Raw genomic sequence first — 72,089 nt, 5'->3', positions numbered from 1 at the left:
TTCATCTATGGTCATCGTCATCGTCATCGTCATTTGAGATGAATACGGGCCTAAGCCGGCCCTTAAGGAGGTGTTGTTCCTAAACAGGTTCAGCATCTTCTGGTTCATTTTTCGTCTTTCATCTTTCATTTTTTATCTGGTTTCTGGTCCTGTAATTTGCAAAAAAGACAGCAGTTAATTTCAGAAGAAGTTACCTATGTTCTTACCTGGTAGTTCCAATTTGGAGCAGTGGTCCTGTAATTTGCAAAAAAGACAGCAGTTAATTTCAGAAGAAGTTACCCATGTTCTTACCTGGTAGTTCCAATTTGGAGATCAGTACAGGTAGCAGTTCCATGTTCTTACCTGGTAGTTCCAATTTGGAGCAGTGGTCCCGTAATTTGCAAAAAAGACAGCAGTTAATTTCAGAAGAAGTTACCCATGTTCTTACCTGGGAGTTCCAATTTGGAGATCGGTACAGGTAGCAGTTCCATGTTTTTACCTGGTAGTTCCAATTTGGAGCAGTGGTCCTGTAAGTTGCAAAAAAGACAGCAGTTAATTTCAGAAGAAGTTACCCATGTTCTTACCTGGTAGTTCCAATTTGGAGATCAGTACAGGTAGCAGTTCCATGTTCTTACCGGGTAGTTCCAATTTGGAGCAGTTGTCCTGTAATTTGCAAAAAAAGACAGCAGTTAATTTCAGAAGAAGTTACCCATGTTTTTACCTGGTAGTTCCAATTCGGAGAACAGCAGGGCCAGCAGTTGGTTTCAGAAGAAAGGATGATTAGTTTGGATCCCTGGGAAAAAGAGGGGATCTTATAACCAGAACCCAATCACAGTGGTTTTGAGGATCTGGTCTAGTTCGATTAGAAATTGGCTATGAGACACTCGTCCTGGGCTGATCATCCAGGATAGGCCGCCTCAGAGGAGGGTGTCTGGTGTTTAAAGAGCCGAAACACCCAAGGAGCCTGAGGTACATCACTGACGAGAGTGTCTTGAGTATTTCCCTCTCACACGAGTTTAGAGGGAGCAGGAAGTTTGAGTTGTACCAAGGGAGGCTTTTTTACTTGTCCGTAAGTGGATTCATGTGGATAGCGTGTAGTTTGGCCTTGTCAAGCTAGATTTAGGCTTATACCTATTACTATTGTTCTGCCCTAACCAAAAGGAGTTCTGTGGTTAGCACATAGAATCTTTTTTCGATTTTGAGGTAGCATCTATCTATTTTTCCTGCTCTAAGTTACCCATAGTGACTCAGTAGCGACCCATAGTGGTTCCTTAATAAACTGAGTCGGATAAAAACTATAGGATCAAGTGGGACCCTTGTCCAAGTGTAATGGGGTCCATACTTGGTCCAGTGGTAGAATCACAAAAGCCTGGTGATTGGATACCCACAGGGGAGGCAGAGATCTCCCATTATAGTCCTGAAGTTTAGCCCGACTAGGTAGTCAGACAAGCGTCGGCCAGTGCATATCCTCAGTCCCTGAACCCTTTTGAGAAACCAGGAGGGGGATGGGCTGTTGTAATATCCCTTAAAAACCTAACCTAGCCAGAGCCATCGGACATGACTAACCGGGGCGTATTCACTTGGTGGATATGGGACGTGGGTTTTTTGATCCAGTATGAAGATTATCGTCATTATCGTCATTATCGTCTCGTCGGATGGAAGAAACTATAAGAAACACCCTCTCCGGCGCCTCTCCGACTCACTGGGTCGGGGTGGGGGCCGGGTGAGGAGGATGAATACGGGTCTAAGCAGGCCCTTAGGGAGATGCTGTTGTTCCTAAGCAGGCGCAGCATCTTCTGGTTCATTTTCTTTCATTTATTCATTTCATCTATGGTCATCGTCATCGTCATCGTCATTTGAGATGAATACGGGCCTAAGCCGGCCCTTAAGGAGGTGTTGTTCCTAAACAGGTTCAGCATCTTCTGGTTCATTTTTCGTTTTTCATCTTTCATCTTTCATTTTTTATCTGGTTTCTGGTCCTGTAATTTGCAAAAAAGACAGCAGTTAATTTCAGAAGAAGTTACCCATGTTCTTACCTGGTAGTTCCAATTTGGAGATCAGTACAGGTAGCAGTTCCATGTTCTTACCTGGTAGTTCCAATTTGGAGCAGTGGTCCTGTAATTTGCAAAAAAGACAGCAGTTAATTTCAGAAGAAGTTACCCATGTTCTTACCTGGTAGTTCCAATTTGGAGATCAGTACAGGTAGCAGTTCCATGTTCTTACCTGGTAGTTCCAATTTGGAGCAGTGGTCCCGTAATTTGCAAAAAAGACAGCAGTTAATTTCAGAAGTTACCCATGTTCTTACCTGGTAGTTCCAATTTGGAGATCAGTACAGGTAGCAGTTCCATGTTCTTACCGGGTAGTTCCAATTTGGAGCAGTTGTCCTGTAATTTGCAAAAAAAGACAGCAGTTAATTTCAGAAGAAGTTACCCATGTTTTTACCTGGTAGTTCCAATTCGGAGAACAGCAGGGCCAGCAGTTGGTTTCAGAAGAAAGGATGATTAGTTTGGATCCCCGGGAAAAAGAGGGGATCTTATAACCAGAACCCAATCACAGTGGTTTTGAGGATCTGGTCTAGTTCGATTAGAAATTGGCTATGAGACACTCGTCCTGGGCTGATCATCCAGGATAGGCCGCCTCAGAGGAGGGTGTCTGGTGTTTAAAGAGCCGAAACACCCAAGGAGCCTGAGGTACATCACTGACGAGAGTGTCTTGAGTATTTCCCTCTCACACGAGTTTAGAGGGAGCAGGAAGTTTGAGTTGTACCAAGGGAGGCTTTTTTACTTGTCCGTAACTGGATTCATGTGGATAGCGTGTAGTTTGGCCTTGTCAAGCTAGATTTAGGCTTATACCTATTACTATTGTTCTGCCCTAACCAAAAGGAGTTCTGTGGTTAGCACATAGAATCTTTTTTCGATTCTGAGGTAGCATCTATCTATTTTTCCTGCTCTAAGTTACCCATAGTGACTCAGTAGCGACCCATAGTGGTTCCTTAATAAACTGAGTCGGATAAAAACTATGGGATCAAGTGGGACCCTTGTCCAAGTGTAATGGGGTCCATACTTGGTCCAGTGGTAGAATCACAAAAGCCTGGTGATTGGATACCCACAGGGGAGGCAGAGATCTCCCATTATAGTCCTGAAGTTTAGCCCGACTAGGTAGTCAGACAAGCGTCGGCCAGTGCATATCCTCAGTCCCTGAACCCTTTTGAGAAACCAGGAGGGGGATGGGCTGTTGTAATATCCCTTAAAAACCTAACCTAGCCAGAGCCATCGGACATGACTAACCGGGGCGTATTCACTTGGTGGATATGGGACGCGGGTTTTTTGATCCAGTATGAAGATTATCGTCATTATCGTCATTATCGTCATTATCGTCATTATCGTCATTATCGTCTCGTCGGATGGAAGAAACTATAAGAAACACCCTCTCCGGCGCCTCTCCGACTCACTGGGTCGGGGTGGGGGCCGGGTGAGGAGGATGAATACGGGTCTAAGCAGGCCCTTAGGGAGATGCTGTTGTTCCTAAGCAGGCGCAGCATCTTCTGGTTCATTTTCTTTCATTTATTCATTTCATCTATGGTCATCGTCATCGTCATCGTCATTTGAGATGAATACGGGCCTAAGCCGGCCCTTAAGGAGGTGTTGTTCCTAAACAGGTTCAGCATCTTCTGGTTCATTTTTCGTTTTTCATCTTTCATCTTTCATTTTTTATCTGGTTTCTGGTCCTGTAATTTGCAAAAAAGACAGCAGTTAATTTCAGAAGAAGTTACCTATGTTCTTACCTGGTAGTTCCAATTCGGAGAACAGCAGGGCCAGCAGTTGGTTTCAGAAGAAAGGATGATTAGTTTGGATCCCCGGGAAAAAGAGGGGATCTTATAACCAGAACCCAATCACAGTGGTTTTGAGGATCTGGTCTAGTTCGATTAGAAATTGGCTATGAGACACTCGTCCTGGGCTGATCATCCAGGATAGGCCGCCTCAGAGGAGGGTGTCTGGTGTTTAAAGAGCCGAAACACCCAAGGAGCCTGAGGTACATCACTGACGAGAGTGTCTTGAGTATTTCCCTCTCACACGAGTTTAGAGGGAGCAGGAAGTTTGAGTTGTACCAAGGGAGGCTTTTTTACTTGTCCGTAAGTGGATTCATGTGGATAGCGTGTAGTTTGGCCTTGTCAAGCTAGATTTAGGCTTATACCTATTACTATTGTTCTGCCCTAACCAAAAGGAGTTCTGTGGTTAGCACATAGAATCTTTTTTCGATTTTGAGGTAGCATCTATCTATTTTTCCTGCTCTAAGTTACCCATAGTGACTCAGTAGCGACCCATAGTGGTTCCTTAATAAACTGAGTCGGATAAAAACTATGGGATCAAGTGGGACCCTTGTCCAAGTGTAATGGGGTCCATACTTGGTCCAGTGGTAGAATCACAAAAGCCTGGTGATTGGATACCCACAGGGGAGGCAGAGATCTCCCATTATAGTCCTGAAGTTTAGCCCGACTAGGTAGTCAGACAAGCGTCGGCCAGTGCATATCCTCAGTCCCTGAACCCTTTTGAGAAACCAGGAGGGGGATGGGCTGTTGTAATATCCCTTAAAAACCTAACCTAGCCAGAGCCATCGGACATGACTAACCGGGGCGTATTCACTTGGTGGATATGGCACGCGGGTTTTTTGATCCAGTATGAAGATTATCGTCATTATCGTTATTATCGTCATTATCGTCATTATCGTCTCGTCGGATGGAAGAAACTATAAGAAACACCCTCTCCGGCACCTCTCCGACTCACTGGGTCGGGGTGGGGGCCGGGTGAGGAGAATGAATACGGGTCTAAGCAGGCCCTTAGGGAGATGCTGTTGTTCCTAAGCAGGCGCAGCATCTTCTGGTTCATTTTCTTTCATTTATTCATTTCATCTATGGTCATCGTCATCGTCATCGTCATTTGAGATGAATACGGGCCTAAGCCGGCCCTTAAGGAGGTGTTGTTCCTAAACAGGTTCAGCATCTTCTGGTTCATTTTTCGTTTTTCATCTTTCATCTTTCATTTTTTATCTGGTTTCTGGTCCTGTAATTTGCAAAAAAGACAGCAGTTAATTTCAGAAGAAGTTACCCATGTTCTTACCTGGTAGTTCCAATTTGGAGATCAGTACAGGTAGCAGTTCCATGTTCTTACCTGGTAGTTCCAATTTGGAGCAGTGGTCCTGTAATTTGCAAAAAAGACAGCAGTTAATTTCAGAAGAAGTTACCCATGTTCTTACCTGGTAGTTCCAATTTGGAGATCAGTACAGGTAGCAGTTCCATGTTCTTACCTGGTAGTTCCAATTTGGAGCAGTGGTCCCGTAATTTGCAAAAAAGACAGCAGTTAATTTCAGAAGTTACCCATGTTCTTACCTGGTAGTTCCAATTTGGAGATCAGTACAGGTAGCAGTTCCATGTTCTTACCGGGTAGTTCCAATTTGGAGCAGTTGTCCTGTAATTTGCAAAAAAAGACAGCAGTTAATTTCAGAAGAAGTTACCCATGTTTTTACCTGGTAGTTCCAATTCGGAGAACAGCAGGGCCAGCAGTTGGTTTCAGAAGAAAGGATGATTAGTTTGGATCCCCGGGAAAAAGAGGGGATCTTATAACCAGAACCCAATCACAGTGGTTTTGAGGATCTGGTCTAGTTCGATTAGAAATTGGCTATGAGACACTCGTCCTGGGCTGATCATCCAGGATAGGCCGCCTCAGAGGAGGGTGTCTGGTGTTTAAAGAGCCGAAACACCCAAGGAGCCTGAGGTACATCACTGACGAGAGTGTCTTGAGTATTTCCCTCTCACACGAGTTTAGAGGGAGCAGGAAGTTTGAGTTGTACCAAGGGAGGCTTTTTTACTTGTCCGTAAGTGGATTCATGTGGATAGCGTGTAGTTTGGCCTTGTCAAGCTAGATTTAGGCTTATACCTATTACTATTGTTCTGCCCTAACCAAAAGGAGTTCTGTGGTTAGCACATAGAATCTTTTTTCGATTTTGAGGTAGCATCTATCTATTTTTCCTGCTCTAAGTTACCCATAGTGACTCAGTAGCGACCCATAGTGGTTCCTTAATAAACAGAGTCGGATAAAAACTATGGGATCAAGTGGGACCCTTGTCCAAGTGTAATGGGGTCCATACTTGGTCCAGTGGTAGAATCACAAAAGCCTGGTGATTGGATACCCACAGGGGAGGCAGAGATCTCCCATTATAGTCCTGAAGTTTAGCCCGACTAGGTAGTCAGACAAGCGTCGGCCAGTGCATATCCTCAGTCCCTGAACCCTTTTGAGAAACCAGGAGGGGGATGGGCTGTTGTAATATCCCTTAAGAACCTAACCCTAACAGAGACAGTTGTCATTCTAATTCACCTGATGAAGAACCTTGGGAAAGTTCGAAACGCGTCGTGAAAGTATGCCTGAATGACTCAAAACCGTAAAAATGAGTACAGCTGCCATCATTTGGGGATGTGTGATGTAGCAGAAGCTTTGGAAAATTTTCTCTTCGACCCATACAGGTCTGGAGTTGGTTAAAATGGCCGCCATCATTGTTGTTGTTGATGTTGCAGAGCCCAATAATTTTTTCTCCGTCCACTGTGACGTTGAGTGTCTCCTCACGTGGGTTATATGCCCCTCACCACATCTGACTAACACCTACCCTTCGCCTTTTGACAAAATTAAACCCTTGTTGGTATAAACCACGGCAATGTAGCCCTCTTGGACACAGCCCACGGCGATCTAGCCCTTTTAATATTTTATAATTATATGCGTCTCTCTTGATGTTGCTTGGTGCATTTTAGTGTTTGTGTGCGGGGAGCAGCCAGTTGTAGCGCAGGGCCAGTGCATAGCCTGAAGTGTCTTCGGACAGTTTATGGATGTTTCATTCCCCTAACCCTCTGGGGGGGGAAGACGTTGTCTTTTCACAATCCTAACCCTAAAATCTACCCCCACTTACCTGTTGATGCGGTCTGGACGGCCCTCTGTCGCCTACCCCGACTTGTTGGCCCTCTCTGGTCGACCCCTGGAAGAATATTAAAAACAAACAAACAAAAATATCAATTACTCCATTTTCTACACTAAAATCTACCCCCACTTACCTGTTGATGCGGTCTGGACGGCCCTCTGTCGCCTACCCCGACTGTTGTTAGCCCTCTCTGGTCGACCCCTGCAAGAAGGTTTAAAAACAAACAAACAAAAATATCAATCACTCCATTTTCTACACTAAAATCTACCCCCACTACCTGTTGATGCGGTCTGGACGGCCCTCTGTCGCCTACCCCGACTTGTTGGCCCTCTCTGGTCGACCCCTGGAAGAATATTAAAAACAAACAAACAAAAATATCAATCACTCCATTTTCTACACTAAAATCTACCCCCACTTACCTGTTGATGCGGTCTGGACGGCCCTCTGTCGCCTACCCCGACTTGTTGGCCCTCTCTGGTCGACCCCTGGAAGAATATTAAAAACAAACAAACAAAATAGGGGTCATCTCATTTTAGACAATAAAATATAAATATACACACGTGTGTGGGCAGACATATAAAACAGATATTATGAGACGGGTTATAGGTGTTAGCATTTTAATAATTATTATTATTATTATTGTTATATTTGCCACTAATATTATACACAGATTTACGTATTTGTCAAGTGGACATTGTAGTGGGACGTTGGAGCACGGCATCGTTCCCTTTCTTTGCCTTGGGTAACCTTTAGTGGTCAGCAGAAAGTGGGCCAGTGCACAGCCATTTCTGGGACCTTAGGGTCCCAGATCTTGGATTTCTCATTCCCCTAACCCTAACCCTCACGCTGCTTCAAATTTTACTACTCCAATAGAATCAGGACTGGGTTTTATTCATCTAAATTTATGTCAAAGAACATTTTGAGACAACATTCCTACTTTAAACTTCCATATAAGCAGTATGAATTATTAGCTCTAAATCTATCTGTGTCTAAGAACCTGCAGCTCACCATAGCTGGTTGTTATAGACCTCCGTCTGCAAATAGTTGTGTTTTACATTCAGTAATGAATTCGTTGGCTCTTTAGAATTATAAGGAACTGATGTTATTAGGTGATTTTAACTTAAATTGGATGCATACAATATCCGATCATTTTAAAATGCTTTGTGATAATCTAAATCTTTTTCACTTGGTAGACTCAATCACTAGACCTAACCCAATCGCTGGAAAAATCTACTTTAATAGATCTTGTCATTACAAATGCCCCACATAAATACTCTTCAGTTTCTGTATTCGCAAATGATATCAGTGACCACTGTGTAGTGGCAGTAGTTAGAAAAATGAGGTTACCTCAGCAAAAGCCAAACATTACTAGGCGTTTTATGAAATATTTTAATGAACAAGCATTCTTATACGATCTTGCTCACAATTGATTGGGATAAAATTATTTTAATACCAGATGTTGATTGCGCATGGGAATATTTTTGTGATAGTTTTATGCTAATTATCAATTAGCATAAATCTTTTCATTGTGCAGCCATGAAAAAATACAGAGTTAAATGTTGGATAATCCGTGGTTTTCGAATGCCTTATGTGATCTCATTCAAGAGCGGGATGCCGCATGGGCTAAGGCTAGACAAACAAATCTTACAACAACATGGGATGTTTTCTTGGCACACTTTAGGCCCCTTAGTGCCAATTGGGCATCGTTTAAATGCCACGGCCTACCTGAGCATTGTTTCTGACCATGTCCATCCCTTTATGACCACCATGTACCCATCCTCTGATGGCTACTTCCAGCAGGATAATGCACCATGTCACAAAGCTCGAATCATTTCAAATTGGTTTCTTGAACATGACAATGAGTTCACTGTACTAAAATGGCCCCCACAGTCACCAGATCTCAACCCAATAGAGCATCTTTGGGATGTGGTGGAACGGGAGCTTTGTGCCCTGGATGTGCATCCCACAAATCTCCATCAACTGCAAGATGCTATCCTATCAATATGTGTCACAGTATATACTGTGTTCTGTGTTTTCTGTGTTTGGTTCTGTGTTGATTGTGTTCACCTGGACTCATTAACTCTGATTACACCTGTTCCTTGCTTCCATTGTTCCAGCTGCCACTCATTTAGGTCATGTGTATATATACTGTCTTGTGTTGTGTCAGTTGCTGATTCATTGTCTGGGTTTCAGTTTCTGTGTTAATGGTGTTGTAGTTTTATGTATTTACTATATTCATTTGGATTACCGTGTTGTCTCGTGTTTGGATTAGTGTTCTTTGTGTCGTCTCCGTGTGGATGTTCCGGTCTGTTCCTGGTTTTCACCACTGATCATCTTCCACCAACGCCACTACCAATCATCCAGCACTCTCCACCACCGTTATCCTTTGATCATCATTTTTGCTATCTGGACATTACATCATTCCTCCTTCCTATGTTGTGTGTTTACCTGTTTATAATAAACTCTCTTTTACTTTGCACTTGCGCCTACATCCTCAATAATCGTACCGTGACAATATGGGCCAACATTTCTAAAGAATGCTTTCAGCACCTTGTTGAATCAATGCCACATAGAATTAAGGCAGTTCTGAAGGCGAAAGGGGGTCAAACTGCTGAGTCACTGCTGGACACCATTGCTGAGTATTTGGCGTATTTGGGGCGGCGCCTGTGTGGCGGCCGTGGAGATCTCGTGCAGGAGGAAAAGTTTGTCCGTGTTTATGTCTATCGTGCAGTGCCATTATGAAAATTACCTACTCCTGAGATGAACTACTAAACATCAGTGCAACATCATCCCTTAGTTGCCGCCCTGATTTGCAGGGCCTTCATTCGGATATCCTCAGAAACTCCATGGATTGTAGCCCATACAAACACTCGAGAGCTCGTCCATGGAGGCTATTCCCCCGCAGCAGAGCGAGGGGTAATCGAGCCGGCTGCCGTCGCCGCTTGGAGAAGAAAGGGTTCCGTGCACCTTTACCTGGACTAGTACTGGCTAACGTGAGATCACTCAGCAACAAGCTGGATGAGCTCCAACTTCGGTTGGATACGGACAAGGACTATTCCCATATTGCTGCGTTCTGCTTTACGGAAACCTGGCTTCACTCCAATATTCCTGACTCGGCGGTGAACCTGCCCGGCTATCAGCTCTTTAGAGCGGACCGCGATGCGACAGCCACCGGGAAAACAAAAGGCGGAGGTGTCTGCTTTTATGTGAGTAATGAGTGGTGCAGCGATTTAACAGTCATTGCTGAATTATGTTCCCTCGATCTGGAATTGCTGGCCATACACTGCAAACCTTTTTATTCACCTAGGTAAATATCATCCATTATCCTTGCGTGTGTTTACGTTTAGCCACAGGCTCATGCCGACACAGCGCAGCAGCTTTTAGCTGATCATATTACGGAAGTGGAGAATAAGTTCCCTAACTCCACTGTAATTGTCATGGGTGATTTCAACCACACTGATCTGAGATCTGAACTTCCGAAATACCATCAGTTCGTGCGCTGTGCCACCAGGGGAGAACGGACTCTTGATCATTGCTATTCTTCCATCAAAGAGGCATATCATGCTTGGGCGTAAGCGCCTCTAGGCAATGGCGATCATGCTGTGATTAAACTCATCCCCACATACCGGTCTCTACTCAAAAAACAAAAAACGATTAAGAGGGCTGTACAGAAATGGATACCCGCTGCAATTGAAACACTACAAGCCTGCTTTGACATTACAGACTGGGAAACTATTAAATTGGCATGCAATAACTTTGAGTATGTAGACACATGCTCGTCCTACATCTACTTCTGTGAGGAACTTTGCATTCCCAGACAATCTATTGTCATTTATGGGAATAGTAAGCCATGGTTCAATAAGGAAGTAAGGCTACGGAGGAGAGAGAAGGAGGCGGCCCACAGGAGCAGAGACAAGGCTGCCTACACCAAGGCCAAATACGTACTCAGCAAAGCCATCCAGCATGCTAAGAGGCTGTATAAGGCCAGGATTGAACAACAGGTCGGGGATAAGAACAATCAGAGCTGTCTGGAAGGGCCTACAATCTGCCACGGGCTACAAAAAGCCCCCCCCACCAGCCTCCAATGACCCCAATCTACCAGATAAGTTCAATGTGTTTTGCACTAGGTTCGAAGCCCCCCGTGGGTCCCCCCACTCCATCCCCCCTGCCCCCCCTTCCACTGCCACCACCTCATCTGCACCATTGGTCATCACGGAGCATGAGGTACGGAGGCTTCTCAAAGGTCAGAACATCAGGAAAGCGTGTGGTCCAGACATGGTGTCACCTGCTTCCCTTAAGCACTGTGCCAGCGAGCTGACCCCAGTGTTTACGGACATTTTTAATCAGTCATTAGAACTATGCCGAGTACCTGCCTGCTTCAAATCTGCTGTCATCATTCCGGTGCTGAAAAAGCCCAAGATCACCTGCTTGAATGACTACAGACCGGTTGCCCTCACCTCTGTAGTCATGAAAGCATTTGAACGCTTGGTCCTCTCTTATCTCAAAGCATCCACCGAACACCTCATGGACCCCCTTCAATTTGCATATAGACCCAACCGCTCAGTTGACGATGCAATCAACATTGCACTTCACTTCATTCTACAACACCTAGACAATCGGAACACATACGCAAGACTCCTGTTTGTGGATTACAGCTCTGCCTTTAACACCATCATCCCTGACCTCCTCCACAACAAACTGACCCATCTGAACATTCACCCCCTCCTCTGCTCATGGATTACAGACTTTCTCACCAACAGGACTCAGTATGTCAGGCTGGGCCCACATCTCTCACAGCCCCGCACAGTCAACACCGGTGCTCCCCAAGGTTGTGTGCTGTCCCCCTTGCTGTTCTCACTGTACACCAACGACTGCACCTCTGGAGACCTTTCTGTCAAAACCATCAAATATGCGGACGACACCACCGTAATAGGCCTCATCTCCAACAACGACGAGTCAGCCTACCGCAGAGCGGTCAGTCTCCTGGAGTCCTGGGGCCTCATGTATCAATCTTGCGTACGCACAAAAACTTTGCGTACGCCAGCTTTCACGTTCACGGTCGTATGTACTAACAGTGAAATTAACGCGAGAATGTGCGTTCCTCCACGCCAATTTCATGTCTGGCGTACGTACATTTCTCATTGTTTTTGTCCGTTGGCGACTCTTACAGGCAATGAAGTGAAGTTGCAAACATTACACAACGAATTGTTCTACAAGTCTATCGCACCACCAACCGTGGGAAGCATTGCTATTAATTTGCAATTTATAAAATAATTGACATATATTGTCACACGAGCCTTATGGGAATATTCTATCAATTATGCAATTAAATAAGAACATATAAAAGCATATGCAAATGTGTTGTGCAACCCTTAGTCTATGGAAATGACAGCTTTGGTTTAATGTCCACCTTTATATCAGACCATTTCTTTTTAAGGTTAATTGGGGTAGGCTGTGTACAGTTGAGACACCTTAAATAACTTGCGTTCGCAGCAAGCACAAGTTGTGATTTTTGCTGTGCACGTGCGTATTAGTGTCCTCTTTGATCGTGGGAAATTTGAACAACGGACGTGTCCCCGATCCGAAGATATCGGGAAAAGATATGACGTCCACTTCAAAATGCACTCTCCACAATGAATAGCTTATTATCCTTATGTGACTGTTAAACGTAACTGGTATCACCACAAACGTTATTCTGTGCCCTAAAAACGGGCATATTTCATGGTATTGTGTCATGCAAGGTAATTGCAAAATCTAGAGAAATGTGCGAGGTGGCCAGCGGGGGATAGTTGAGACACATATCTACTGTTCCCCCGATAGAGTTCTATTAGGAAACACATTGTTTAGTTGTTCAGTGTTATGATAACAGTTTAAACGTCGTAATAAGCCAGCATAGGACGCAAATGAAAATAAAATTTGATATTTGTGATATTTAAACTGTATTATTATTAAATATTGTTACATATCTTGTTCCTGCTTTATACATTTTAATCAGTGCTAATTTAAATAAAATGAATGAATATAAATGGATGAATAAACAAAAATGTTGCCCAATTGTTATTTTCTTTATTTGTCTTTATTTTTTATATTTTACAATGAACTGTACCACATATTGGCAAAGTTGAGACAAAAAGCACCTTATTTTTATGAGCTGATTGTGGAAAATATAAACTACTTGTGGGTATTATTGATAGATAATATCTTAGTCTACAAGCTAATGTAATGTCATGTGACGTGCCATGTGGAAATTCACTTCTTTTCAATGTCTATTTTTGTGTGAAAAATCAAAACGCAAAAAGTGTCTCAACTGTACTCAGTCTACTCTACAGTGCGACTTTCAGATCCCACCGCATTGACAGCATCAGCCAAACTCTCCCACTCATATTTTTTCCTTTTGTTATTAATTGCGGAGGACAAAGTTCCAAATAAAAAAAAATTGTTTTCCGTTTCTACCTCCGATAGTAACACCTCCAATTCACTTTCTGTAAAGATTCGTTTCTTGCCGCTATTTTCTTACTGCTTTCTTTTGCCAAAGTGGACTCATTACCATATTTAAATTAGTTTAATTAAGGGAGGAGACTGGGTGGGGCGTTGTGCTCGTGCATGTGCGCTCAATTTTACGTTAACTGGGATGTACAAAGAGAATATGCGTGGGATCCTTCGTACGCAGAGATTCATACATCTGGGTTTTTTTGTGCGTACGCACATTTACAGCTTTGTCCGTACGCAATGTTTTAGTATGAATTCAACGCAAGTCTTTATACATGAGGCCCCTGGTGTGCAGTCAGTAACTTGGAGCTTAACATCGACAAAACAGTGGAGATGATAGTGGATTTCCGCAAAAAGCCCCCGACTCATCCTCCTCTGGTCATTAATAACTCATCCGTGACTGTGGTAGAGCACTTTAAGTTCCTGGGCACAACCATCACCAACACACTCAAATGGGACAATAACATCTCCCAACTAGTGAAGAAAGGCCAGCGGCGCCTGTTCTTCCTCCGCCGCCTGAAAGGACTACTGCTCAGTCCCCCCATCATGGTACAGTTCTACAGAGCGGTCATTGAGAGTGTGCTAACATCCTCCCTCACGGTCTGGTTTGCCTCTGCGTCAGCCCGCGCAAAGGCCAGGCTACAAAGAGTCGTCCGGGCAGCAGAGCGGATCATCGGCTGCCCCCTGCCCCCCATCATGGACCTGTACAGCTCCAGATCCATTAACAGAGCTGTGAAGATTGCGGCCGACCCCTCTCATCCTGCCAATAGTCTGTTTAATCTTCTCCCCTCTGGAAAGCAGTGCAGGGCGTTTTTGCCCAAAACATCACGCCACCGCCACAGTTTTTTCCCCCAAGCAATAGCCCTCCTAAATGACTCTTAATCCTGGAATTCATTGCCCTTTTTTTTTTATTTAACACATCACTTTCTACATACATATTAACTGAAATGAAAGGCTCATTATGCAGCTCATTATGTGGGTCATTGTCTTCTCAGGTGTGAATCACAGCATCATTCATGCCCCCACGCATATTGCCTTTCCAAACAAAACGTGTCTTACAAAGTTTAAATCAATGTATTGTTTTATGTAAATGATTAGGCAGGATGATTTTCAGATCATTTTGAAGCAAAAACTCTAGGTGACAACATCCATTAGTCAAAAGTCTTGTGGACACATTTAGTATGTGTTTTGTGGCCTTATTTCAGAAACTTTCATTTTTTGTTTTTTTTCAATAACTATGCATAAACATTATTCTCTCAAAAATACAAACATGTACATACATTTTGCTCGCATATTATGCTAGCCCTGTTTGTGCTGAATAGAGTGTAATGACACCTTTTCCATTAATATGTTTATAAGCAACTGAAAAAAGCACAAATGTCAGGGCATGTCAAAACATCTCAAGGACCCCAAAAACACCTTAGATCCCAGAGGGTTAATATTGCAGGAATGTACTGATTTATGTTACTAGATGACACCACAGTTGTAAAAACATATCTCAGAACCCACACATTAAGCAGTGCCTTTCACATTATTTAACTTATTTTCCCTGAAATCCAACATCCATGACACTGAGTAATTTTTGCTTTGGTCTTTATTGTGATTGACAAAGCTATTAATAGAAAGACAAATGCATTAAGGACTTCTGTATCCTTTCAAATGGCTACACTGTTGTCCACATTTTTGGGGCTCAGATAGGTGTAGGGAAGCTCCAACTTCTTGTTCCGCTCCTCGATGAGATTGGACAACTCTCTCAGATCCTTTTGAAAATCTTCAATGAGCTTGCAAGGGACCTCTTCATCATACAGATTTTCTGGGAAATATCCCAGAGGGTACTACGGACAGGGTATCAAGATTGTAATCGTAAATAGCATGTTGATTAGAAACATGTTTATAACAATGTTTAACACACTGCGTATGACAGCACTAATATTCTGTAAGAGCCCACTGCAACACTATGCTCACTGTTTGCTAATCTGCTTTGTAATGTAACAGTCAGGTAATGCAAACTAGAGGAATGAAAGCAGTGTAAGTAAGCCATTGTCATCTAGAGTAATATGATGGTATTCACAAGAACGCCATTCAGATTGTTCACTTTTTCACAACGAAATTGAATTGTAGTCTTTAAACATGTGCCCTGATGATGTAAAAACTCACATGGTCTGCAGAGTCCTTGCTCAGGAGTCTCAGGACAGCCATCCCATTCACCGTGGTGCTCACATCAGGTAGGGTCTCCAGGATCGTGTTCTCAGTGGCATGGCTTTTCTCCTTGGGAGGGGGCTTTCTGAGGGCAGTGGGGTAATTAGGCATCCAGCCGCCAAAGTCAAACTGGGGGAAAGAATTCGTGAAAAAATGTGATATACAAGCCAAATATTCATAAAGAATAACAAGAGCACATAATTAGCATTACTTAGGCCATAGAAAGTTGATATGGACAGGTTTTTCTAACTTTTTTAGTCATGCCCCCCTTAAAGGAGCATTTCACCCATGGGAACATTAATCTTTATTGAAAGTGGGTCATATGTAGTCGAAATTTAACATAAATTTTTAATTTGGTGCCTTCTTGACCGAGGAAAGACAGAAAGTAACAAAGAGCCCTAAGCATTTGTATGGAAGACAACAACTCCCACAATGCACCACATTGCACAGCTTTGCAAGCCACTCCCACTAATCCAGTTCACAACACAAATGTCCGTGTCCTCGTCTGATTCAGAGATTTCATCCAGGAGAAATTGGCATCGTTGAAATTCTTTGCAGCAGACAGACTGTGTTCGTAGGCGCACAGTGAGAGCACAGGCACCATCAGTTCGCCCCAGCTCGAGCGAGTCCGGGCTCCTCGTCCATGACAGGCAGGGCTTCTGCCTCGGCTGCAGAAGCCGCAGCAGCCGCCTTCTGTTCCTCCATCAGCCTCAGCCGCTATATTGCGGCTCGTAAAGATAGCCACGAACAGCTGATTCGAGCATCAGACTTTCGAAATCCTCTTCTTCCATATCATTTTGAGTACCTTCTGCCATTGTCGTAACTTCACATCTGGCTCCACAGCGCCTGTTAGCTTAGCTTCCAAACAAGATGGTGGATATTGCTTTTAGTTTCTACAAGTAAAGTCCCAAATCTGGTTTAAACACAAATCTGGTGACAAGTCAACAGTCTTAAGAATGGAATTGGCGTTCGGTGCCGCTTTATAAAGGCAAAGCGCCAACCGCTATTCACACACTTGAAAGCCATTGTAACGGCTGTGTTCTGTTTTTCTGCTGATCTCCTGATAATAGTCCTTTACGATTGTTGCTTGTCAGACTGTATGAACATGATCCTCGCTGTAAGATCTCAGTTGATCGATCAATGACACGTTCGGTGATGTGAGCTGCATTACACGCGGGATTGAAATGGTGGCTACAAAGAAATCTCTAACGTTAATTTTTGTCATGATTCTGCCCTCTTGTCCTTGTTTTTTTCCTTAGTCTTGAGGCAGGATCATGACAGACCCATGTTTTGTGTACAAGCACATGGCCTTTTGTTTGGGCTGTGCGCTTGTGCTGTCTCGTTCCCTTACCCCGCCCCCTTGTTCTCCTCGTTTGTCATTATTGTTAATCAGTATCACCTGTTGTCCTTATTTTATCTCCTATTTAAGTCCCTTGTGTTTGCTGTCCTGTGCTGGTTTGTTTTGTATTATCATGTGAGTAGTCTTGTCGTGTGAGTTCTCTGTGAAGATTTATCTAGTGATTGCTGTCTGTTTATTGTCTAGTCTAAGTCTAGTTTTGTGATTTGTATTTTTCCCCAGTATATGTTATTTGCCCCCTCGTGGGTTTTGTTTTCCCTGTTTTTCTTTCTATAATAAACTGTGTGTTTTGAAGACTGTCTGCGCATGGGTTCGTTTCTGAAAGTCATAACAATTTTAGTCATAACTTGTCGTGAAAAACAAAGACAATTTGACGGTCGTCGTAGGGAAGTCACACTGCAGGACTGAGATTCAAATCTTCTGACACTGCCAGAATTTGTTCGGAGGTAAAATGTGATTGCAACGGTCATTAATCATCTGTCTGTGAACATGTCAAACTAACGATCAAAGACTTCAGATTTTAGCCAAGGATCAGAGGAATCTTTTAGGATTTGCTCAATTTGTATCATATGGCCAAATCGTGGCCAAAATCGCACAGTGTGCACTTGGCTTAACACACAGACCGCAAAACACTAGAACATAACTATATACATGAATCAAAACACATGAACACGTGACACTGAATGTACAGCTAGAGGAATGTGTGGAGCAATTCGCTGGATTTGAGAAAAAGTGTATGAGATTAGGATCACGGACTGCAGCTTTAATGGCTCTGTGTGATTGGAAGTGAATTGACTTGTACTAACTGACCTGTCCATTGTTTACAGCGGCATGTTGGGCTGATGCAGTGAAGATCACCATGGTGACAAACTTGATAAGCTCTTTCAGTGTCTGAAAAGATGATGGAATTCCTGGGAAGAAGAATGAAAGGCTGTTTCTGTGGGGAACTCAGTTTAGAATGTTTATACATAAACACTCACACGCACACGCACACACACTCACACGCACACACAAAAACTGAAATGGAGAGTGGAGCCATAAACCAAACTACTTTTGACTATTGACCTGGTTCAATTATTTTCCATAAAACAGTGAATTACAGTGGGGTTTACAAAAGAGGTTTTGCCTCAAAGCAAATATGTCTATCTTATGCTGTGCAAATACTGAGCTGAACACAAAATAAAAAGAAAAGAAACCTTTGTTGGAGTAAATGTCCTAATATGGCAACAATTCCATTGGAAATGCATACTCATTGGTCGTGACACTTTATTCCACCAGAAATCACACTTGCAGCATCTTCAACTGCAACAACCTTGATAACGGACTAATAACAGACCTGAGGAATCTCTTCCCAGGAAGCCATTGGTGAATATCTCACTGATCCAACGCTGCAGCTCTGTGTCCTTCTGCACGTGTGCATCACTTTGATAGTAGTATGGTAAGAAAGCTGCAACAAACCTGTAAGCAACCACAGTCAGATGTTTTCCAGGTTTACATATTTACAGCTTTACTTTTTTTGTAGATTTGCTTTGCATTTATTTCTTAAGCAGGAATTTATTCAAACCGACTTACAACACAGTACATTGTACAGCCTGTGCTTACTGACTGAACCCATGAACCTGTATAATTGACACTATATTTTTTTAAATTTAAGTGCACCAGGATGTATTAGTTCAGCCCTAAAAACTGGATGTATTATGTAACACACACACACACACACACACACACAGAGAGAGAGATAAAATCATAATGCCTTTAAATAAAACACTAGACTAAACTCCACTGGTAGTCATACTTGTTGATGATATTCCACAGTCTCATCCCGTCATCTCTGTAGTAGTAGCGGGGCACATTCTCCAGGCCTCTCTTAGAGATGTTATCAGGAAGACAGAGGGCACTGTAGGTCAGGGAGGCAGTAGCACGCTTCAGCAATTTTTCCAATGACTCTCCACCTACTCCTGCATACTAAGAGTAGTATCATTAACGGAGAGAAGACACGACATAAAGTTAGGTTAAAGGCTACTGTAAAAACTAAGTTCTGTCACCACAAATCCCATAATAATTTCCCCAAAATTTAAATAAAAAATTTAGTAAAAGAGTAGATTGTTAAAGTAGTCAGTCATCACAGAAAACATTAAAGATCCATTTTGTATTTTTTTTTTTAACAATCTCACAAGATATGTTTGCAGGTACTGTAACTGATGTGTGGCTGAGAGTGACCAGGACAGAGACTTGGGCTCGCCTTTCAGGAGGTTTGTTAATGTGAAGACGATGGAGTTGAAGTTCTTGATGAAGCATCGATAGAAATTGGAGAAACCGAGGAAGCGCTGGAGTTCTTTGATGGTTGTGGACCAGTTTCGAACAGCATCTACTTTCCCCTGTTTAAGATGATATAGTTGCTCACCAATGGTTGAATCTCCTTGTGGTCGACCAAAGACCTCGCGGAAGTGCCTTGTGAAACAATCCAGGGATTGAGTTACAGGTCCTGCTTGAGTCCAGAGAGTTTCGGCCGATTGTAAAGCTCGCCCCGACAGCAGGGATATAATAAAGGCAATCTTGGCTCGATCGGTGGTAAAACGCTGCGGTTGCATCTCTAGAGCCAGTGATCATTGTAAAAGGAATCCGTTGCAATTCTCCGCCGAGCCAGAGTAGGGCGCCAGGTTGGCCACGGGACTGGCAGAATGGCTGATGTTGTGGCTGTGGAAGCGCTGAGTCCGTCCACGATCTCCTGAAAAGGATCTGTAGAGCTCATGCTGCGTTAAAGTGGGTCTGATCTTCTGTAATGGATTAACTCAGATAGATGGAATATAATAAAGAAAGGATTTATTGCAGTATAGCGAAATCAGTGGAAATAGATGGGAGATGTCAATGGAGATAATCACTGAAGAGAATGGTTTGGAACTTTACTGCAACATGGATGAATCAGAGAAGATGAGGGGGTGGTGACTTCAGAGCGGGATGAGGAGCACACACCTCGCGAGGACCCACGAAGAGGAGGCAGGTAGGTAGAGCACAGGGAAGCACACACGAGGCGAGGAGTCGTGAGACTTGGAATGCAGGAACATAGAATATGCAGAGAATATATGGGTGTCACAATCTCAGCCTGAGTTCATGTCTTGTGTGAGGACTTTTGTGTTATTTCCTGTCTTGTGCCATGTTTTGTAGTTTTTCATGCTGATTAGTCTCCAGGTGTGTCTTGTTTGTTCCCTTGGTTACCATCGTATGTTCCCATGACAATCAACCACACCCTCTTGTTACCTTGTTAGCCTGTGTATAAATTGCCCTTGTGTTTCTCTTGTGGTTTGTCAGTCGTTGTTTGCTGTACCATGTTCCTGTCCTGAGTTTCTTTGTTTGCGCTGTATTACATGTTTGCATTGTTATTAAAGTAGAGCTTGCATGTGGATTCTCTCTCTGGTTCGTCTCTGCCTCTCTATTACAACCGGTAATCAGTCTTTACTCAAGTACGAGACCAGACAACTATGAGGCTCGAGGTGTGTGCTTAAGTATGTGCGTGGTGATGAACCTGAGAGGTATCAGGGCTGCGTTCAGCACCGACAAAACGTTGCACAACGTTTTTTAAAAAGAGACGGTGATGCGTTGAACACACTGTTCTGATGACGCAAGAGTTGCAACTATGGCAGCTGAGAAGGCCATTCTTTGTGTTCTTTGTGAAGAATTTTCGGAGCCTGATGAAGTCGGTATAAATATGTGTTTAATACTACAAAATATGCCCGATGTTACAGTTACTGCACTTGCATGCCGCCCAGAACAAAAGAGAACATCCCAATCGAGTGAAGGGATTGCTGAAACTGAAATGGAAGCACACATCTTACCTAATTCAGACTAAAACACATCTATTTAGCCTCACATACTGACTTTATTTGTAGTTCATACTGTTTTAATACCCTGTATTTTCTTTCTCATTTTTAGGAAAAGCACTTAATTACCATTGTTTATTTCTATACCAAATGTCAAACACTTGCAATGAAGCTAAAAATATAAACAACTACATCATTATGTTGATATCCTATACAGAGCCGGACAGTAATGGAGTACATTTACTTGAGTACAGTACTTAAGTACAATTTTGAGGGATCTATACTTTACTCGAGTATCATTTTTGGGGAGTACTTATGACTTTACTCAAGTACATTTGAGAGCCAAATATTGTACTCTTTACTCCACTACATTTCTATCCATAACTGTGAGTACCTGTTACTTCTTCTAAAAAAAAAATTTAAAAAAGGGAAAAAAGAAACATCTCGGAAACCCTCAATTTGTTGTTTCCCTCTCAAATGTGATTGGATTGTGCAGGCGCTACTGATTGGGACAGCCTATTAGCAATCACCTTCAGCTTTCCGCCAAAGTCAACTCCATGGTCAGATTTAGATAAGAGACGAAACCATGGACGAAACAATGGATGAAGACGCAGCAGGTCCATCCCGGGAGTATTTTTTTCCCCAGGATGGTAGGGGAAGACTCATGAATATTCATTTGGGAAGTCATCCCTGATTGGTCTTAACCCCAGTGACGGGTAGGTTTAGGGGCGGGGTGAGGGAGGTCATAAGACCCCCAGTGACTGGTAGGTTTAGGGGTGGGGTTAGGGGTAGGTCATCAGACCAATCAGGGATGACTTCCCTAATGAATATTCATGAGTCTTCCCCTACCATCCTGGGAAAAAAAATATCGCATCCCGAACCCATGGCCCCACCTCGCCAGACTATTTCAATTTTCTGAACAAGTTAATGATAGTTTTCGCTTCAAGTGTTTGCTGTGTTTACCAATGTAAGCACTGTGGCAGTAGTAATGCAATATTTAGAAAATTTACTCTTGTACTCTTGATACTCAAGTACTTTTAAAAACAAGTACTTTAGTACTTTTACTTAAGTAGACATCTGACTGTAGTACTTTTACTTGTACTTGAGTGAAATTTAGCAAGGGGTATCTGTACTTTTACTCAAGTAATGAAGCTGTGTACTCTGTCCGCCTCTGATCCTATATTTTACAATAAAACTTACGACAAACATGTCTTCTAATATCCTCAGTTGTTGCGTATACCGAACTGCATCGAACACATTTGTAAATTACTTTCCTTGAACCCATTGTGCGAGTTCACTTTAATACCGCGTGCTTTATATACATGTTGCTGCTGATTGGACTGCAGTTCTGACACACCCACCAAACAAGAGAAAACGTATCTCAAACCCCGTTGCACACCGGTGCACGCCGTTTCCAGGAAACATGACGTTCAACCCGGAAACCGTAGCAAAACGTTGCGCAACTTGAACGTGCCCCAGGTGTGTGTGATACTCTGGGGATGGTGCTCTCTGTGATTGGCTGGTGGCAGAGCCTGGCGTGTCTGTTACAGGTACATAGGATAATGAACTGAATTCAACAAAAAGTGTATTGGATTATAATTGAAGACCTTTACACCATGTCCTAACTACACGTGACGCCGCGACACGTGATAAAAGGTATCTTTTCCATGTTAATCAGAGTTTTTGTCCTAACCAGCCGCAACTGCGACACACAACAATTCTATTTTATAAAAAAATTATATTTTTCTGCGACGTCGTGCTGGAACAACAAACACAAAGTGTGGCAATGATAATCTCAGGTGCTGTTTATGTGCTTTATTATTTATGTTAAAAGCATGCAATGTGACTTTGAAAATCATTTAGTGCTCCCAGCTTTGTAGCTGTAAAAGCAACAATGGATAATTCACCTCAGGTCTTGAAATTAAACAAATGGAAACAAGAACGTTCAAACTGTGAACAAACAAGTGTATTCTTTGACAAAGATTGTTTTAGTAACTCAGTAGCCTATGTATTTTTAATAAAGTTTAAATGGTGTAATATTTGTGAATATGATTATGTAGCTACTTAGCCATTTTCTTGTGATTGTCTTCAAGATTACTCTCTAGTGCTGTGCACTTGCCGTGAGACTCCGCCCACACGCAGTTCTGATTGGCTGTGGGTTTTAATAGATTGATGCATCTCCCAGTCGCGTCGCGTCTAGTGTGGACAGACAAATTATTTGTCCTGGAATCTTATTGCATCGCATCTGGTTAGGACATGGTGTTAGTGCCTCTGCAACCATGACATATGCATACCATTGTAATGGCCCCATCCTTGGATATCAGCTCATTCCGGGCCATGATGTTGATCTGGAGCGTGTATCGGATATGAGGAAAGAGGAGCTACAGAAGGAAAAGTAAGTAAGAGATTTGTATTCCCTGCCTTCACAATCTTCAAAGATAAAATATATGAATGAAGAATGAATTTTAATTTCTTGTCTGTGAGTGTGTGCGTTTTTGCACCTGTGTGTGTGTACCTGTACACCATTCCAGTTATTTTTACATGAATTATAGAATGATTAAATTTTTTTAAGAGAATTGTTACAGGGAGGTGAATGGGTTTGAGTAAGACATTAGTGACCCTTCATGAACTTAATGTTCTGTGTAGTCTGTGTCCATAGGCTATAGATGAGTCAGTCCCGCTCTCCAAAAGGCAAATATTGAAGGGCAGGCTTTTTCACTAAGCAACATCTCTGAGGTAAAATATACAGCTGTGAACACAGATTACAGCTGAAAAACTCTCCTGCCATCAAATAGTATATAAGTAACAAACATACTCTCTCTCTCTCTCTCTCTCTCTCTCTGTGCTCACTGGGAGCGTTTGGGTGTGGGGATTCGTAAGGAGGGAGGGTGACTGTTATTTACTTTTTCCTTTTTTTTTCATCTTTAAAATTTGGGTTATAACAGTTGTTTTTTAAAATTCAGTTAAATTGAGGTTAAGATGTTTTTGGGATGGTGTTGGGATGGTCTGTGTCTCAGTGTCTTTGCGTAATGGAATCAGGTGTGTTCCTGCGTTCCATCAGGTTATTTCCTTTTTCTTATGGGGCTTTTAAGGGTGGGCTTCTTGAATATAAATGGAGGTAGAGATAGGACTAAGTGGTTTCCGAGTTTTTCAAAATTAACTGGGTTGAGAAGTTGCATGTGGTGGGAAGGGAAGCTCACTTTAAGTCATGGGACAAATAACAGCGCAAAATATAAGTATATCGAAAAATATAAATGTTACTTTTTTAGCTGTAGATGAGGTTATAAAAAAGGTAGACTTTTGTTAACTAAGATTGAGGTTGGAGGAATGGTATTTGTGTTCATGAATATTTATGCCCCAAATAATGGGTCTGAGAGGATGGAATTTTTTATGAAAATGAGAAGGTTAAGACAATTGATAGTAATGTGTGTGTTGTTGTGGGAGGAGATTGGAATTGCACCACAGATTTTACAACTGATAGAAATGGTGAAGAGCCACATAGTCAATCAAGTATTGAGGCATTAGGCAAGATGGCGGAACCAGGTGTGACAGGTGTAGCTGCAGCGCTCTTCACCTATGTGCTGCTCATGAGTATCTTTAGCTATACCGAGCTATATTGGATGACTACTATTTTAACAGTAATACAAAGCCACCCTCTGTGACTGATCTACTGACAAACCAAGCAAAAAAACATTTTGGATTTGGGAGACACGTCTTCATTCAATTGCACCTTTCCAACCGAACAACAAAATGCTCTAAAACCTAAATAAAGCCACAGAAAAGCTACGCGTTTCTAATAACCATAACCCTCTTGCTGTCCAGAGACATCCACCATTGCTCTGGTCCGCTCAACAATCAAGAACAAAACAGACCCCACACCATGTCCGCGCACAGCGCGAGCATCACTGGTCTGCTCAGCCTAACCCACCCTAGTCTCCAGTACTGCCGGTACCGTCCTGGAGTCTTCAGTCAATGTTCACCAGGCTCACCCCCTTGTAGAAGACTCCAGGACTTTATACTTTGTACCTGTTGCCTCATCGTCCTCATTGAAGTCCCAAGCGTGACAATGGGACTCCAAATTAAAACCAAGAGGATTATTTGGGGTGCACCTCAATATACGAAGCCTCGTATCTAAATCTGATCAAATTCAGTATATTTTAACAGAATCGAATTTAGATTATCTTTGCTTGTCTGAAACCTGGCTCCAGGCTAATTCACCACCAGCTGCAATTATGGTAGCAGGCTCCCAAATCTATAGACGTGACAGAGTGAAATCTAGAGGCGGAGTTATGGTGTATATAAAGAACAGTATTCAATGTGAGGAGATAAACTTGGCAAACTGTGACTTAGAATGTATTGGGCTAAAAATAATTTTATCACCACATATGTCTTTATAATTTGCCGCCCACCCAACTCAAATACTGATTTCTATGAAAAGTTACAAAATATGCTGACAAATTGCAATTTTGATAAATAGGTAATAATAATGGGGGATTTCAATGTTAACTGGGAAGATAGATCAGTCAGAAAAAGCTCAAATAAATAAACAAAGATAAAAATAGCTCCCTTAAGTAAGGAATATTTGGAAGGTGTGGACGCTTGTTCAGTCTTGTCTTTTGAGGTTCCTCAAATATAACTTTTTATGTCTACTGTACATCAAAGAAGGCCATATATCACATCACAGTGAAGGTCAAACATCAAGAATCACTCAGGAGAGTAAAAGCCTCTGGGTGGCCAGGACTGTTGACACCAGATTTCCTCGCAAGGGACAGATGGAGAGCACTGTATAAACCTCCGGTGGAGAAGTGAACAGCTGATCTACAGTGTATGATTATTCACAGGGCAATAGCTACAGACAGATGTGTGGCACACTTGAATCCAGCAGTGGGTGGGGAATGTAGGTTTTGTGGTGAAGAGGAGGATTTGGAACATTTGTTTTTAAGATGTGCAAGACTTTTTAAACTTCTGAAGGAATGGTTCAGGGAATTTAGCGAGGATTTTTCAGATCAGTGTTCATTGGAGGGTTAAAGTATGAATTTGTGATGGGGAAGAAAGTGTGTTTATTAAGTTATCTGATTGGGACTGCAACATTGGCAGTGTGGAAGACTAGGAAGAACAAAGGCTTACAGTTTGCATCTACGGATCCTTAAGTTATGTTTAGGAGATTAGTGGCAGGAAGGCTTAAAGTAGAGTATGTGTATTATAATATTGTAAATAATATCAGTTGTTTTATTGAAATATGGTGTGTTGATGTTTTATGCACCATTTATGATGATGTGATGGTTCTGATTTAAAAAAAAAAAAATTGTACGCATGTCTGTGGGTTTATATATGTTCTAATTTTAAAATGTAATGTTTAAATATGAGTGTATGAATGTATGAGTTTTGAAATGTCAAAAATGAAAGAATTTTGAACCTCTCTCTCTCTCTCTCTCTCTCTCTCTCTCTCTCTGTGGATATGACATGTCTGGAAGACGCCCCTGTTGTTCTATGAGCCCTCACCATTCACACGTCAAACCAACTCATGCGTGACAGATTCAATACCTTGTAGAGAGGATGTGGAGAGGGAAGATTGCGCAACGTGGCCACGGTGAACACCTCCGCCAGCAGGTGAGTCCTCAGCAGGTGAAAGTCCACCTCGTGAACGCCAAACTCTGCGTTTCGGACGAAGATCTTGGCCAGTTTCCAGTCGCCCTTTGAATCCGTTGGGAGGAAGATGGGATTGTCTTTGCTGGGCTTTTGCCTTAACTGTGCAGATTAAATTTGAACACTGACATCTTAAAAAAGGTTTATTTAATGTTTAATCATTCAGACATGTTTTCCCACTCTTCAGTTGTACATTATATTTCACCTTTTCTTTGTTTCTTTGTAATAATTAGTTTTTTTACCTCATCTTTCAAGATTTATTCATCTGTATTTAATTTAATAAACGATATCCCATACAGGGTGATGTCTTGTGTTCTCCCTCAAAGAGCCGAGGTTATATTCATAACCCGTGGATTTCTGCACTCCGGATGCAAGATACGCACCTGAATGGCGATGGGCAACATCATGCCATGAGGGTTGCAGTACAGCAGGACCAGGGGAGCCGTGAGATACTGCTGCCTGCCACTGACAACATTCCCCACCAGCCCGTCCATCATCTTATAGTCAGACAAGAAGATGTTCCCTTTCTGGGTATGGGGGTAGATCACACCAAATAATGAAGAAAGCCAAGAAATTAGGCAAAATCAAAGCAAACCAGACCCAGTCATTCAAAATCTCGAGAAGAACTTGCCCATCATTGCCAGGAGCAAGTAGCATACCTTCATCTCCTGCTCCAAGCTGCTTCCTCTTAGTGAGCCTTTGACCATGTCATCTGTGACGGGGAAATTCGTGGGCAGAGTTGAGCAGCGCTGGATCATCATGGGATTGATGCCATTCAGAAACTGGTAGCCAAAGAACTCGTCCTTATCCCAGTGCTCCTGAATGTATTCTGCAAAGCACGCTGTGTCAGAACATATGCTACAGTACAGACAGTAATTTATTTGCAATACAGTCATTTTGAACAGTTCATTCATTTAAGATGACTACCAATGGTTTTGTTTCCATTTCCACAAAAGAGTGCTTCCATTTGGCTGATGCTTTCCCACGATTTTCTGCTGTCAGCTAATCCAGTTAGCTTCAGAACAGCTAACCTGTACACAGAATACACAGGTACACAGTGCAAACATTAATAGTGTAACTAGCCTTGATATATTACCTATGGTCCATCCAAGCTTTAGTTGTGATCATCTTTGAAGTTACTATTAGATATTATATTATTACTGTCTTCAAGAAGACAAAGCTATTTTGTGAATGCCATCCACTTCCATACAAAATACACTGTATATACATGGATCATGTTTTTAAATCACCACAGTTCATTTTGAACTAAAGCATACTTAAAATTAAATCTAGCTATAAATATTTAGCATTTCCACCAGTGTAATCTATCACTAAAAAACACACCATATTTGTTATGAGTCTGGTATATTTCTCTTTCTCTTTCTCCCTCTTCTGGCCACACTCGTACACACACACACACACACACACACACACACACACACACACACACACATAATCACACGCACCTTCACTCTCTCTCAGCTGTTCCTAGTCTCTACTAGCTATCGCGCTAATTCTCCCACACCTGTTCTCGTTTCCTTTCTGATTGTGTTTGCTACTTCTAGCTTTCTCTTTTCCTGCTTCTTTGCCAGATTATTACGTGAATCACTATGCAAGGAGCTCTCTTTCTATTCCCTTCACGTTCCTGTCCTGTCTGAGTCTTGTCGGGATCTGGTCTGTACTGGTAATTCTCTGTGAATGCTGAATTATTCGCTTACTCTATACTGTACTCTGCCCAGTTTACCTGCTGCTGAAGACCGGCCAGTGCCTGTACCCCGCCTGCTGCCAACCTTTTCCTCTCTGAGAGACCTGAGGCTTGTCGCCGCCAGACCCTGGGCTTATCTGCTGTGCCCAGCTCTGTGTATTTTCTACAAGAGGATTTCTGTTATTTGCCTTAACGCCCAGATTGTCGGCTGTTTCTGTTCTTCATCTTTATAAGAGGAAGTTTTCTGTTCCCTTACGAGAACGTTCTCTCGTACTGTGTTGCAAACGCTGCGGGAAAACTCCTTTTCTCGAGAATATTGAAGCCTTTATTTTAAAATGCACAGCGAGAGCACCATAGCTCACGCGAGTGAGCTGATTGGCTGTGCTGCGGCAACTGCACAAACCTATGGTGAGTGAGCAGGAGTGCGCGATCCAATGGGAGTGCTTGGCGCCCTGCCAGACTCGAGCGCGCCAATTTGGACGTGACAGGAGAGTATAAATTCAGAGAAAACTCACCATATGACAGATCTATTCTCCTTCAGCTCTGAGACACACCTCGTCGCTGATTTCTCCGGATTGGAAGCCGCCTCGCCGTAGAACAGCCTCTCAGCGGAACAGCTTTGCGCCATCGGCAGACTTCGCCAGCAAGCGTTTCCCTGTGGCATCTGGCGAGTATCCTTTGCAAGCTTTTCTAAAAGAGCAAATCGCTTTTTTAACAGCGGCAGCGCGTTGTTACAAATGCTGCTTCCCATCTGCGATTCCTGCGGGGTTCCCCTGCATGTGTCAGACCGACACACCCAGTGCGCTATCTGTCTCGGCCCTGAGCACGCCGATGCAGCGCTCACTAAAGGCAGCTGTCATCACTGTGACCGCATGCCTGTGTCTGTCCTCCGATCCAGACTCGCTCTCGCTACTTCAGAGAGTGAGCCTGCCCACCTTCCCGTCTTCGGCGCTCCGCGAGCCCCGTAGGAAGAAGCGGCGCAATCAGAGGATCCCTGAACGCGGTGATTTCAGCGTGTGCACACCGGGTCCTTCCCCACGTGCCTCGCCTATACCTCCATCTCCAGTTCGGTTCGTCAGAAGCGACCAACGCCCCTCTGTTGCAGCGGCGGGACTCGTTTCCTTTGGCGGATCTGCTGAGGAACTGGATGACACACTTTCAGTAGCGGCATCTGAGAGTGAAGATTGGTCGGGCTCCGCGGACCCCGCCCCTCCCTGTCAGAGTGATTGTCTCGACACCAGAGCGAGCATTGACACCGAGCTTCTCCGTGTCACGTCTCGCGCTGTCGACGAACTGGGTCTCGACTGGCTTTCACCAGCTGAACCCGCGAGAAGCCGCCTCGACGAGTGGTACCTGCCGGGGCGTCAAACGGCCCCTCGCCAGCGCGCCGCTCCATTTCTCCCTGAGGTCCACGAGGAGCTCACAAAGAGCTGGTGCGCGCCCTTTTCAGCGTGTTTGTGCTCTTCTTCCTCTACCACGCTCTCCACTGTTGACGGCGCTGAGGAAAAGGGCTATGTGACGCTCCCGCCACTTGAGGAAGCGGTCGCCTCACATTTGTGCCCTCCCACTGCAGGAAGTTGGAGGTCAAAAGCAGTGCACCCGTCCAAGCCGTGCAGGACTACTTCGGCTATGGCCATCCGCGCTTATTCCGCCGCCGGTCAAGCCGCCTCTGCACTACACGCCATGGCGACCCTTCAGGTGTTCCAGGCTAAGCTCCTCCGTGCTATGGATGAGTCAGGCCCTGATCCGGATGCCTTCAAGGACCTCAGAAGTGCTACAGACTTGGCGCTACGGGCAACAAAGACCACTGCTCAGGCCATCGGCCGCAACATGGCCAGCCTAGTAGTATTGGAGCGCCACTTATGGCTGAATTTGACTGAGATCAGGGACGCGGACAAGACCGCCTTCCTCGACTCACCGGTCTCCACAACTGGTCTCTGCGGCCCATCAGTCAGCGGCTTCGCAGAGCGCTTCACGAAGCCAAAAAGGCTTCCAGTGCTATGAAGCACTTCCTCCCGAAGCGCTCCAGTTCGGCTTCACAGCGCCCCAGGAGCACGCCGCAGCCAGAAAAGACAGCACCGCAGGTTCATCAGCCCCGCCCAGCGGCTGAAACCAGCCAGCGTCTGAAGCCAGTGAAACGGTACCCGTTCCCCAAGCGCCAGGGCCCCCGGCCGAAGCTCACGCTCGACCACGGGCCCAAAAAGCCGTCCTAGCCGGCAGAAAGAGGGGTCTATGTCCCGCCGCGGCTGGACCAGCCCCAAAGACCGCTCGAGTGCTTCTCACAGCCCCCTCTTCAGCTCAGGCGGCTGGAGCAGTATTAAATGCAGAACATGGGCCCGTCATCTGTCACGCACCCCTGCACCCAAACGCTGTTTTAACAGCGACCCACACAAAGCACAAATCGAGCAAATTCTCTCACATAAACCCACGGCGGTTCGGGCCCCCAAATCTGGGCGTTCCACCGTCAGATATGATTTTACCTCTGGCTCATCGGGCTCTGGCTTGGCAGGCCATCCCCGGAGTCTCAGATTGGGTGATGAACATAACCACCGCGCTTTTGCGCTATTATTCAAACCACGGTAAGGAGCACCATAGCTCATGTCCTCCGCACCGAGGTTTCATGTCTGCTGGCGAAAGGGGCTATCGAGATAGTCCCCGCATCACAAAGCGAGTCGGGATTTTACAGCCGTTATTTTCTCGTTCCTAAGAAAGACGGCAGCTTGAGACCCATTTTAGATCTCAGACACCTGAACAAGGCCCTCATGTCACGGCCATTCAGAATGCTTACAACCAGACACATCCTAGCGCAAATTCGCCCAGGAGTTCTTTTACAGTGGATCTAAAAGACGCTTACTTTCACATCCAAGTGAACCCCCACCACAGACTATTCTTGAGATTCGCCTTAGAGGGGCAGACATATCAGTACACAGTCCTACCATTTGGACTGGCACTGGCACCTCGTACATTCACAAAGTGCATGGATGCAGCTCTCTCCCCCCTGAGACAGCGGGGAATGCGCATTCTGAACTACCTCGACGACTGGCTTATACTGACTCAGTCAGAGGCGGAGTCCCATACTCACAAAACCTGGCTCCTCAGCCATCTAGAATGTCTCGGGCTCAGGGTAAACTTTTCCAAGAGTATACTGTCTCCCAGCCAACGTATCACGTTCCTGGGTACAGTTCTCGACTCCGTATTTATGAGAGCATGGCCCACCACGGACCGGGCTCTGTCAATTCAGCGGCTCGCCGCGTCATTCAAGGAGGGCTCCTATGTACCCCTCCGAACGTTTCAGAGGATTTTGGGCCTTATGGCTTCAGCATCATCAGTACTCCAACTAGGCCTACTGCGTATGCGTCCTCTTCAGCTGTGGCTAGCACCTCAAGTACCCCCCCATGAATGGCGCTTGGGCCTCTTGAATATCAGGGTGGACCAGCGCTGTATCATAGCTCTGGACCCCTGGAAAAACACCAGCTGGTACCAGCAGGGTGTGAGCATGGGTTTGGTCTCAGAGAGGAGGGTCATTTCGACAGACACTTCCAACCTCTGTTGGGGAGCCTTGTACGAGGGCAGGCCTGCCTCCGGCCTCTGGTCGAGCTCGGAGAAATGCCTACACATCAACTGCCTCGAGATGAGAGTGGTTTTTCTAGCCCTAAAAACATTCCTCCCGTATCTGGCGGGACACCACGTCTTGGTCCGCACGGACAAGATGTCAGTGGTCTCCTACATAAATCGCCAGGGCAGCCTTAGGTCCCGCAACCTGTTCGCCATAGCCATACAGCTACTGCTGTGGGCTCAAACCAACCTGCGCTCACTCAGGGCAGCTCACGTACTGGGCACGATGAACGTAGGAGCAGACATGCTTTCTCGGGGCAATGTTCCCCCAGAAGAATGGTCACTCCACCCCCAGACGGTTCTCCTGTTATGGGAGGTCTTCGGGAAGGCAGAGGTAGACCTCTTCGCCTCAGAAGACAACTGTCACTGCCCAATCTTTTTCTCAAAGAGCAGGGATGCGCTGGCCCACGAGTGGCCCAGCCTCCCCCTTTATGCGTTTCCCCCGGTCTCGATGCTCCCTCAGGTCATCGAACGGATCAAGAACACGAATTGCGCAGTCCTACTTGTAGCCCCCCTCTGGCGAACCCAGATTTGGTTCCCAGAGCTAATGCAACTGTCTGTGATAGTTCCGTGGCCAATCCCGCTGAGGAGCGACCTCCTTGCGCAGGCAAACAGGACTATCTGGCACCCCCGTCCTGACTTGTGGGCCCTCCATGTATGGCCACTCAACGGGTACCCCGGGACCTCCCAGAAGGTGTCCTGAATAACATAATGGAGGCTAGAGGGGCCCCCCTTTGAGCCACTTCAGTCGGCTGATCTAAGACCCCTCTCTCTTAAAACCGCCCTGCTATTGGCACTGGCATCAGTAAAAAGAGTGCCTCCTGTCTTGAGTTTGGGGCTAACGACTCTAAAGTCTTCCTTAAGCCAAGACACGGATATGTACCAAAGGTGCTCTCAACACCGTTCAGAGCCCAGGTTATTTCGCTATCTGCCCTCCCAGTTTCGGGACAGGATAGTGATGCTCACACGCTCTGCCCCGTCAGAGCTCTGAGGATATATTTGGAGCGTTCGGCCTCTTTCAGACAGTCTGAACAGCTCTTTATCTGTTTCGGGGGCCGCACCAAAGGGCTGCCGGTCACGAAACTCACACTATCCAGATTGCTCTGGCATACATGATATTCAAACTACTCTGTCATAGTCCCGGGGCTCCCCGGATTCTCAGAGTAGTCGCGGGCGAATAGCACTGCGTTTTAAATTGGGTTCCCACAGCGTTTGTAACGCAGTATGAGAGAACGTTCTCGTAAGGGAACGTACTTGGTTACTTACGTAACCTCGGTTCCCTTAGAGATAAGGGCACTGCGTTGCCTTGCAGTGCTATTTCGCTCATATCAGGTGTTTCGCTTCAATCGATATAGACCTGTCATATGGCAAGATTTCTTTGAATTTATACTCTCCTGTCATGTCCAAATTGCTCACTCGCCATAGGTTTGTGCAGTTGCCGCAGCACAGCTATGATGCTCTCGCTGTGCAGCTGCAATGCGTTTTAAAATAAAGGCTTCAATATTCTCGAGAAAAGGAGTTTTCCCACAGCGTTTGCAATGCACTACTCATTCCCTTATCTCTAAGGGAACCGAGGTTATGTAAGTAACCAAGTACGTTTCTACCCATTATCTGGAGTCATTTCCCTTGTTTCATTAAAGACATTGTTATTTTGCATTTTCGCATTTGGGTCCTCTCTTACCTTTTATGACAATATTAGGCTAACCTACAAACAGAAAACATTGATACAGTCCATTGTCCTAACAATAATGGTGAAATGGTTAAGCTTGCTGTCATGGGCTCACTACTTATGAACTCTCTAAATGCGTCTCTCGAGTTACGATTACATTGGGTAGCCTACTTTCAGCTGAGTATACATGGCGAATCCTTGAAGAATTATTGCAGTTAATTTTTTAACAAAGCATACTCCAAAGTAATCTGACATTGCCTCTACATTACCAATATAACTTATCTCTCCTGTGGTGCTTGGGTCCATGGAATCCTGATGCAACAGAAATGTGTAAATCGTAGGTGAGAAAAGGCAAACATGGTAAAAATCTGTTAATCTGATGAAAAACAGATGCCGTGCAGTGTGCGAAACTACACCAACACTCAGACACAGTTGCAACAGTGATATATTTTAAGCATGGGAATCTGTCTTCTCCCTCATTTTCATGTCGAGTGAAACTACACTGATGGAAACCTGCTGATGCTACTGATTAACTGCGATCTGGAAGAGGAAGCCTATATGGCAAAGATTAACCATGAATATGCCTACTGTCCATATTGCTTGTAATTTAAATTAAAATAGAGTTGACGTCTGTTCAGTTGTTTCCCTAAATTCTTATGGTTGTGTTGTTCTAAAAACCCAATATAGGGTCCAGCAGACCCGTGAACACTGAACAGTGTGTAACAAAGAGATGAACACTACAGGAGGGTTAAAATGACTTGGTCACTTACTGCTTTGCTGCACTGGAGTAAAACTCGTTTTCCTTTGTGTAAGAGAATCGGACTTCAGCTGGCAGAGCGAGGGCAGTGTCGCAATCGATAACTTGAGGTGTGCCCTCAGCGTACACATGCCACCTGGGAGTAGAATATTCAGCTATATTTTAACGGAAGGAATTTAATTTCACTGAATTTATTTTAATATAAGGCAGACACTTCGCTGTCACACCCGACTTGTATTAGTGTGCTGCCCACTAACCTAAATAACTTTTGTTGCTCCTCTAGCTGCCTCATCCTTTGTCTTTGGGCTATTGGGTTGGTGTCCTGGAACACAAGTGAAGCTGAAATGCAAATGCCAACATTAATTCACAATCTAAATTTATGTTTGCAACCGAAAACATTTTGAAAAAATAAATAAAAATGTAGGCTATATTTTGTATATATCGTTTCTTGATCATAGAACAATGACTTGTCATCCATGTAATTTTGACATGACACTAAATGATGTGCTTTATTTTAAAAAGGCTAATGGTAGCATTAGCCTATAGTTAAGTCACAGTCTTCTGAGATACGTATAAAAAAAGATGTCTTTGTAAAAAAAACAAAAAAACAAAAAAAAACCACGAATGACAACTACGTATGCAGTACCACTGCAAGCCATCTCCCAATAAACATCACAACAATGACAGCCATGTAATCTCTAGTCCTGACCCTGTGCAGGAGTTATACTTTATTAGAGCATCTGACACTTTAGACATTATCTCTCCATCATATGAAGAAATAAATGTTTGCTTAAAGGAAGTCTTCTACACTATAAAAAAGTCTGTGTGTGTATGTGTGTGTGTGTGTGTGTGTGTGTGTCTGTGTGTGTGTGTGTTTGTGTGTGTGTGTGAAAGACTGAAAGACGCAGTGGAGGAAACAGATGGTTTAAAGCAAAGCCTGACAAGCCCCCTGCCTTCTCATTAATGCAGAAACCCATCCGACTGTATGAACGCCACAAAACATATCCTTATCTGGGTCATAAATTTAACGTCAGTGGCAATTGGGAGGAACAGATCACAGAGCTGTGTCACGAGTACACCCAAAGACTCGGGCTGATTGATGCTGCCCCACTCCCCATACTGATGAAGATTGAAGCCATCAGGTTGATTGCAGTGGCTAAAATCCAACACCTTTTCCCGAACGTACATATTCCAAAATGTACACTGTCAGCGATGAACAACGAAACGGTGAAGCTGGTGAGGTAGTGGTTTTGTCTTAATAGTCGTACAACTCGGGATATTATCTTCTAGCCGTGTAGAGACGGAGGTCTCGGCGCCCCAAACATTGAATGGCTCTACACCGCCTCCAGAACAGGACATCTTCTAAACATGCTCAACAATGACGATACAACTGTTAGAGAACTATCACGCGATTCGCTGTTTTTACATCTACAGCGTCGCAAAATACCTGCTGCTTCCACAAACGAGTCCCAGTTTCTTGGATTTAAACTAAAGCAGAACGGAAAGTTAGACATCAGAGCAGCCGGATTTGGAGAGCGCTCCGACTGGCTGGATTTAAATGACCTCTGCTGCCGTACAGGAATACAGCTGTCCTGGCTGGGACCCGACGGAGAAGTAATTGCTCTTAACGACAGCATAATCACCGATCCGCTGGTTTCCACCCTGGCGATCCTCAATAAAGACAGTACACCTCACCAGCTACAGATTAAACACGCAAGAGCCTCAATTCTTCATCTTAGACAGACCCACAATGGACAGCACTGGACGGGTCTCAGATTACAAGGAAAACTTGCATTACCATTCAGTGTCTCATTCTGTCCTGACAAACCCCTCAATCTCAGATGACATTCTGATATTCATTATTAAAGCAAGACTACAGTGTCTACCAACGAAGTACAATTTGGCAATATGGTATCCATCAAAGCATGGACCCTATTGTATATTACATCCAACTCAGCAGGAAAATGAAACGGTTGCTCACATACTAAACGGATGCTACAACTATAAAGGACTTTATGTGGCCAGACATGACCGTTTGGTTGATCTGGTTGCAAAGGACTTGCAAAAGGTAATCTGTGGACATGATAGTAAGATCTACAAGCATAGCACTGTACGAATTAACTGGTTTCATCATAACACATCTGACAGTGATTACATTCCAAACATTCCAAATACTCCTGACATTGTAATTTTAAATGAGGTTAAGAAATCTGTATATATCTTTGAGGTGGGCTGCTGTTTTGACCTGTGTGTGTGTGTGTGTATCTTTGAGGTGGGCTGCTGTTTTGACCTGTACATGGAGACTTGCTACTATTCCAAACTATTGAAATATCAACCTCTGGTAGATCTCATTCTCCATCTTGGATATAACTGTAGATTAATAATTCTGGTATTTGGAAGTTTGGGTCATATCCATAAGAGTGTGATCAGGGGGATGCAGTTTGGGGGGCTGCAAAAAAAGGAGGCAAAAAGGCTTGCAAAATTCTGCTCTGTTGCAGCCATAGGGAGCAAATATGGAGACGGAGATGTTCTGTTTATCCTTAATGTGTTGAGAATCATAAATGGAAGGACCTGTACAAGTATGTGAGCCATGAATGAACTGTAGATCTGTCACTTGGTCAAAGACTCTTCCCAGAGTATTTGGATCTTGTTTTCTTTGTAATGTCTTTCAGATCCAAATAAAAGTATTCATGTGTGTGTGTGTGTGTGTGTGTGTGTGGGTGTGTGTGTGTGTGTGTGTGTGTGTGTGTGCATAGCTTACATAGCTGGTGGACATGTCACAAAGCATTAACAATATGCAGGAAGTAACAATAAAAATGTATAAAAGCTGTGCTGTACACATGAACTGGTTCATTAAAAAATATATAGGCAATAACTCTCTGTGTGATATCCCAAACAACCCAGACATCACCCACATAAATGATTATAGTAAAACCATGACCATTATTGAAATAGGATGCTCTAAAGGATGCACCTAACCCTTGGGCATGTATATAAACTTGTTTTGCATATAGGTTTCAGCTGGGTGGGTTAAGCAAGCCCACTGCAAAAAGATTATAAAAAGTATTGATCGTGTGTGTGTGTGTGTGTGTGTGCACATGCAGTATATTAGCAAGACATCACCACTGAACTTTCAAGTACACCGGTAAATGTGAATTTTGGCCATGACTTGAAATGGGAGTGCCTACCTTTAGCAGGTCTTAAAACGAGCCTCTCGTTACAGTCAAGCCAGCAGTAGCACGGAAACAAAATCTTGCCACCTTCTGGAGTGTTGATCAAGATCTTTTCACAGAACCACTGGTTGTGAAGAAGACCCATAAACGACTTGGAGTGGAGCTCGACAGCTATGAGCTCTCCCAGGGATGCTTTACAGTGAATCTTAAACTCTCGCTCCTGCACAGACAGATGTACAATGGCGTATTAGGGTCTTTGTAGGTAAAACAAATTTTAATAATATGCAATTGGGGGAGGGGGTTTAAAATTCAGCGAAGAAACTCAGAATTTCCATGAAAAAAACACAAATATTCTGAGATTATAAAATAACAAGTTTGCATGGAAAAAAACACCAAGAACAATATTCTGTGATTATAAAGTCAAAAATTTGCAAGAAAAAACTCTGAAAAATAGTGTCAAGGAACCACATTTCTTTATATTCCAAGGATGTAGCACCACAGACAGCCCCGTAAACAAAGATCCCACAGGCACACGTTAGTGAGGAGGTGCAACTAGTGTGAAACACTGAAGCGTTCCTGGCCGGTAATGGAACCACACTGCTTCACTTTGCATTCAACCTGAACCTGATCCACAGCCCACATCACAAAGGCATCATCCAGAGAGCATGCAGGGGCAGCGTTCTTTCTGAACCAATTTCCTGATAGCTGAGGCTGAGGCAAGCTGTGAATGGAAGAAACAGCCTATAGCCTACCAGATTAATCTATTGACACTGTTTTGCTTTGGATATTCATGATAACCCGCTATGAATTTAATGTAATAGCTAGTCTTTATTACTGGCCATGCATGTTTGACAGCCATATGTGAGATACATGTTTATGGTGGACTGGTGTGATGAGGTACAGCCTTGTGAAGTGATGTGGTACCTTCACTTCAAGTTTTTTGTGAGTATTCTAGTTTATATTCCGAGTTTTTTCCTGGAATGTTACGACTATATATAATATTAGAACTAGTGCAACTAGTATGAAGCATATGGCTGTCAAACATGCCTGGCCAATAAAAGACTGGCTTTTAGGCAAAACAGTGTTAGATTGATTGGGTTATAGGCTGTTTCTTCCTTTCACAGCTTGCCTCAGCCAATGAGAGATTGGGTCAAAGCTGTTGGCCCTGGGTGCTCTCTGGATGATGCCTCGTGACGCGGGCTGAAGAGCAGGTTCAGTCTGAGTGCAAAGTGAAGCAATGTGGTTATTTTTTCACCGATATTCTGAGTTTTTTTTATTTATTTTTTTTACCTACAATGTCCCTAATATGCCGTCGTACATATGGGACGATAATTTTAATGTAAATAAAAAAAGATTTTTTTTCATTACTCCATACAACTTTTATTCTCACTCTTTCAAATATCTTCCATTAAATGTAGTGTTGACTGATGGTTTAGTCAAAAACTCCTTACTGTTGGTTTAATTGGGTGCACTTACCGATCCTTGCAAAAACCCCTTAATGGGATTTAGATTCTGTTCCTCACTCTCAGCATCAGTGCCACGCAGTTGGATGTAGATACGGCTAGTGGTGCCCGCCAAAAGCCCCTTTCCTGTGAACGCCGTTACTGTGTAGATCACCATGGCTGTTCTGCAAAGTAATAGACAATGATTTTTAAGAGAAAATCCAAACATGATGAGACCACCAAAGAATATCACCAAGTCCATAAGTGAAAGAGAGAGAGCGATTCTTACCTTTTTCTGTAAGAGAACTCACAATGTTACTGCTGTAAGAATTGCAACAACTGTTGTAACTAGATTGATTGTAAAGAGAGAGCAGTTTATGTCATGGAAATTACCACAGAAATGAAATACATTTTAATTATTCTCTGTAGCAAAGATCTTTAAAGTTTTATTACCAGGTTTTTGCCAAAACAAGGACCTTGTTCCTTTCAAAATGATCTGAACAAGAAGAGGCCAAGAGCAGAAGTCTCCAAGCATTTTATAACTTTTTTGTAAAGTATTCATTTTCGTCACAGTCATGACACCCAATCTAAAAATTCCTTCCTTCCTTTGTACAAATAAGGAAAGTCTTCAAACGAGAGACCTCTCGAAAGGGAACTAGTTTTCACCACAGCACTAACTTGTTGTGCAAAATTCAACTTGCAGTCAAAAAATACACCCAAAAAAAAAAAAAACCCATCAGTTTTGCTCTCATTTAAGTGGAGAAAATTCGTAGCCATCAAGCATTTTACATCAGAGACACTTAACAGTGTTGGCACAAATCTTATCAAGAGGTTGTAATTGAACATACAATTGAGTGTCATCAGCATAACAGTGGTATGTGATCTCATATTTCCTAAAGATAGAAAATATACAGGGAAAATAAAAAAGGACTCAATATGGACCCTTGTGGGAGCCCACATAATAGAGGAACTGAAGGTGATGAATGATTACCAATTGTAACTGACAGATCTTTCCTTCTTCTAGATCTGCTGTACAGCAGAAACTAACTTTGTTGCATTATTTTCCTGTTATCTCTGGAAAGCTGCTTTGAAACAATCTGTAAAAAGCACTATATAAATTTAGGACTGACACAGATGGCAGGGAAAGCAGACATCTTATACACGGACACAACATGCAACACAACATTTCTACACCAAGCCACTAACATCTGCATGTCTATGTTTGCGTTACTACTTGTTCTGATAACTGTATAGGTTGTTCTAGGCAGTTAAAAAAAAGAGGAAGTCTTATCTGACCACAGCTCAACTTTTGAGCTCTTTATAACAAATTTCACTGCACTGCACTGTGTGTGACCAGCAATTCACTCACTGAGTTTGACTTTTTTCACATTTATAATGACATGAATAGTTTTCAGTTATCAATAAACAAAATGCAAAGTGCATACAAAAGAATGTTTGACCATCTACATACAGACCCTTTCCAAAAAATTAGAATATCATGGAAAAGTTTATTTATTTCCATAATTCCATTCAAAACGTTAAACTTCCATAGATTATAGATTCAGGGCCCACAACTTAAACGATTTCAAGTATTTAAAAATAGCTCATAAAACCCACGAAAACAGGATTTCAAAAAATTAGAATATTACATGAAATCACACAGTAATTACACAGTGATACCATGGTCATTGAACCAGGTTTTGGTTATTTTGGCAGTGTGGGCAGGTGCAAATCCTGCTGGAAAATGAAGGAAGCATGAAGTGCTCTGAAAATGTCCTGGTAGACGGCTGCGTTGACTCTGGATTTAATAAAGCACCGTGGACCAAAGTCCTCTTTTCTGATGAGAGCAAATTTTGCATCTCATTTGGAAACCAAGGTCCCAGAGTCTGGAGGAAGAATGGAGAGGCACACAATCCAAGATGCTTGAAGTCCAGTGTGAAGTTTCCACAGTCTGTGTTGGTTTGGGGAGCCATGTCATCGGCTGGTGTTGGTCCACTGTGCTGTCCACTCAACGCAGCCGTCTACCAGGACATTTCCAGAGCACTTCATGCTTCCTTCAGTAGACAAGCTTTATGGAGATGCTGACTTCATTTTCCAGCAGGATTTGCACCTGCCCACACTGCCAAAAGAACCAAAACCTGGTTCAATGACCATGGTATCACTGTGTAATTACTGAGTAATTTCATGTAATATTCTAATTTTTTTAAATCCTGTTTTCATGGGTTTTATGAGCTGGAAACCCAAATTATGTACAAATAAACAACTAAATACTTGAAATTGTTTATGTTGTGGGCCCTGAATCTATAATCTATGGAAGTTTAACGTTTTGAATGGAATTATGGAAATAAATAAACTTTTCCATGATATTCAACATTTTTGGAAAGGGTCTGTATATACACAGTGTTCCAAAGGTCTACTTAGGTAAATGGAAACCCTGCCTAAAGAGGTTGTTCAAAATTATCAAGCAAGTCACAGTTTATACGGCGAGGAAGAAAGATCTTTCTGAAGATGAAATGCATGAAATTGAGCGTCAGCGTCAGTTCTGGCAGGCCAGGTAGTCAAGACGCTGCTAATGCTGTTTGCTAACAACACTGTCCCGTCAGCTGATCTGCTCCAGCTGAGCTGCATTAGCTTGTTAACTCCCCTCGCTGCTCAATGGCCAAAGCTCAAACAAGGCGCCCTATTTAAAGCACATTCAGTTGCTCATACATACTTGCTGCTCGCTTCTGCTGATCTGTACGCTGGTAAAAAGCTGTTTAATTCCTTCATCTAGCTTGTTTCTCAGAAGGTGGCTTAGTCATCTCTTCATAGCGCTTACACTGTAGACTGTCAAAACAGTTCAAAGACAGATAATTCTAGGTAACAGCATGTTTTAGCTATTGTGGTCTTGAATAGTCATTTCAGTAATTAATTAATAATTTTTACCATAATATAATTGCTAAATTAGGGTGGCTCAGACGACACCGTTCGAGACACTCAATTTCTGTTTTGGGGGGAATAGCTCATCTAGTCAAAATAATGTGAGAGCCCTTATGCTGCTGCTGCATCCCCTCATGCTGATAATGCTGTCCCTATATGCGGCTGCTATCTCCTCATACTGTGCTGTCCCCTGACTCTGCTAATTCATGATGGTCAGGGGACTCATCTGATCAGAACATACTGCTGCTGCTGTCCCCTGATTCTGCTAACTCATGGGTGGTCAGGACTCATCTGATTATAACATATAGCAAATTATCCGTGTATATTTGTAGATTACTAAGCATATAAATTGTTAAAATAAAATCATCCTCTGTATCTCAGAGGATTGCCAGGTGTGGTTTTGTTTGGGGGGATATTTTAGCTCTCACAGTCCTAAACTGTGTGAGCGTTCCCTAATGCTGCTGCTGCTGCTGTCCTCTGACTCTCTGCTATTTCATGGTGCTCATGAAAGGTCAGAGGACTCCCTGAACAGAGCCATACCGCCAAATTCAATTCAGGAACATCAACCTGTTTGCAATCTATTCAATATAAATTCTTTAATTATTTTTATTGTCTGTGTTCTTGACTTAATGGACCTGACAGAAATTGAGCGTCAGCGTCAGTTCTGGCAGGCCAGGTAGTCAAGACGCTGCTAATGCTGTTTGCTAACAACACTGTCCCGTCAGCTGATCTGCTCCAGCTGAGCTGCATTAGCTCGTTAACTCCCCTCGCTGCTCAATGGCCAAAGCTCAAACAAGGCGCCCTATTTAAAGCACATTCAGTTGCTCATACATACTTGCTGCTCACTTCTGCTGCCCACCACCTCCCCAGCTCCTCCTTATGCATAACATGGTATTTGCTTTATGTCATGTTGCCTGCTCTGTTCACAGGGGGGATATTTTAGCTCTCACAGTCCTAAACTGTGTGAGCGTTCCCTAATGCTGCTGCTGCTGCTGTCCTCTGACTCTCTGCTATTTCATGGTGCTCATGAAAGGTCAGAGGACTCCCTGAACAGAGCCATACCGCCAAATTCAATTCAGGAACATCAACCTGTTTGCAATCTATTCAATATAAATTCTTTAATTATTTTTATTGTCTGTGTTCTTGACTTAATGGACCTGACAGAAATGGTGCAATATTATGCAAAAATAACACAAAACTAATATTGTGTGAAAACTGAATAGAGATTATTGAACTCATAATATTTGTGGGTAATTTACAGCACAGGAGAACTCTGTCAGATAAAGGCTTATTAAGGAAAGTTTCTGTCAAAAAAACAAAATGGTATTAATAGGACAGCTATAAAAAAGCCACTGTTGAGCAACAAACAGGTATTAGAAGCTGCTGGTGTCTCTGGAGTCTCAAGAACCTCTTCACGCAGGCTGGCAGTTGTGCGTAAAGATGCATTTCAGCCGCCTCTAACCAAAGCTCACAAAGAGAAATGTTTACAATGAGGGTGATCTGACTTGTTGTCTTCCTAGTGTTCGCCTCCTGTCATGTTTCTTCCCTAATCACTGCTTGGTTTCTTATCCACTAATCACCTTGTTACCTCGTTAGTCTGTCTATTTAAACCCCAGGCTGAATCCAAAAGCGCCCTTTAACCCTCAAAATAGGGTGTTATTTGAGGGGACAGCCATTTGTAGTGGTGTCGAAACCGTAGTGGACATTATTGAGTGCACTTATTCAATCCGACATTGCACTGCAATAATGAGTGTCCAACTGATGTACGCTCAACGCCTGTCCGAATTCACTCACTCCTTTTCATTGACTCCTTCAAGTGAACAGTATTGGTGGGCTAACCTTCACTCACTGAGTTTTACTTTTTTAATGACAAACCCAAAGATTAACCCAAGATGGTGTAATAATGTGACGGTACGGGAGAAAATTTGCCTACCGGACATTGAGCTATTGACAATTTCGGTGAGACCATACTACTTGCCAAGGGAATTTCCTCAAGTATTTCTGTCTGTCGTGTATATTCACCCTAAGGCTAATACTAAAAATGCAAATGAGGTGTTGTTCTCCGTGTTACAAAGACTTCAGACCATCTCACCTGATGCCCCATGACTTGTTATGGGTGATTTTAACTGCATTAACTGCAACAAAACACTTAGCCATTTTCATCAGTACATCACTTGTCACACTGGAGGAAATAAGACTCTTGACTTATGTTATGGATCTATACGTGGGGCATACAGATCCGTTGCTGGGCCCCCATTGGGCTCCTCTGACCACAGTGTGGTGCACCTGTTCCCAACATACAGGACTGTGCTGCAAAGGAGAGGCACTGAATCATGGATGGCCCAGGTATGGAATGAGGATGGTATTTTGGCCCTACAGGGTTGCTTTGAGTGTACGGATTGGTCTGTTTTTCAAGCATCGTTGGACAATATAAATGAGTGGACTGATGTGGTGTGTAGTTATATTTCATTCTGTGTTGATAATCTGATTGATACTAAAGTTATTAACTGGCATTCAAATAATAAGCCCTGGTTTAATGCAGAATTGAAAAATCTTCTTAAGAAAAAAAGTGTTGTTTTTAAAAGTGGTGATAAAGTTGCTTATTCTAGTATTAGGAAGGAAGTAAGAGCAGCTATTGTGAAGGCAAAACATAATTACAAAGAAAAAATTTAAAAAATATTCTTAAATGCTGATCAAAAGGCCGTCTGGGATGGAATGAAATTAATGACAGGTTTACAGGAAAGTAATAGAACTATGATATCTTTAAATGGGCGTACATCTAATGTGTGTTTAGCGAATGAACTTAACAAATTTTATTTAAGATTTAATGCGGATGATGATAGTGTGAAGTATGATTCTCGGCAAGGTAATATGGTGTTTAATATCGATGCTCCCACGGTGGCTAGGTTTTTTAAAAGGATAAAAGTAAAAAAAAGCCCAGGACCAGATAATTGTGATGCAGAGTCAGAGACGTTCGGATCCATTTGCGGTATGTTTATTAAGAATAGTCAAACAGGCAGTAATCAGAAAACAGCATAGACAATGTCGAAGGAAATCCAAGGTCATAAACGATACCAGGCAGAGGTCAGGGCAGGCAGCAGACGAAGAAATGGGAGTCAGTAAACAGTCACAGGTCAGAAAACGGGGAATCAATAACAGAGAATAAATGCTTGGTAATTTTAGCCGGGGCAGAACAAGACTTTGCAATGTGTGAGAGTCAGAAGGCAGTTTATATAGAGGAGAGAAGTGGGAACACCTGTGCGGGTGATTAGACCTAGGTACGGGGCTTATGGGAAATGAAGTTCAATACTCCGGTAAAGGTGTTCTTTGATGAGCGGAGAGAGCCACAGAGGTGCGATCTATGACAGTAATATTAGTGGTAAGGTGTTGAGAGCGTGTAATTTACAGTTAAGTGGCATATTTACACAGATTTTTAATATGTCTCTTAAAATGCAAATCGTCCCACAAATCTGGAAACATGCCACAATTGTTCCTGTAGCGAAATGTAGGAGTTAAATGATTTTAGACCGGTAGCCCTCACCTCTCTGGTGATGAAAACATTTGAGAAAATCGTGAGAGAGGAGATATTGAAGCATGTAGAAGACAATTTAGATCCTCTCCAGTCTGCGTATATAGCAGGGAGGGGTGTTGAGGATGCCATTGTGGCGAATAATATGGTTACTCGGTGTATTGGGTCCGGGCGAAGGACCCCATTAGTATGCCAGTAGTATGCCTGATCTAAATCTGTTCTCGCGATAACTTGTAGCTAACGTGAGCTGTTTTAGTGTTATTATGTGGTAGCTTTATGAATGCTAAATCCCGCTGGTCTTCAGAGAGACGCTATATGCAAGGTATATTAAATTAAATTTTATATTGTACATGTAAATTGTGTATATTCTATAGCTAATATTTAAAATCTCAAGTTGCGTCAATAGCAGGAGAAAGACCGCGAAATTTAAAAATACTACTGTTAATGTGTCACGAAATGTAGTTTTAAGAGTTTTTCAGTCGATAATGTAGTTGTTTCAATCTCAAATATGTTGTTTGTTTATACAGATAGCGCCTATTTAAAAATTTGATCTGACGTTTTCGGAGATGTGAGATCCAGCGATCAGCGGGCGCTCAGCGCTCATGTACCCCGCCGAGAACAGCCTTACCTCGGCTAGAGCTGCTGCTGCTCTCTAGTCTAGTGGAGTGGTTAAACATGAGATATAATTCGTCTTGTGGGACGATCTTTGATATCATTAATCTATAATTTGTTCCCTGGCAAATCGTTTTGGCTGAGGGCAAAGTTTTAGTTTCATAACTTTATATAACGTTAAATTATTTAGGCTATTTATCTTTAACGTTGTAGCCTGCTGACTTATGTTTGACTGAATCGTTTAATTACTTTATTTCTTGACTTGTATGGCTACTTATACTTTCATAATTGCTATTATTGATCAATAAAACTGAAATTTAACAAAAAGAGACAGGGTTGTGTCATTTTATTTTATATAGCCTATGTAAGAATATTTATATATATATATATATATATATATATATATATATATATATATATATATAATGATAACACCAACATGGCATGTATTTTTTTCATGTATGGAATGGGAAGTATTTCAAAGTATCACTGACAAAGGCTCAAAAGAGACCATGACTTTCTAAAAGATCTTTTAAATACAGATTGTTTGTGTTTTTGTTTTACTTTCAGGACTGGAGAACATCTGGCAATGAGATGTCACAACTTTTTTCTGTTTGTTAAATGCTTAGTTAGGGTTGGGATCTCTGCAAAGGAATACCTTCTCACAACATAGCGACACTTTATAGTTAACTTAATGAATTACTAACGTAATGATAGCAGTAACACCAAAACGTACTTTGCAAGATTAATCGCTGTTTTATATGGATTAACCCTTTCATGCATAGTGGTCACTACAGTGGACAGCTATAAAAAAAAATCTTAAATTTGCACGGGTTTTGATGGCATAGTTGCACATCATCCTCTTCAGTGGACCCACCCTGGTGCATCATCCTATATAAATTTAAACCAAGTGGCAAGCCGTTGTGTTTCAATTTTTTTTTTTCCTCCAAACCAAGATGGCAAATGGTTAGTCAGAAATGCCAAGTTGCTCTGGAATATCCACCCATTCCTTCTGTCCTAGGAGACTCTTGTAGGTAAAACAAATATTGCAGCATCAAGCAATATCTAATGAGTCCTATCACAGTTGGGTCATTATATGTAAACATGCCATTTTGTGTCTCTTAGGGGAAAAAAAGCTCTGTAAATCTTAATAAACCATAAAACAAATAAAATATTTTATAATTTAGTTTCCATAATATAATAATATAATAATAAATTAATTTCTGTTTCTTTTGTTTTTAAAGGATTTTAATCACATTTTTGTGCAAAGCATCTTGCAGAAATGTTGAAAATGGCATGTCCCTCAGTATGATTTTTCTACTTCTGCTTGCATCATCTGCCTTTGATGGTAGAAGACAAGTGTTCGCTTCTTTTCTTTGAGTTTATGTAATATCTGAAAGACAGAGACATGCTCATTGTGTCAGCCCTGTTACCAGAAAAGCATACGTTAAAAAGTTATTTGTACATATTTAAAAAGGGATCTCCATATCTCAGCTCAGGAGAGGTGTAGAGAGGCAGGACTTGCACTCCTCTCTACGCCTCATCGCCCTCTATCAGAATCCAAGGTTTCAAGAAGATCCGAGAAACTTTATTTTTCGACCCAAAAAAACTATAAGGCCCTGTCGTTTTTTTTTGGGTCGAAAAATAAAGTTTCTCGGATCTTCTTGAAACTCTGGATTCGGATTGAGGGTGATGAGGCATAGAGAGGAGTGCAACTCCTTGTTCTCTACACCTCTCCTGAGCTGAGATATGGAGATCCCACGAAGCATTTGTTACACTGTGCAAAATAGTGGTTTCGCGGACAGTGGAATTTTGGGATGACACTTGGTGCTAAGGACATACCGAAAGCACCGATCTGTAGAGCGAAGGCAAAAATATTCCCTAACCCTAACCCTAAAACTTACATTTTCAGCCTCTAACATTAATTGACGAGTTGGAGTTTTATAGATTGGGAGAGAAATCTGATTAATCATCTGTCCACTATAGTGGACCTCATGCATCAATGGCTACATTTCAGCTACAATTCATACTTATACTGTGATTATTGTTTTCGAAAATACTTAATCTGCAGTGAATTTTTTTTTTTTTACTGTAATTAAATGTATTTGGTATTATTAGAATGTAATGTGATTATATTGTATGTGACTTGTATTATGTAATGCATGTTACTTGTAATATATTACTTTACTTATAAATGAGTTATAAATGAGAAGAGTTGTAAATGAGAGACAACTTCTTAATGAGTTTAGGTCTTATACACTGTAAAAAATAAAAAGTTGAGTAAACTTAAAAAAGTAAAGCAACCAGCTGCAAAGCATTTTTGAGTTTACTCAACTTCAGTGGTCGAAGTTCATCCAACTACCAGTCCAACTCAAAGAAACGAGTAAGCACAACTACAGAGGTCCTGAAGTTCAGTAAACTCAAAAAAGCTTTGCAGCTGGTTGCTTTACTTTTTTAAGTTGATTCAATTTTTTACTTTTTTATGTTGATTCAACTTTTTTACTTTTTTAAGTTGATTCAACTTTTTCAAATATCTCACCCAGATACTTGTATAGCCTTCACATTAAGAATCCAAATGCAGGGAGTAAACCATACTGTAAATACAACACAATACAAAAGACATTGCTATCATTACAGAACTTATTTATTGACAAATATTCTGCATTCTGCAAAACAGCACATTTTATATTTGCATTAGGTACACATATTATAAGGTGATGAAGTTCTATTCCACTCTTCAAGATTTATTTAAAAAACAAAAAATAGACTATGCACAAAATTAGAGTACAAACTGGAATAAATTGATGCTCAACCTTACAATTATCCATATGGATTGCAGCTACTTGGACAATCTTTTGAAGGACTATGCAAAAAAATCAGCCTTGCAGAGCATTTTAGGTCAAGATAAATAATTTTTTTTTTCTTAACCAGTTACTACTGGTGTATTTTAATACTTTAGGATAGTTCACATTTGGGGCATAAATCAAGCCAAAGAGGAGAGTAACAACTGTGGCAAAGGTCTTGCACATTATCTGGCCCAATCTGCTCTTATAGTACTACAGAGAGGCACCTTATATTTGGGTTTGAGTGGATAGTGGCAACATCATCTTCAACGATAGTTAAGATCCTCATCTTCTCCCCTTGTGAATGTCTTCTGGCTCTGCGTCCTGCAGTAAAAAACAGCATAAAATTAGGGTCTTTTTTTTTTTTTTTGCATTATGTTAGACCACAGAGTGTTCCTAAAGGTCTGCTCATGTAACTTCACTTGAAAAGTAAAGGTGGTCATGTTTTTAAGCATGTTCAAATTCAGCCATATAAAACTGATAAACGGAAAACATTTCCCAACTCCAAACAATGCCATATCAGCATTGATGTGATTGCCTGTGGCACTCGTCCACAGCAGAATCCACGGCCATTCTGATTTAATGCTTTTTATTTTAGGTAACCCAAATCGTACATGTTTTAAGGCACACATTCTGTTCATCACCCAAAACTGGTCATATTGCATCAGTGAAGATTGGTTTAAATCACTAGAGTCACATGGATTACTTTCATGCTGCCTTTTCTTGTTTATATCTCCTATATTCATATTCTTTTATATTATATAAATTTTATTTACTCTGCTATTGCTACATTACTGTTTAACCTTATGATTGTGCACTGTATTGTTTTAACAGGTTAGATATCAGAGGGAATGTCTCCGGACAGTGTTTAGACTGCATACGTTTAGACACCCATGCTAAAGTTGACTAAAAAGAGGAATAAAAAATCATCTTTTGGAAATTGAACTTAATGCCTTAATTAAAAAAAATAGGAAAAATCCAACCTTTAAGGACACCAATTTTCTTTGTGAATGAATAATGTATCGTAAATAAATAAATGTTCTTCCTTAAAATACAGGGTGCATAAGTTTGGACACCCCTATGTTAAATTCCCATAGAGGCAGGCAGATTTTTATTTTTAAAAGCCAGTTACTTCATGGATCCAGGATACTATGCATCCTGATAAAGTTCCCTTGGCCTTTGGAATTAAAATAGCCCCACATCATCACATAGCCTTCTATAGAGATTGGCATGGAGTACTTTCCATAAGATCATCTCTCAATGCAAATCAAACCAGCTATTAGGCTAAATTAAATAAAACCATGCCAATCTCTAGGTATAGTATCCTGGATCCATGAAGTAACTGGCCTTTAAAAATAAAAATCTGCCTGCCTCTATGGGAATTTAACATAGGGGTGTCCAAACTTATGCACCCTGTATTTTAAGGAAGAACATTTATTTATTTACGATACATTATTCATTCACAAAGAAAATTGGTGTACTTAAAGGCTGGATTTTTCCTATTTTTTTAAATTAAGGCATTAAGTTCAATTTCCAAAAGATGATTTTTTATTCCTCTTTTTAGTCAACTTTGGCATGGGTGTCTAAACGTATGCATAGCACTGTATATCAGGTGTGAGTGTATATGCTGATGATCTTCTTACCAGGCAAGTCTTCAGGATGTTTCCAGACTTTTCCCTCATAAACAAAGGCAGACCTTTATGAATTGTAGACATTTTTTGAGGAAGCACATTGTGTCTGAAAGACAGAAAAACAAATACGGAACAAGTTATATACAAAGAGAAGAGAAGAGAACCTTTTTCAAGTTTTTTTACCTTGAGAAAGAGATGGCACCATTCAGCCTTTAACCAGAGAGATATGATCACATGCAAAATAATTACTTGATGATCAAGTTGGTCTAGGAGGATCTTCATCTCATCTCCATACGCTCCACCACTTGCTCTGTACAACTAGATGTGTATTCATCTAACTAAGAGAAAAAGGTGCTCTTCGGATCAGTTTGTGTGATTCTGTAATACTCAGCAGAGACCATGAAAAACAAAAAAACATTGTTGAAACAGTAAGAATTAAGTGTAGAACAACACAAGTAAATTCAGTTAAACTCACCTGATCTTTTAAAAAATAAAGGCCACTGTTTTAGCACATCCAAGGATCTTGTCACTGTACTGATGTTCTTTAGTCTAAAAATGACAAATACAACAGAACAAATATACATAATTGTATTAAACAAAACAACAACAAAAAAATCAGTTACAGTAGGTTAATTTAACATGTAGTAAAAATAATACAGAAATTGAATAATCAAATGTGAAAAAGAATCAATGCATAGTTTTCACTGTATTTATTAAATATTACAGATATTAAAGATACAAAAGTTATTATAAGAGCAGTGAGCGATTTTGTCTTTTCTTAATTGATTAACATTAAGGATTTAGCCTAATATTTGTTTAAGGATACACAATATTTTTATCCTATTCACTTTAAAACGTACCGCACACATACTACCCATTCTATTATTTAATATGCAAAACTAACATACATATTTTTAACATAACACACTAGTTTTGCATATATAGGCCTATATTATTCTTTTTTTTTTCCTCTAAATTGTATTGTATTTAATTATATTGCACTACTGTAGAATGCCTGAGCCTCAACCTAAGCATGTACAAATTGTAACTATAATTTGTATAGCCTACGTGACAAATAAACTTGAAATTAAATTGAACGGACTGCGGTCACTTTAAGAGCTCATGGATCTAATACTGAAACATCTAGGTTTCACTAAATTGGTTATGTTCACTTAAGACATTGCCGACTGTGTTTACTTGAATACTTTTTTTGTTTTGTTTTTTGTTATTGACATAATTGTATGTGTGTTTCACTATTAAATCGCAATACGCCACGAAAGATAGCTGAATTCGCACTCAGATTCTGTCCGAGTCCGAGAGAAGCAGCTTCTGTCTCTCAATCAGCGCAAGCACCGGATTTATTTATATTCTTTATTGACGACTTACTGAGCTTTACAATTTTAACATCTTTTAAACACCATGCACGTCCTTGTCCTTCTTTTCTCATTCAAGCATGTTTCCTCACTCTAAAGTTAGTCTGGGTAGCAATAAGTTAAGTAGCAATGTGCTACGTGGATAATCTCTAACAATAGAAACTTATCGTCACCACGAAATATATCTTTTAACATAATACTATATTTTATATACATATGTGTGCAATTTATAGCCTATTTTCATTCATAAAGCTTAAAGAAAACTTACCGCAATCAGATGAAATCCAGTCCTTTCGATAGCATGGTTGAAGGAGGGAAACCCCGAGTAACGTACAGCGAGACAGACTGCGCATGCGCGATGACGGGAAGTTAAACGTTCGAACTATGAAATCAAAATATTAAGTTTTCTCAACTTAATTGTTTGTGTTCATTGGACAAAATAGTAGTACACTTGCAGTTAAATAGTTTTTATAAGTAAACTCAACATTGCGGTAAAAAATGTGTCCACTCAACTTAAAATTTTAAACTGAGTTAACAATTTGCAAGTTGGATTTTTTACAGTGTATAAAAGCCCTTAAAGTAATGAAAAAGAAGAATGCAATAAATAGTGTTTGCATTAAAGAATATGATTTACAAAACAAAAACACAACCAAGCCCCTTTAACCTTTCCATCTTTTTTGTTTACAGTTTTTCTCGATTGCTTAATCACTATAACCAGGCTTTTGAACTAAAATTTCAAAACCATAACGCCATTTATCAAAAAGCACACCCATTTCACTAAACTATAAACACTATTCCCTGTTTTGACACATGAGTCAGATTTGTTGAACTGTCACTGCAGAACTCTACACACAAATCCCTTCATTTCTCATTGCTTAGACCATGTTGTCATTTAGAAAGCACTAGCATTCAATATTGTTCACTCAAGTCAGCACAGCTTCAGCTCAGTTAGCACACAATTACCCAGGAGTTTAACACACATCAATCAGATTGGGTGAGACGTTATGGATTTGTGTTTATAGTTTTGAGAATACGAGGCATAGTTTCAAGAAATGTGTTTAAGCAATCAAGAAAAACTGTAATACTATGATTATAATTTTTCTTGTTGTATCTGTATTTCTTTTATGCACCTGTTCTGTATATTCTAATGCAAAGATGATATTGCCATGCCGTTTGTACATTACAAAAATGTAAGCGTGGAGCGTGGAGTTTACCGAGAGAACGCAGACACCGGACACAAGAGAATTGTCAGGCGTTCTGCTAAGAAGTTCATTGTGCAGGAGAAGTAGAAAAATATCATTGCCTTTTAATGTGTTATGTATTCTGTGATTTACAGTATCCGCTACGTTTGCTTATGATAAAACAACTAATTTTACATAATATTTTCTTCAATAAATAACATGATTTATATACTGTAAATATATTGCGTTCCCTCACATTACCTCTTTATGTCTCTAACACAGGTGGACATCTTTATTACAAGACTGCAGACGGATCAAACCGTCTAGTTGTCATGGATGAGCAACAGAAGGAACGAGTCCTTCGGGACTGCCATGACAGCCCAGCTACAGGTGGGCATCAGGGGAGAACAAGGACATGCAATAAGATTGCAAGCGCATACTATTGGCAACGCATCTTTTCAGACGTCGACCAGAAGTGGGTAAGATAATTGTAGATTCAAATTCCCGAACCACAAGATAGTTTCATACAGCCACTCAAGTGTAAATAATTAACTTATTGGTATGTTATGTAGAGGCCACGACATATTATATTGAGGCCACAAGATCATATTATAATAAACACTTAATGGTGTTAAGTCGTGTCCTCAAGATCCTATGTTGAGTTTGAGACCACTGATGTAGTTGTACAGTCCATCCATGACACCCAGGTTCAACGAGCTAACTACGTCTGCTGCTGCGTTGCACCTTTGAGTTTGCATATCAAAGCAACAACAGTGAGTGATGTTCCATAGCACTAAGGACTGCAAGTGTACAGTTGCACGTGACGTGTTGTTTGTGTGTTTTTACAGAGTTCCTCAAGTCAGTCCATGACACCTAGTCCAGCCTCCTCACCTACCAGGTCACGACCGCACCATCTAAAGGGGAAACTGACTGACTGCATCATCTAGGCCTTAGGATGGTTCCACAAAGAATTGACTGCACATACAACATGAATTTACTTCAAACTAAACTTTCAAACTGACTTTTCATACAGCAAAAGACACTGCATCTATTTGTGTCTCATTAGCTCTCAAAACACTTTAACCTTACAGTTCATTAAATATTTTAACACAGCTAACTCAACATTAATTGTTTTTAAATCTCCACAATGTATAGCCAGAGGACTATCACAAAAGTGTTTAGGAAAGTAAATACATACTAGAGTATGTTTGTTTAAAGCTGCTTTGTATTGTTGTGTATTTTAAAAAGCTCTATAAATGTCCTAAAACAATGTGCATTTTGCTTGTAGTTTTGTGTTAATAAAAATGTAATATATTACATCTCATAATTCAGTTGAATTCATTATGTATTGTATTGTGTAATTTAATAAAATTTTTATATAAGTTTTGGTTCTCTCATTTTATTACATTAAATGTTATTGTGTTGTATGATGTTCTGTATTAAGAATTAATTATGACATAAATCATATGCATTAGTACACAAATGACATGCTTGTAATAAAAAAGCATTTTATGCCCCATTGCTTAATAACAAAAAACTTTGTCACAAAACATACTTTAAAAATGTTATTTATTTCAAATAAAAGATTATTATATGAATTAAGGGGTTTGATTAATTACATTAAAAATTGTGATTCCATAATTTTATTATACTGTTCTTTAGTCAAGGCTAGATTTTATATTTAATATTTATAACCCACAACACATAGCTAGCATTCTGTAATTTATTTAAATGTCTAAACTGGTAATACGAAAAATAGTAATATACACAAATAAGCATTATTTTAAGAATATTTTAATAAATAAAAGTGTAAAAAATAATTACATAATTATAATTGCATTACGAATGGCTGTGAATACGGTAAGGCAGTATCAGTGCAGTTAAAGCTCATAGCACGATCATCGGATAACGTTAGCTGTATGCTATGCTATTATCTAAGCTAACTAAAAAACACACGAACAACGAGAAATGTTTAATTTCACAATCTATAGCTTCGGTTAAATACTAGTATATGAAACGTATAATTTAAAATACATTAAATACATTAATGACTCGTTATAACGTAGTACAAACGTCTTCTATGATAAAATGATTTTGTATGATTTGTAACCAGGCACTAAAGCGATTACCCATAAAACGGGCTTTGAGCCAATCGGATTGCTTGGGTCCTACGCCCGGACCCAATACACAGAGTAACCATATTATTCACCACACCATAACTACTCTTGTACATTTAGTAGCTCAACATCTGGAGACCCCAAAAACAAGGGCTTTCATTGATTTCTCATCCGCATTTAATACAGTTAGGCCACGTGTTAGCCGATAAACTTGTCCGATTATTTAACCTTGATCATTTAGTAGGATGGATCGTCAATTTCTTATCGAACAGGACTCAGTGTGTGAGAGTCAATGGTTTGCTTTCTTCCAAGTTATGTTCTTCTACTGGTTCCCCTCAAGGGTGTGTTCTTTCCCCTCTGCTTTTTATTTTGTACACAAATGACTGTAGGAGCACATTTGACAATAGATATCTGTTAAAGTTTGCAGATGATACTGTGATTGTGAGTCTCCTAGCAAATGAAGAGACATCTCATGGACCAGTGGTGGAGGATTTTGTCTCTTGGTGTGGAAATTGTAATCTAAATTTAAATATATCAAAGACCAAAGACATGATTATAGACTTTGGAAAATCGGCCATTCCTGTCTCTCCTACTGTTATAAATGGAAGGGACATTGAGCTTGTGGACGAATATCGATATCTTGGTATAGTGATTGATAACAAATTCAATTTTAATGCCAATACTGATGCCATTTGTAAAAAGGTTCAACAGCGTATGTTTTTCTTAAGGAAAATGAACTCTTTTAAATTATGTTCAGTGTTGATGACACTGTTTTATCGGAGTTTTATCGAATCCGTCATTTCTTACTGCGCCCTGGTATGGTTTGATTGTACTAGCCTGTCCAATAGAAACAGAGCGACTAAGCTGATTAGGACTGCTTCAAAAGTAATTGGAGTTCAACAGATATTGCTCCAGGACATTGTTAAGGAACGGGTTGTTAAAAAAGCCTATTCGATAATCAACTGTCCATCACACCCATTACACAAAGAGTTTGTTATGCTCCCATCAGGCCGTAGATATAGAGCAATGGGGGGGGAAACCAAGAGGTTCAAAAACTCATTTATACCAACTGCTATTTTAATGCTGAATAGTCTGTAACCATTTGCCTTTTTGAACTTGTCTACTTGTGCGTTTTTGTGTTTATGTGATGTGTGGCACCTGTGCAAAACTAATTTCCTAAGGGATAAATAAACTAAACTGAACTGAACTGAACTGAACCTAGGGAATAGTGAATGAGGGTTTAGGGGGAGAATTCAGATTCAGCCCCTGTGTGTCTTCAGTCCGCGACGATTGTTAGTCGTGAATGTTTTATTAAAATTAGCCATTAATTGTTAAGGACAGCTCATGGTAAATAACCAGCAACCTGCAAAAGGGTGTTCTTGGGTGTTACTTGAGTATAGGGTATTGATTATGTAAAGAATATGGCTCCAACAGTAAATCTATAGCAACAGCAACAGTGGTGGAAGAATTCGTGCATTTATGATGAAGAACATATTAATTCTTATTGTGTCAAATGCTATCAGTATGTCAACACTATAATTATTTCTTTTTTTTTTCTTTCTTTTTTTTCTTTCTCTGTGGTGACGTCTCCATTTTTGTCCTGGCACTTACATTATTTTTTTTTGGTCAATCAAAACCAGCTGAGTTTCAGGTGTTTTTTTTTTTTTAAATCTATGGTTGCTGAGCAGGACAATCTGCCAATTTTGATATCATCTAATCAGAATTTGCAGAAAACCCGAGTTAAGAAACTTTTCCACCGGAGAAGGATGGCCTCGGACCCCCCGTTTTCTTGCCCTTACACTTTCAGTCTGGATCCAACACATATTACCATGATTGTACCACTGTTACTCCTCTGAAAGCATGTAAAACGATTACAGAAAAACAGAGCTAGTGGTGTGGCAAAAAAACAAAAAAAAACAAATCTCACTTGGAAAACAAGACCAACAGGGAATGGGCTTTTAAAATGAGAAAATAAAATACAAACATTGCATACATTTTGCTGTGGATATGTCAGGGATCAGCCAGGCTCCACCACCACCCCATCACTGAGATCGCTATCACCTGAATATTAATCACCAGCACCTGCACGCCATCACCACAAACACTTATAAGTACACACTTCACTCTGGCACTTTGTCTGGTCTCGTAAATGAGTAGGACTACCTAAGCTTCATCGATTTTGGTGTTCCTCTCCTCTATATTTAGTGCTGTCAGTCCATTAAAAAATATATAAATTAATCACACTTTTTTTTTTTTTTTTTTTTAATTGCGATTAAAAACATCACTTTTTAATATTTTTATATTGTAATGATTTCACAGTTACTCTCCAAATGAATGTAGAAACAACTTAAAGACTTATATTTTAAATATTTGTTGTAATGGCCTCTTTTTATGGATGAAGGCCAGTCAAACGGATACTAATACAGCTACTGATGTCTCATGAAATTATTATTATTATTATTTTATTTTTTTAAAACATTAATTATAGACATTCAACATTACAGTATAATTGAAAGGTATCAATTTCAACATTTATTAGGCTTTATAAAAATTGACTTTTAATATAAGTGAACTTAAAACAATCTTTACATAAACCCATGTCATATTCACCTGTGGCCTTCCTACCTGTCAAACAGAAACTGAATAAAGTTCACTTTGAATAAACGCGTTACAGTCTGAACTACATAAATTATCAATGAAACATAGATTTATCCTTATCAAGCTACAATTTTCTCTGTTACCTTTGTTCTTTGATTAACATTAATGACAAACATCACAACAACTGGTTTATTAGGCTGCTGTGGCTTTAAACTATTCTGACCAAAAAGAAAGTGTTCATACCAGCACAAGTTGGAGCATAATGTTAGATGTCATAAGCAAAAATAATAATAATAATAATAATAATTTGACCTCTATTCTTATATCTGGTGATGCTGTGGGAGGTTGTGTCAACCTAAATTATGCATATCAACCATTTTTTTCCAATTTCCACCAAAATTGGCACAGATTCATACTAACCCACTGAGCAAAGACACGTCCAAAAGACGTCATTCTAACGTCTTTGTCGAATGTTCAGAAGACGTCCACTGAGGAGCCAGAATGAAAGTTTTGCAACGTCTTTATTAGACGTCTTTTTGACGTTCATTGTTGACGTCCAAGTGACATAAAAAGTGAACGTTCAAAAGACGTCCACTGAAGAGCCAGAATGAAAGTTTTTGCGATGTCTTTTTAAGACGTCTTTTTAGCGTTCACTATTGATGTACATAGCGAACGTTCATTAGTCGTCTTTTTTAAATGTCTTTTAAATGTTCATTATTGATGTCCAAGTGACATCTTTACAGGGTTCTAAATGAAAGTTTTCACAACGTCATTTCAGCGTCACTTACAGATGTCTAAACGACATTCATAAAAGTTTTTAAGATGCATTTCTTGAACTGATTTCAGATGTCACAAACCAACTGTATTATTTTAATTGTTAATGAGGCCAGAGTTCAATCCTGTCTTACTATTAGCTTTATTAAACCATGTTTTGGTCATCAAACAGGCTTTTGTTCCAAGGTTGGATGACCACATGGTATTCAATAAAAATCATTCTATTCATAGTAAAAGCAGTGTGCAGAACTACTGCTTTAAAATTGTAAATAATAAATTAATACCTATCCTTTTGATGCACCTGTCTAAAACATGCAAATACGTTTTAGTAGCCTTATATTTTTGCAATTGGAAATAAGTGACATCTGATTATTAATGACGACAAAATTTTTTTAAATGACTATTTTTTTTCCATCTTTAATGAGGTTTTCAGCAAAATATTAACAGGCTGATGAACAAGTGAACAAAAAAACAAATTACTCCAGACCAAGATTGGGGGGAGGGTGGTTGGGAAGGGGGAGAGAGATATAAAGTCCCCTAAACTTTATATTTTTATAAAGTTATAAAGGAGCCTTCATTTGGCTCCTGTCTGGATCGATTGCTCCTGTCTGCCTGCTGTGAGTGTGTTTGCTTCGGTGCTGTAAGCTCCGTTTAAGCCTCGTATTTCTTTGTTTTGAACCATCATTTACTACAATTTCTAGTTGTTTATACTACTAAAATACATCTTACCAAACATCTCAGATTAACCTGACATCGCTAGCTTCCGTTACTACTAGCACAACACGCTAGTAATTCGCTAGCCTGTTAACGCGCCACCCGTGCGCTCAACTATTTTTATTTATTTATTTTTCTCTCGCGCGCCCGCGCCTTTGAGTTCATAAAAAGCTCAGGTGAGTAAGAATCAGTCAACAAACACGGTGAGTAATGTCTTGTCCTGTTATTGTCACCTGCACTTCATGTCACATGTTTAGCATAGCCTTCTCTGTCGGCAATATAGGATTTATATGTGATAAATGTAAGGAGACAGTTAGGTTGACGGAGAAGATTTCAGAATTAGAGACACGCATCCAAACCTTAATTGAGGATAGTAAGAGTGCTAGAGATTTAAATACTGCTTTGGATGCGCCTAGCATAGTGAACTCTTTACATGAGTCGGTTCCGGCTGAAGTAGAGCCTGCGCAGCCGGGCAAATGGGTGACAGTGAGGGATCGCTCTAGTCGCAGATCTAAAAACCACTCTTCCGTTCCGATTACCATAACAAATCGATTGCCCCGCTCAGTGAAGCACCCACTGAGAATGATTGTGCCCTAGTTATTGGCGATTCTACAACACGGAACGTGAAAATAGAGACACCAGCCACCATAGTCACATGTTTGCCAGGAGCCAGAGCGCCTAACATAAAAGCAAATTTAAAAGTGCTGGCTAATGCTAATCGTAAATTCTCTAAGATCATCATTCATGTCGGCACTAATGATGTTCGACTCCGCCAGTCGGAGATCACCAAAATTAATATTAAAGAGGTGTGTGAACTTGCAAGTACGATGTCAAGGACTGTAATTTGCTCTGGCCCCCTTCCTGTTCGCAGGAGTGATGAGATAGTTAGTAGATTGTGTTCGCTTAACGGTTGGCTGTCTAAGTGGTGTCCGCAAAATAATATAGAATTCATAGACAATTGGAAAAGTTTTTGGGGCAAACCTGACCTGTTGAAAAGAGATGGTATTCATCCCTCCTGGGATGGTGCTGCTCTTCTCTCTAGTAATATGGCTCATAGTCTTAGAGCTCAAACATGACAATCTGGGGCTCAGGTCAGGAAGCAGACAGACTGGCTAAACCGACCGTCTGCTAGCGGCCTCGCATCACCAAGGTCAGATAAATCCCATCACATAGAGCCTCTTTCACCTAGATATCATCGTATAGAGACTGTGTCTGTTCCCCGAACTTGGAATTCCAAAAAACGTTTAAACCCATCTAAGGTTAAAAATTGAATTGATGTTCAACAAATAAAAAACAGCTATAATACAGATGAGCAAATGCTAAAGCTCGGGTTGCTGAATATTCGATCGCTTACTTCAAAAGCACTCGTTGTTAATGATATGATTTCAGATAATAACCTAGATGTGCTGTGTTTGACAGAAACCTGGCTAAAACCAAACGATTACATTACTTTAAATGAGTCCACCCCGCAAGATTACTGTTATAAACATGAGCCTCGTCTGAAACGCAAAGGGGGAGGTGTTGCTGTAATTTATAGTAATATTTTCAACACCACTAAGAAATCAAGTTTTAAATATAATTCTTTTGAAGCATTGGTGCTTAATGTAAAAATATATAGTGTAAACGATAAATCACGTTTGAGATTTGTGCTGGCTACTGTATACAGGCCACCAGGGCACCATACAGACTTTATCAAAGAATTTGCGGACTTTCTATCAGAATTAATATTGACTGCACATAAAGTACTAATTGTTGGTGATTTTAATATACACATCGATAATGAAAAAGATGCATTGGGATTGGCATTTAAAGACATTGTAAACTCAACTGGAGTTAGACAACACGTGTCAGGACCTACTCATCGTCGTAATCATACTCTAGATCTAATATTATCACACGGAATAGATGTTGATGCCGTTGAAATTCTGCAGCAGAGTGATGACATCTCAGATTATTACCTAGTCTCGTGTAAATTACATTTAGCCAAGGCTGCAAAGCTGACTCCGTGTTACAAATATGTTAGACCTATCACTTCTGCCACTAAAGATTGCTTTATTAATAATCTTCCTGATCAGTTTCATCATCTCAGCATCCCAGATAGCTTAGAAGAACTTGACATTGCAACAGAAACTTTTAACTCTCTCTTTTCCAGCACTTTAGACACAGTTGCTCCGTTGCGCTTAAAGAAGATTAAAGAAAATAGTCCAACGGCGTGGTACAATGAGCACACTCGGGCCCTTAAGAGAGCAGCCAGAAAAATGGAGCGCAACTGGAAGAAAACAAAACTAGAGGTATTTCGCATTTCATGGAAGGAGAGCTCTATTACTTACAGAGAGGCTTTAAAAGCTGCTAGATCTGCTTATTTTTCAACCCTATTAGAAGAAAATAAACATAATCCTAGGTATTTATTTGAAACGGTGGCTAAACTAACGAAAAATAAAGCTTCAAGCACCGAAGTTTCCAAGCAGCACAGCAGTAATGATTTTATGAACTTCTTCACTTATAAGATTGATAATATCAGGGACAAAATTATAACTATGCAACCGTCTACTACAGTATCGCTTCAGGCAGTTTATTGTAGTCTCCCTGAGGAAGGATTCTCGTTGCTCCCTCGTTGCTATAGGAGAGGAAGAATTTACTAAACTCATAAAATCATCTAAATCTACAACATGTATGTTAGACCCTATACCGACTAAGCTACTGAAAGAGATGCTTCCAGAGGTCATAGATCCTCTTCTTAATATCATTAATTCGTCTTTGTCTCTAGGATACGTACCAAAAAACTTTAAGCTGGCTATGATTAAACCGCTTGTTAAAAAAACGCAACTTGATCCTACAGAATTAGTCAATTACAGGCCGATCTCGAATCTACCTTTTCTGTCAAAGATATTAGAAAAGGCAGTATCCTCACAACTGTGTTCCTTTCCAGTCAGGATTTAGACCGTACCATAGTACCGAGACGGCTCTCATTAGAGTCACAAATGATTTGCTCTTATCATCCGATCGTGGTTGTATCTCTCTATTAGTGTTACTCGATCTTAGTGCTGCATTTGATACTATCGACCACAACATTCTTTTAAATGGACTCGAACATTATGTTGGCATTAGTGGAATTGCACTAGCATGGTTTAAATCATACTTATCTGACCGTTATCAGTTTGTAGCAGTAAATGAAGAGATGTCTCATCGATCACAAGTTCAGTATGGCGTACCTCAAGGCTCAGTACTAGGACCGCTGCTGTTCACTCTGTACATGCTACCATTAGAAGATAACATTAGGAAACATGGAATTAGCTTCCACTGTTATGCTGACGATACTCAGCTGTATATTTCTTCAAAACCTAACGAAACTTATCAATTCACAAAATTAACGGAATGCATAGCTGATATAAAAAATTGGATGACTCGTAATTTCCTACTTCTAAATTCTGAAAAAACAGAGATTCTAATTATTGGACAAAAAACTTCCTCACGTAATAATCTAGAATACTGTCTAACACTTGATGGCTGCTCTGTTAAGTCTTCGTCATCGGTTAGGAACCTGGGTGTGCTCTTTGATACCAATCTTTCATTTGAAAGTCACGTGTCTAGTATCTGTAAAACTGCATTTTTCCATCTTAAAAATATATCTAAATTACGCCATATGCTCTCATTGACAAATGCGGAACAATTAGTTCATGCGTTCATGACCTCAAGGCTAGATTATTGTAATGCTCTCCTGGGTGGTTGCCCTGCACGCTTAATAAACAAACTACAGCTAGTTCAAAACGCAGCAGCTCGAGTTCTTACCAGAACCAGGAAGTATGACCATATTAGCCCGGTTCTGTCAACACTGCATTGGCTCCCTATTAACCCTCTGGGGACCACAAACGCGCCCGCGCGTTTTGCTCGTTTTTTTTTTTTAGCAATGAAAATAAACACTAAATGCTCTGTTAATTTTGATCTTTCATTTTCGTGTAATACATCAATCGATCCTGTTCAGTTTCTATTTTTTTTCTGTATACTCACAATAAAAATAAAGTGTTTTGCTTTTTGACAAATAAAGAAAAATTAACATGATGCGATTTCTGCCTTCTCTCTGTCAGTAAACTCCCATTTGAAACGCGTTCGAAAATGATCTATAACTCCGCGAAAATTCAGTCAAACAGGCAAACAGACCCACGGGCATAAAGCTTGAGATCGCATCTTTTAAATGAAGTCATTTATATAAAAAACAAATATTCTCAGCTTCTGTAATCTGTATAAAAAGAGAGCGACTCCTGTCGAGCTCATTACGAGCTCATTCACAGTAATGTGACCACTCCCCGGAGAGCGCGTGCTATTCAAACGCAAATTCTGAGAACTATTTCAGAGCTGTGAAACGCCCACATCAGCTGTAAACAAAGCGCGTCGCGACTCCTCACGAGTGAGACATTATAGCCTACCTTATGGAGAAAATATTCCTCAGAACAGTGCTGATGAGGAGCAATATCTCCTGAAATGAGGAGCAGATTCCGCTGAGGAGTGAGGTAGGCTGTTTTCTTTTCTCACGTGTGGAATAACGTTATGGAATAACGTTAGTGTAGGCCTATGTAAACCGCAAAAAGATGAATCACATTTCTATAATATGACTCGCCTTTCTGTGAGATGAATGAAGGGGACATATTTGTAAAGACTGTTTAGCCTAAATATGAATCGCGCGTCTGTGTGTGAAAGAATAAACTGCTTTGCTATAGCCTACTGAGATGAGTAAAAATCGACTGGAATATGTTGAAATAAAATGTATTTGTATAAGCAACGTATTAAACTGCAAAAAAAATACTATTTTTGTCAAAAATAAATTCATAGACTAAGATGTTAGATGTTCCAATGTTGGCTATATTCAAACTAATGAATACATATGATAAAATGTAGGCCTATAATCTTTTCTTTTTTCTTTTTTTTTACAAAGAAAGAGTACACTTGAAATATTGTTGAAATTGTAATTATTGTTGTAATTGTAACATTTTGAATAAAATAGCAAAACATATTTACAAGAGAGATGTAAGCGAAATCTTAAATGGTCAATATAAGTCTTCTTCTAAATACATCTTTTGTCCTTGCATTGTGGCTCAGTCAGTTTCACACCTGAGTGAATGGCTCATTATACAGAGTGGGTGGGACATTCATAATCTAAGGTGTAAACTACTCCTCCCCCTCGCATATTGGCTTTCCAAGCAAAACCTGTTTTACACCATTTAAATCAATGTATTTTTTTTTTGTGAACGATAAAGCAAGACTATTTTTACATCATTTTGAAGCTAGAACTCAAAGGGACAACATCCATTAGTCAAAAGTCTTGTGGACACATATTTAATATGTGTTTTGTGGTCTTAATTCAGCAACTTTCATTTAAATTTTTTTCAATAACCACGCATAAACATTATTCTCTTAAAAATACAAACATCTACATACACGTTGCTCGCATATTATGGTAGCCCTGTTTGTGCTATATAGAGTGAATTTACACCTTTGCCATTAACATGTTTATAAATAACTGAAAAAAGCACAAATGTCAAGGCATGTCAGAACATCTCAAGGACCCCAAAAACAGCTTGGTCCCCAGAGGGTTAAACATCGCATACATTTTAAAATATTGCTGATTACTTACAAAGCACTAAATGGTTTAGCTCCGCAGTACTTGAGCGAGCTCTTAACGCATTATAGTCCTTCACATCTATTGCGATCTCAAAATTCCAGCCAGTTAATAATAACTAGAATATCAAAATCGACAATGGCGGTAGATCCTTTTCCTATTTAGCACCAAAACTTTGGAACAGTCTTCCTAACACTGTCCGGGAAGCAGACACACTCTGTCAGTTCAAAGCCAGATTAAAGACACATCTCTTTGACCTAGCATTCACATAATACATTATAGACTTCTATAATTCAATGTTAGGCTGCATAGATTAGGTCAGCCGGAACCGGGAACACTTCCCATAAATTCTGATGTACTCGTTACATCATGAGAAGAATGGCATCTACGCTAATTTTAGTGTCTGTGTTTATCCCGAGGTTTTCGCGCAGCCTGCCGGATCCAGGCCGTATCCAGATCTGACGAAGGACCTTCGCCTGGACCCGATGACAACGCAGTGCTGAGGTGCCAACTAGTCTTTCCCTATGGAGGATCCCGTTACCACTCTACAGATAAGGCGTTGTCGGGAAAATTCGTTTCGCGTTCCTACCCCGAAGTGACAAAATAAAATACAATTCTTTATCAAAATTTATAAGGAAAGACAAGTACTTTGTTTAGGCTTGGCTTGTAGGGAATTCCAAACCTGCGCACATATGGCGCTTTTCCATTACCAGTACCAGCTCAACTCGACTCGACTCGACTCGACTCGCCTCGGCTCGCTTTTCGCTCCGTTTTCCATTGCAGATAGTACCTCCACAATAGTACCTGGTCGTCATAGCGACGCCGCAGGAAACTGCCGTGACTTAATCTTTTACGCGAGACGCGCGAGACACACCCGCTACCCACACACACAGGACAATGGAGGAAATCGAGTGTATGCTGTTTTTGGATGTTTTTATTTTTGTTTTTGCTGTTTTTTTTATTCAGGATACTCCATCTGGCGCGTGCAATGATGACGCAGTGAATAGTGACGATTCTCTCTGACCAATCAGCAATCTGTCGTGTTTTCACGTCACATTTTAGTATCGCCTCAGCACGCCTCAGCCCGCTTAGAACCTCGCCGGAGGTGGTACGAAAAAAAGTACCTGGAAGCAGGTACAGGTACAACTTTTACACAGTGGAAAACTAAACAGAGCCGAGTTGAGTCGAGCCGAGGCGAGCTGGTACTGTGTAGTGGAAAAGCGCCAATATATTCAAACGCACATAACTATAGAACCAATTCTAAATGCGCATGTGAACGCCATCAGCGTTTCTCACAGGTTCGCGTTTAAAGTCTGTGTAGAGAGAATGGTGTCGTCTTAGCGACCCCTAATTTAATAACAAATGATCGTTGCGATGGAAGCGACTCAATCAAAACTAACTTTAGCTGGAAAATAACTTTATTAAAGAACCGCTATAAAGCCAAAACAATCTCTGTTACCTTAAATTATACGCTTATCTCTGTAAAGCTGCTTTGAAACAATCTATATTGTTAAAAGCGCTATATAAATGAAGATGACTTGACTTGACTTGGCTAAACTAGAAATAAATAACATGCCTTACAGTACTCATGTAAAATTCCTCATTACTTTCCACCCCTGTATGCCCTCCATGGCGCATGTTTAAGATGTTCTGCTGCATGATGCTATGGAGGATCCCTTTACCACTCTACAGGTAAAGCGTTGTCGGGAAAATTTGTTTTGCGTATCTACACTGAAGTGACAAAATAAAATAAAATTCTGTATCAAAATTTATAAGGAAAGACCAGTACTTTGTTTAGGCTTGGTTTGTAGGGAATTCCAAACCTGCGCACATATATTCAAACGCACATAACTATAGAACCAATTCTTAATGCGCATGTGAACGCCATCAGCGTTTCTCACAGGTTTGCGTTTAAAGTCTGTGTAGAGAGAATGGTGTCGTCTTAGCGGCCCCTAATTTAATAACAAATGATCGTTGCCATGGAAGCGAATCAATCAAAACTAACTTTAGCTGGACTTTTAGTTATTAAAGTTTAATAACTAACTTTATTAAAGAACTATGAACTATGAAGCCAAAACAATCTCTGTTACCTTAAATTATACGTTTATCTCTGTAAAGCTGCTTTGAAACAATCTACATTGTTAAAAGCGCTATATAAATGAAGATGACTTGATTTGACTTGTAGCCTCTGTAGCTTCTTTATCCCATTTCATGACTGCAGCTGCAAGAGTTGAACAAAAACAAAAAATATATAAATATGTAAAGAAAACCAGTGTTACATTGCAGTATGCAAGTTCACATACAATATTTTTATACCGCCAAAGTACCGCCCCATTGTTTACAAGCGTGGAGGAGGAGGATTGTTCAAACTTTATTGTATGTTGAATGACATATTAATGGCTTTGTGTCAGTTTATTGTTTAAAATGGTTTGTATTAGGCTTCGCAAGTTCGCTTTGTAAACAATGGGGCGGTACTTCTGCCTATGTCCAGCGTGACCTTTCCAACGTGATTACGTAATGCCTGGCGCGTCGCAGACCAGCACAAGATGAACAATTGTGGTTAAAAAGTATATAATTTTTTTTTATTATTTTAGAAAATGACTGATCGTTTCACTAGATAAGACCCTATTCCTCAGCTGGGATCGTGCAGAGCCCTTTGAAGCTCTTCAAAGCCCTTTGAAACTGCATTGATTTGGACTTCAACAATTTGGTTACCGTTGAAGTCCATTGTGTGGAGAAAAATCCTGAAATGTTTTCCTCAAAAAACTTAATTTATTTTCCTCTGAAGAAAGAAAGACATTAATATATTGGATGGCATTGGGGTGAGTAAATTATCAGGAAATTTTCATTCCCTTTTGTGGTCACTACGAGTTACGTCAGTGACGACGAATGGGGTTTCGCTTAGAAAGCCTATCACCTTCGAGTATATAAAATGAGCCAATGGCAATGAAATGCCATGGGTCTGCGGAATTTGCATAGCGTAACTCCGCCCCACCTCGTGGGTATATAAGGAAGTATGCCGGCAACATGCAGATATGTTTTCGCTTCGAAGCCAAGTATTCACTTCACTCCACAAGCCAAATCTGAGATTCATCTCTACACTCTTCGAGACGAGCTTCTCTCCAGGTGTTGGCGTGACAGCGAGTTCCAGCGAGTGCACATTCCCTGCTGATCTGTGCAGTGATCTGCCAGTATTTGTGTGTTCATCTCCCTGGTCGCTTCAACACTCTGCGGAGACTTCTCCTTTCACAAAAGAGCTTGCACGCGGCACGTCTTTTTAAAGATGCCTCGTCCGTGCACTTCTGGTTGCGGTCGCGTTGTGTCAGATTCTGATGGGCACAATCGCTGTCTTGTGTGTCTGGGCGTTGACCACACTAAGGCAGCGTTTGTGGATAAATCATGTTCCCATTGCAGGAACATGACCATCACACTGTTGCGGTCTAGACTCAATGATCTCGTTAGAGGGAGATTCCCCTCATCCACACCCCGATCTACGAGCTCCACAAGAGCTGGTACTTCGGCTGGTGGCCAGGGTGACCTGAGGGTGACCTGAGGGTGAAGGTGTGGAACAAAGCGCCAACTCTTCCACGCTCCACACCCCCCCTCTCACAGTGCAACCTGAGGGCATCCCGATTGAACCCGCGGCATTGTCTTTCGGCGTGCTGCGGGTCTCTTTAGGCGCTCCAGATGACGACACGATGTCGATCGCGGCATCACAAGGTGGGCAGGAGTCATCGGGAGATGGCGATTCGGTGCTGCCGCCTTAGTTAAGCTTTATTGAACATTCCAGTTGCCATTTAAATTCAGATTCAAGGCCAGATTCCTTTTCTGGTTTTGGCCAGACTCGTCTCATACTCTATTATGGACTCTATCTTGAGTGCAACTCATAGCTTTTTTGACTCGTCTCCACTGACTCGAATAGTAGATTCAGACTTGACTAAAGTGGACTCAAACACAACACTAACTCCATTATAACATTAATATCAAGTGGCCAAGGCTGATTAACATCATAATGCATCATATCGTTTGCTGCTTGGCTTACTGATTCCAATATTCTCATTCAACAAGCAAGCAAACAAAATTCTAAAAATTGACCAAACCATTTTCCCTTCTACAGCTGTCATGAACTGCATGGAAGCAGAGACGGTAGTCGGATCTAAATGCAGCAATAGAATTTAATTAACAAAGACTTGGTAAAACTCAGAACTGGAACAGGGAAAACTCACGGAAGATACATATATTCATACATTCAATAACTGACCCCGAACAAGAGAACACACAGGGTTTAAAGGGGGGGTGGGTGGGGGGGTGGGTGTCCTGGAGTCCCAGACAGGGTAGCCGGGGACCATAGACTCCAGGACGTCACCGGTGCAGGTGGCCACGGCGGAGCGGGTCGTGCGGGTGGCCACGGCGGAGCACCCTTGGACGGACACCAGGGCGGATCAGAATCGGACGGACACCAGGGCGGAGCAGACTCGGATGGACACCAGGGCGGAGCAGACTCGGACGGACACCAGTGCGGAGCAGACTCGGATGGACACCAGGACGGAGCAGACACGGACGGACACCAGGGCGGAGCAGACTCGGTCGGACACCAGGGCGGAGCAGACTCAAACGGACACCAGGGCGGAGCAGACTCGGACGGACACCAGGACGGAGCAGACTCGGACGGACACCAGGACGGAGCAGACTCGGACGGACACCAGGACAGAGCAGACTCAGACAGGGACCAGAGCGTGTGGCGCACAGGGCTGGACGGGACCAGCAGCATGGGAAGCTTAGACGTGTAAAGCACTGCAATGGTCCATGTAGGCACCACCTCCATGGCCCTCTCAGGGTACCTACTGCCCCCCCCCCCCCCAAAAAAAAATACTTGGGGAAATTCAAGGCTAAAGCCTCCGGGCTGGAAACAGCCTCTGGAAAAGGCTCCTGGAGCTTGATAGGCGCAGGCGAGGAGCAGAGGTGGAGCCAGCAGGGCGAGGCGCAGAGGCGGGGCCGGCAGGGCGAGGCGCAGGGGCGAGGCCGGCAGGGCGAGGCATCTGGGTACGCCCACCGGAGCTTGGCGAGCCGAGCGAGTCCTCCTCCTCTTCCTCCTGCGACGGCGAGTCACTGGGCTTGATTCATTCACTGGGTTTGGTTCACTCACTTGACTCACTGGACTTGGTTCACTCACTTGACTCACTGGGCTTGGTTCACTCACTTGACTCACTGGGCTTGGTTCACTCACTTGACTCACTGGGCTTGGTTCACTCACTTGACTCACTGGGCTTGGTTCACTCACTTGACTCACTGGGCTTGGTTCACTCACTTGACTCACTGGGCTTGGTTCACTCACTTGACTCGCGGGGCCGCTCGGTTCACTCGCGGGACCGCTTGTGCAGAGGCGACGAGCGGGCTCGGGGAGATCAGGAAGGAGTGGGATTAAGCTGTCCAGGCAGATGGAAATAGCCTCTCTCCATCCCAGACCAGAGATATCGGGGAGCTGTCGTGGATCGACATATTTAGCCCCAGTTAGATAGCACGCCTTTATAATTTCATTCCCCAGGTGGCAGTTCTCGACCAGTCGAATATATCTGAAGCTGAAGTCGAACAGGTTATGGCTCTCCTGAGCTAATCCTGCGATCTGGACACAGCTCATCTTCTTGGGTTAGATCGACCGCTCCAGGTACTAACTGCTAGATCCTTGTATGGTCAGTTATTCTGTCATGAACTGCATGGAAGCAGAGACAGTAGTCGGATCTAAATGCAGCAATAGAATTTAATTAACAAAGACTTGGTAAAACTCACGGAAGATACATACATTCATACATTCAATAACTGACCCCGAACAAGAGAACACACAGGGTTTAAATACACAGCGGGATGAGGGAACGAGACACAGCTGGGGCAAATGAGCACAAAAATCAGGACCATACAAACTGACAAGACCACACACCTGAAACAAGGGAACTAATAATTAACATGACTAGCAGACTAGGACTAACTGAATACAATGAACAAGAACAAGAAACTAAATGTAAAAACCAAAGACAGAGAAAACACAATCCAGAAACATGACAAAATAACACACCGTTACAACAGCCAGATTTTTGCTAACACTGACACTAGAATATCTAGAGGGGGGGTGAGGGGGAGGGGGGGTGAGGGGGTGGGGGGGTGAGGGGGTGAGGGAGGGGGGAGGGAGGGGGGGGGGGGAGGGAGGGGGGGGGGGCATCTCTTAAATCAAGAGCCCCCATCTCTTTAATCTACTCTTTGGCACTTTCACCCATGCTACAGTTCCTGTAGATTACCACACACATGTCATTTCTAAATGGTGAATTTGTTTCTTCAGGCTCTTTACCAACCGGCTGATGGCAAAATTCAATATGAAGGGGAATGCTGTGTACCTTTAATTGCTTCAAAAGTTTTAGTCATCTCCAGAGGCAGTTTCTGCTACTTCCCCTTCCCCTTCATATTGAATTTTGCCATCAGCCGGTTGGTAAAGAGCCTGAAGAAACAAATTCACCATTTAGAAATGACATGTGTGTGGTAATCTACAGGAACTGTAGCATGGGTGAAAGTGCCAAAGAGTAGATTAAAGAGATGGGAGCTTGGGACACTGTTGTTTTCTGGAATCGATTAAACAAACCTCTTAGAGGTGACCATTTGATAGCTCTGCTCTGAGAAAGACCTCCCTGAGATTGGCCTTTGAACACTTTCATAATCTGAAAGACAAAATTTGTCAAATATTACTTTATTGTTCGTAATAGTGGATATAGCTCAAAGAGATCTATATACTTTTGGCTAGGGCTGCACAATTTGGGGAAAATGTCATATTGCAATTATTGAGGTCAATATTGCGATTGAGATATGCGATTGTGATATAATAAACACACACACACACACACACACACACACACAGTATATTGCTTTTAATTTATTTAACATATAGTTAACAATATAATCCTAATATAAATGAAAGTCAAAAGCACATTTTGAGTACACAGTCATACCTGGAAACAAATCCTGTTCAAATAGGCTATATGGGCCATTCTACAGAATTGGTTTAAAGTTAAACAAATTTTTATGCATGCAAATTGTATAATATCCAAGGTAAACATTTCTAGTAATTGTGCAGTTAATTATCATACTGTATTTTCAGAAAGGTTTGGAATATTTATCCTCTCCCCAAATTTGTCACTAATAAAACACAATAATAAATAATTTAATGAGAAGGCTTATATTGACCTACTAAGATTTTGTTTACATCTACCTTGTAAATATGTTTTGCTATTTTATTAAAGTTTTCACATGTAAGTCAACAACAGTTACAATTTTAACTATTCCAAGTGTAATCTTTCTTTGTAAAAAGCATACATTTTATCATACATAT

General features: G+C 41.3%; 1 protein-coding gene across 2 annotated transcripts; it reads right to left on the bottom strand.

Annotated features, from left to right (window-relative positions):
* Positions 1-15,007: 15,007 nt before the first annotated feature.
* On the bottom strand, positions 15,008-39,367 carry LOC311080372 (hydroperoxide isomerase ALOXE3-like). Of its 2 annotated transcripts, none has more exons than XM_084110316.1 (16): positions 39,266-39,367; positions 39,102-39,160; positions 38,847-38,997; positions 37,386-37,590; positions 34,455-34,536; positions 34,211-34,333; positions 27,379-27,482; positions 27,111-27,280; positions 26,835-26,978; positions 26,350-26,553; positions 23,100-23,186; positions 18,783-18,952; positions 18,324-18,445; positions 17,798-17,898; positions 15,589-15,759; positions 15,008-15,266 (listed from the first exon to the last, which is right to left on the bottom strand). In XM_084110316.1, the coding sequence occupies exons 3-16, from the start codon at positions 38,988-38,990 to the stop codon at positions 15,087-15,089; spliced, it is 2,007 nt and encodes a 668-aa protein (XP_083966442.1). In that variant the 5' UTR covers positions 38,991-38,997; positions 39,102-39,160; positions 39,266-39,367; the 3' UTR covers positions 15,008-15,086. The 2 variants fall into 2 exon arrangements, with proteins under 2 accessions (XP_083966442.1, XP_083966443.1); XM_084110317.1 differs by having other exon boundaries at positions 39,102-39,133; positions 39,266-39,344.
* Between the last annotated feature and the right edge of the window lie 32,722 nt (positions 39,368-72,089).

This window comes from Abramis brama (assembly GCF_963993115.1).
Source record: "Abramis brama genome assembly, chromosome: 3".
Taxonomy (NCBI): domain Eukaryota; kingdom Metazoa; phylum Chordata; class Actinopteri; order Cypriniformes; family Leuciscidae; genus Abramis; species Abramis brama.
This window is presented reverse-complemented; position numbering and strand designations above follow the sequence as displayed.

Excerpts from the sequence above, each read along its gene's own strand:
- LOC311080372 (XM_084110316.1), bottom strand. The coding sequence starts at position 38,990 with ATGGTGATCTACACAGTAACGGCGTTCACAGGAAAGGGGCTTTTGGCG. Across the intron at positions 34,334-34,454 it reads GAGCAACAAAAGTTATTTAG|GTGGCATGTGTACGCTGAGG; the intron begins GTTAGTGGGCAG and ends TTCTACTCCCAG. Across the intron at positions 27,483-34,210 it reads TACTCCAGTGCAGCAAAGCA|GTTAGCTGTTCTGAAGCTAA; the intron begins GTAAGTGACCAA and ends TTCTGTGTACAG.